We start from the raw sequence: 72,089 nt of genomic DNA, 5'->3' as shown, positions 1-72,089 counted from the left end.
GGTTGGAGTCATTCTGTGTGGGGATTTCTCTGGGTACTTTTGCTTCCTTCAACAGTCAAAAAACATCTGACGTTTGTTGGTGACTCTAAAATTCATCTCCACAGTGTGTCTTCAGGCACAGACAGCAGGGATCGGTGCCAGGTCATTGTAACCCAAAGATGAAGTGATCTTAATGATGGATTAATGGATACTCTCACTTTCATGGCTAATCAACTCTTCACAGAATGTCTATGCAGTTTTCTGTTGCCTAATATCAATAAACAAACATTACTTACTTATTATTACATTGCTCAGCAGCTTTCCTTAGATATAATGGAAGTTTGGTGAAGCAATCTGAACTGTGGAAATGGCACATTTATACAACTGGCAGAGTAAATTTAACTTATCCTATAACTAATTTATGCTGTTATTGGAGCGTGTTTGGTGATAGCATGGAATTATTCTACTGGAGCAATGTTTAAACACACCACACTGTAAAAACCTGCAACAGCTAACGCTAACAGTGCTAACCACACTAAGGCTAATTTGTTATCCTGGAACTCAGGGCAAAAGTTCTACAGCAAGAACATGTTTTTGTTGTACTTTTTTTTTTTTTGGTCAAAACAGGATGAGAAAAAGATTGTCAAGTCATAAGCAGAAGTAGTGTCATTGTTGCTTCATCTCAATGGGCCGGCTGCAGCACCTTTCTGTGAGTCGAAGTCATTTCCTACTATTTGCTGCTGTTACCTCCAGCAACACGGCCTCAGCGATAAGGTGCAAACATCATTTGAATAATATGTTCATTTTGTGTAGCAGAAATCATCATACCCACACGGAGGGGATCTGGATGCCATCAGTTCAAAGATAGCGGTCAGGAAGCCCCCCCCCCCCGGTTAGCGTTAAGCATTTCTCAAACTGGGAGCAAGAATGACTCAATGTAAACACTCGGACAGCAAATTTCCTCTGCAATTTCCTGCTGCTTCGCTCTTCTTTGCCCTTTTATGTAAACAGCCACTTGAGGAGACGTGTGTTTCAATGACATAACAGCCACGGTGACAAAAGGGTGATTAATTTTATCATTTAAAGTGTTTATCGGAAATAAAAGTTTCAATACTCTCAGTATTAAATTCGAAGTGAAACGAACCGGATAGATAAATCTAATTTAAACATACACCACGTCTCTGCCAGTAATCCTTTTCACACACTACATTAGTAGTGTTCACTCTATTTCCCAGATGTGCAAAACTAATAAAACATTGATGAACATTGACCGGGTGTAATCCCAGGAGAGAGCAGGTGTTTTCAGTGAGGGTGTAATATAAGCAGAAAGAAATTAACTTTTCAAAAATGTATGAAACGTTTCAACGTTTGAAAAATATACAAATACAGCACAAAAAATAATTTCAGATCTCATTTTATTACAATAAAGGGGAACTTTGGAGAAAATGGACAATTTGCTTGTGTCAACAGCGATCCACTGGAACGGCTGAAAGTCAGAGAAACATGTCCTCCATCAACAAACACAGTAAAAATGTAAATATTAAGAATGTGGATTGTCTGTATTTGGGTTCTCACGAGGAAGCACACGTAAACATAGACATTTTTAATCCTGTCCGTTCACTAAAATCCAAATTCACCTTCAAACTATGGCCTGTTTGTCTTTTTTCTCACAGCATCACCACTGTGCTAAAACCGATTCCTGATGTTCAAACAGAAAGCAGTTTGGCTCGACATACTGTATGTTTTTATGAAATGCTCAATAGAAAGCTCTTCATAGATGCTATATTGTGTTTGACAGGTCTACATACTGCGGCTCTAATGAGATCAGGGGATAATCCCTGTTAAATGCATGGTCATGCATCTGTAACGATTACGCTGCAGCTCATTGGAGACACATGGACCTTCATATTAGGCCCAACATCTGTTTATGTATTATTAACTAATCACTCCTGTCATGCTGAGACTGGACAATGATGACCGTGCACTTCGTGCGTTGGCTGAACACCGTCAGTAAACCAACAATCCAGGACGAGCAGGACTACCGTAGAGAGACTCTCATTTACCCCCACATGCAGCCAATTTACAATCACCCATTGAAAATCTTTGCCTTTTTATATGAACCAGCCATTCAAAAAATAGAACAAAATACTTGATACATGGAAAATTTAAAAATGAGAGTAGTGAAGTATCCCAGAATGTAAATTCAGCATTATGAGTACAGAATGAGAAAGTATCACCTGCTGTTCAAAACCAACTCAGACCGGTCTGCTGTGGCACTGAGGTTGGGACAAATGGGACAAATAGAACTGGACTTCTACAAATGATCAGTTTTTTAGGATTAGAGCCAACCGACCGCCTTGAGACCTTAGAGGGAAAACTCATCTCTTGATGCAATGTTGCAAATATCCAACTAATTCCTCAGTAACTTCTTCTCCTCTTTAACATCTGAGACAAAGGGCACATAAAATAAATAATTGGCTGATTAAAAAAAAAGATTATTTTGAATAATATGCCACCCAGAAACAGGAACTGGTTGTGTCTCACAACCTGAATAACCAAGATGCAACACCGCTCAAGCATGAAATGTGCTCAACTGGAGGGTTGATAAGATTTTCTCTCATTGTCTTTTAGATGCAGGATTGTTTCCTGAAAGTATTACATTTTGGAAATAAAACTCTCACATGAAAGCTCGAGCAGTCCTGTGTGGGAAAAGCCTCTCTGTGTCATCATGGGCCCCAACGTGCACAACATGGTAGAGACATATGACATAACCAGAAGTATTGATTAAGTTCTCTTTTTAGCCCTTTGCCCCCTGTGTTGATATCTGCTGGCAAACATGTCGGTATTTTCTACTGATAACAGAGAAAGTGCGGGGGTTGATAGTGCAGGGGTGTGTCACCTTAGTGGGCGGCCTCACGCGTCTTAAACAGCCCAGGAATAACATTATCTAGGTCACCTAGACAGAACTTCACTGCCTCCTCCTCCTGTTCCGCTGCCCACGCTGATAAGAGAGCCTGTCCAGCAAGGCCGCCGGGCGGCCAGCCTGCTTAGTGAGAACGAGCCGGAGCTTTAACAGTCTGTCATTCTGTTTTTTTAACTTTCCCTTTTTTGTCTTTTTGCCTTTTGGTCACAGGGAAGCAAATATCTTGAGATGGATGAATGAATAACAACAGTCACTCATTCAGTTTTCTCAATCCTTCTTCTCTTTTCTTTCTTCTAATTCCCAATCTTTCACGCTGAAATAAAGAATAGGCTGCTCTTGTTCTTCTTCCTCAAGCGTTATCCATGGATTTCCTTCTTTCATTGCTCCTGTCCACAGTCAAATGAATCCAGACCGGGGCCGGAGCTCTCTTCATGCTCCTGTGCTCGCTCCCTGTGGAGCTCGCTGGCTTTCATTACCCATGAGAGTAGAGTTTCCTGTGGCGCTGCGGTAGGTCACGTCTCTCATGTTACCTCCTGTCAGCCTCTGGCAGGTGGGCAAGTGCGGCAGAGAGGTGGCAGCATGTGCAACAGAGCTCCTTCCTCCGACTGTTGAAAAGCAGATTTTACAGAGAAATCGATCACTACATCAACATGTCTTGTTTTATTGTGCTCAAGTATAACTGGTGTGTTTGTGTCCTGAGGCCCAGCTGTGGACGGACACTGCAAATCAGTTTCAGCTGCAAATGTTATGATGTTTATTGATTTATGCAACATCATCCAGGAATTACTCTTGAATATCCATGTATCTAACTCAGGGTGGCAGGTGGTTGGCACGTCACAGGACACATGATATAAAATGCTCAATAACAACTTTTAAAGGGTGGATCTTACACTACATTAAAGGGGCTGTATCATGCTTTTTTAGCTAGTCCAAACCCTATTATAGGCATTAACATGCTAATAGTTTATTTTTGGCGCTAAGGAAAAGTCATTTTTTGTGAAATTAAAGATTTTCTGGGGCTAATTCTGAAACCCGGAAGAGAAAACGCTCTGTTTCACTGAAAATCCCGCCTCTCCCCCTGTGGACTTTGACTGACAGCGTACTTCAACCAATCAGCGCTTCAAAACAAATACACCATGCATTAGCTTCTCTCAGGGTTAGCTTTAGCTCTTTAGCTCTAGCTTCTCTACACACAAAAAAACGCGAAAACGTCTTTTCCTGTTCGGAACTCACGAAGCGCAGACCCTTCAGACCCTTCAGACTCTTGCTCTTGCTTGATTGTTGCTTTCAGACGATGGTTAAAGTTTATCTCCGCAATCGGAGATACAAAAAGCGGCAACGCTGATTGCCGAGCGCCTGCGGGAGGGGGGGGTCAGAGGAGCCATCTTCTCCGTGCGACATCAACATGGGAAAACAGAGCGTTTTCATGGGTCCAGGAGGGGCTGCCTCTCTGAGCAGCAGAAAAACAAGGAAAGCTCAAACACGCAGGCACGAAGGTAAAAAACGCTTTGGGGGTGTTTTTGGTGAGTACATAACTATATAACAAGGTTAAAACATACAAAAAGTGAATTTTGCATGATACAGCCCCTTTAATTGAATCTCAGTTTTTACAGGTAACTCAGCGGTGTGTTTCATTATTTTCTTTTTTCAGGTTTTGGATTAAGATCTAATGCATATGTTATCTCTGTCGAACTACATCAGCAGCTTAGAGAATATTTTATTGTAATTTCAAGGCATTTCTTATACTTTTAATAATTTTTGGCCACACTTCATTCCCAGTTAGCTGTGACTTTCAAAGGCATCACTCACACAAAACGTTAAAATAGCACAGAAGAACGGTAAAAACAGCTTTGGTGGTTGTAGCAGCATTAAACATTTGAATATGAACCACAATTGTGGAAACAGTGCATGTGCAGAGCTTTGTGATGGGACCAAGACTATGGAACCATGCTGACATAATGCCGATTCCTTCATAATGGATTGTGTTGCTCTGTAAAACACAAATAAGTGGACTCATATAATAAGATTTATTACCAGTAAGATATTCTTTCAAGTTTGCAGAAAGTGGACGTTACTAAACACACAGAGGTCATTTAGTGGTGAAACGCTGTGCATTGTTCTCCTCAGATATGCACAAAGAAAAGCCCAAGAGAGGCCCTGAAAAAAATCTTTCACCACATCGCTGCTTCGACTAAACAACGTAACAACAGTTGATGGCTCCAGAGAAACCTTCCCATTTCAAAGGGAGCAACTTGTCTGGCGCCATGTATGCAGGAAAGGAAATTCCTTCAGTGTGAAACGCCACGTATAGAAAAGATCACGCCTTTGATAGTCCAGCATAGCCTAAATAGCTTCAATGAGAGCCTCTGAAGGCAAGGAAATGTCTGCTTCAACATGGGGTGATGAGGTGATAAAGAGCGACAGCGGAGACCCTCATCATCTTTCAGACAGGCAGGAGATGGCAGAGATTCTGGAGGTCTCATGACAGGTGATGCACTCGTAACACACACAAGAAGCACACGGAACTCGGGACAACATGTTTCAAACCCCAGATGAACCAGTGACCACTGACAGTCCAGCAGTGACAAATCGAGCTGCTGACAGAAGCACAGCTGGGATATTATTTCAAACATGTGGGGTCATTTCAGTAATCGCTTATATGTGGATCAGGTGGAGGAAGACTTGCTGTTCAACAGAATTCATAAACTCTATTGCTGATCTGACCGAGGCAACTTTATGGTTCTGTGTGTACTCCTTTACTTAGAAGAATTGCGCAAGTGTTTAAGCCAAAACTGCACAATCATTCAGGAACTAGAAGCCTGGTTGATGTGAGCATCATTTAAAGGGAAAAGAAACCATCATGTTATATAGTGCTAATTATTAGTGGAAACAATGTGATGTGAGGAAATATTATAGAAAAATTTTGAATAAGTTTCACAGAGTTCACAGAGCCTGTTCTAAGTAGAAATAGAGGAGTTTTAAGCAGCATCACCAGCCACATCTAAGACAGGAAATAGTTATACCTACTAGCAGGAAGTACGAAAATGAAATAATCCTTGATCTGCAAATACTAACTACAATGACACTGAAAGTATTGAACATGTCTTCATCTCATTCATCCCAGCACAAGGCATATCGAGGCAAACTGAAGAAGTTTCACCCCTCATCCAAATGGCTTCAGTAATTTTTAACATCTCAATACACACACACACACACACAAAGTCTAAAGAATCAAAATGATGGTATCAGATCAAGGATCACGTCTCACTCTCTCTGTATTTATATGAAGTGTTAACCACAGAGCTTTCATGCTTGGCAGTCTCGACTCGTGAACGCCTTTCTAAGTGGAGTTCGCACGTTCACTTTGTGGATTTGCTCCCGGCACTCTAAATTTCTTCCCACAGTCAAAAAACATGCATTGGAGATCAATTGGTGACTTCAAACTGTCCATAAGCATTAATGTGAGATACAGGGTGCCCTCTGCCTTGACTCATACTCATCACAGACAGTATGACTCTTAGTTGAACAAAGATAGATGAAGGGACATGTGACTCTGCTGTTTGAGGCACGAAGACAGAAGACAGAAAAATCAACTCTGCTCAAAAGCCATCATCTGAACTATGTTCTGCAATTCCAGATTGCTCTGATCAGCATCTCCCTCGTCACTGCTGCACTATCTGTGCTTATCGACGGCATCATTAGCAAAACCCTCATGCAGACACTCGGTCGCTCTTTCTGATTGTCACTGTCACGCACTTGAACCCTTCAGGAAGTTGTAAATTTGCTGCCCAGCATGTGGCCACAGTGAATTCCCTCTAAAAAACCAGTAGAGATACATATTTTGATAAATTACCTGCACACAGATCCCCAAGCAGATTGGAGGACAGAGGGTCAAGTTCATCATTCAAACTGATCACAGTTGTCTTTATCCACAGGCTTTCCTCTTTCCAAAAAGTGAGAATACCTTTTATACATGTTTTGACTGTCATTACCAAAGAAAACACAGTCAAACAGTTTAAATGTGTGGGAAAACTGTCGTTTCATTTGCCTTCATATCCATATATTTTGACATACAGTCAGATCAGATACACTCAAACCGTTCTCGCAGCTCCAAGCCTCTGTGTGGTTAATCAATAATAGCTGAATGATTGAAAGTAGAACTCAACAGGTGAAACTTTCACAGCTGAAGTTCGGCTCTTGTGCTGATTTGAGTCACTGTTTTTAACACTATTTTCTTCCAGAGTTGTGGAAATGAGAAGAAATCCGTCATATCTGATTCTTCAGAGGGGCGTGGTTATCTCGAGTCCACCGCAGACTTCTGGCACCAAGTGTTAGTTCTCTGATAACGCACAGTTACCCTGATAACATACTGTACTGTAAGTTCATTTAGCAGGAAAAATACCAAAAAAATTCACAATGACCAAGATGCTATCATTAGTACACTGGAGGGAAAAGGGTTTTATCTTAATGTGTTCATTTCCACAAACGTGATGAGTAGACGTCATACATATGCTGATGTTTCATCTTTTTTCTTGAAGCTCATTTAATAACATGTATAGGTAGCCTCAACTCAACATTATAACATCTTTTTTGAGCCACCCAGGAGGAATTGGACTGACAGTTTGGTATTTGCAAAGGAAATTTATGTGAAAAACGGAGTTCGAAGTTCCACGTGGAACCAAAGATGAGGTTCAATAGATTCCTGAAGTAAAAAAAGTAACTTGACAGAAGGAATAATTATGTGAATAATTTTAAGTAGCATTTTCCCAGCGCTGAGTCATAGCTGCTCCCAGGAAGATATGTGCTACTGCAAAGTCAGTACTGTCACCACACTGGCTACCATGCTTCTACGGTACCAATATTTATCTCCCGCACAGTTAAAGTAAATGTTTATACGATCTGCAGCAGGTCAGAACACGGGCCCTGCCTCAGTTGTAAAGCAATACCACAGCACAAGAGATTTGGCAGCCTGTCTGTGCAGCGTAGCGAAAGCTGAATGCCGCTGAAGTCACCCAGCACGGTCCCCGGCCTGCAGGCCGTTTCAGCACGATGCAAACCGACAGCTTCACTGCAGCTCTGACAGACAGCACAACACGAGGAGCACCTCAGGGTTCTGGGCTAGTCAGCTGGATGTAACCCTGGCTGTATGTGTGTGAAGGAGAGAAAGAGGGAAAAGCAGAGATGAACAAAGCACGCTCCAAAAGAAAAAAAGAAAGATGTACATTTTCTATTTTTAACTTATATAGTGCTTTTCAACCATTTAAGCAACCCCAAAGCACTTTACGTTGTCAACCACATTCACCCATTCACACAGTGATCAAGGCGGCTGCCTTAGAAGGTGCTCAATCCATCCATTGGGAGTAACCATCTTGGGGTTCAATGCCTTGCCCAAGGACACATTGACATGAGGACAGATGTTTTTACTTTCTAAACTTGACCTTTTGGACTTTTGCTTTGCTATATTTAGTTAAAGCACTTACCTATATACTTCTATTTAACAGTCTCAAAACAATGCGTTACATTCACCCATTCACTCACACAGTCATGCATATAGTTCGAAACTTTCGAACGGTTGTCAGGCAGTGTGTTTGCACACCACTGGAAGCAGATTGTCTTGCTTTTAGAAACTGTTACTAGTTTATCTCCGTCACGCATCCTCTGCTTTTCTTTCTACCTTCTCACTCTGGAAGGGCAGAAAGTCTCCACCTCAGAGTCTGACTTGACGAAGGTTTCTCACTGTTAAAGGGGAGTTCTTCCTTGCTTGTGTGGAAATGTTTTGTCTTGAGATCACTCATATGATACTATCAAATTAAACTGAAGAATGTAAAAGAAATGTTCTGAACACTAGTGGTGCCTTTGCAGGATTTTCTGCTGCAGCATATCAGGCTCATGTAGAAATACGTCAGTATTTATTTTGGTATAGGCTAAGCACTTGGTTATTTAGCATTAAAAATACAGCTTTTTAAAGTTAACATTTTTGACACTTGGATACCTCCTGACAACTATGAAACAAATCGAGGATATTCATTTAAGATTCTAAAAAATTTTCAATGTTGGGACATGTAATGTAAATGAGTTGAACACAGGAAAGCAATAGTCAAACAGTTTTGTTAAACTTTGCCTTTATAAGTACACTTGTAAACATATTTGTGATTTTGTGTGATGGAGAGCATGATGCTCATTTCATCCATTCTACTGAGCCTGAGTTGATGCTGCAACACAGTTTGTGTCACTTGAACATTAGGATGCTGGAATTGGGTGTATCGTCACAGTGATGTAACAGCAGAACTGCCTGCTTCCCTTCTGCTGCTTTGAAGATTGGTTTTGATCTCTCTGCAGATAGCGCTGATTGTAGTTAATTGCGGCGCTGCAATACACAGGGGCGTCAGGAAACTGGTTGGGCTCGCTGTTGTTTTCCGTCGCTGTGCTCCATGTGGGACGCCGCTCCTCACAGTGTGCAGCAGAAGCTTGTTGACCTGGTTTCAGAGCCTTGGTTTTTTTTATTTTTTTGACACATGCACTGCTTGGGGTCCTCATTAACATCAACGGCTCAGATGTCTTCTAAAAATAGAATTTCATTTATGTGCACATTTTTCGTGCCATGTATTTTGTTCGGCGTTATTAATGTTAGCAGACATTTCTCTGTGACATTTCTCTGACCTGCAGTCCTGCTGTCACCACAACAGTCCGTCTTATCTGTCCAGTTCAAAAGCCAGATACGCACTGCATCTCAGTGTTGGCAAAGCAAACACCAATGACTCTGTCATTTGAAGTAAAAACAGAGGAACAGGCTATAGATGATTGCCATCACATTTCCTCCCCAGTGAGGTGGAGCAAGTGTGAGTAGGGAGGGGGGGGACGTCATTATGTAACCACACACAGTCTGTCTGGTACCCACATCTTAACACAAACTGATGGACAAATGTTTTGTAATGCAGAGGAAACAGGTTTGTCAAAAAAAGAAGATGTTATTCAAGGATAATGATGACATGCACCTGAGCGTGTGCATCAGAGGTCACAGGTTCACAGGACATAGGCGCAAATAAATAAATACATTCGCTTGTTTATTTTTTGTATTTTCTGGCTGATTTATGGATTTCATAAAATGCAACTAACTCCACAAGCATGAAAGTGAACCAACCCATTTTATTTAATTGTTTGGACCAGCTCAATATACCTATTTATTGTTGGTCATTTTCTTTCTCTAACTGTTTGTCAGGAAACACAAACTTATGGCCATCTGACACAGACCATACAGTGCAGACATACAGTCAAGCATTGTTTCCTTCAGTATGTCACTGAAGAGACATAAACATAAAAAGCACCCAATAAAAATAAGGGAAACTTGTTTTTTCCCCCAACAAGTTAAACGATTGTTTAGGAGGCAAATATTTTTGGTCACAACACAACTCTGTTTTCAGCTTCACACAGATTACTGCAGCGTGCTTTCCTCATTTACTCACAATACCAGCATTTGCTTGAGATGATTAGAAATGAACAAAGGTCTGCTTTTATCAATAATTAAAGCAGCTTTAATTGCCTTAATTCTCTGGTGATTTTCACCTGAGGATTTATTGCTCGGATTCATTACAGCGCTCCTTCAGCAAAACAATGAAAGCAATTGTAAAGAGAGGTGGAGCCAGCGAGTATCTCACCCTTGCTTCTGCTCAAAGGTTGTTCTGAATATCTGTCCTCAGAAAGCAGATCTCATTATTTCACAAAGCCTCACTGCAAACACACAGTTATAGTCCTTCACTGCGAGACTTTAAGCGTACTGAGGATTAAATGCAGGTTAAATGAGATTTCACCTTTTACAGCCTGCTGTGTTCTGGTTAATATTTATAAAGGCCTGATTCATCTGCCTGGCTCAGGATGGGGCACAGACTGACTCAATCTGATCAAATCAGGGGAAAGAAGGCATATGGCTTGATGTTTTAGACATTTTCAAAATGTGTTTAAATCACATGAGACTGAAAGCACAGTTTTGAGGGGAGCTTTGGATTCCCCCAAAGGAGCAGGAGGAAGTTACTGACAAGGACATCTGGATATCTGTGTCTCGGCATTGTTACTTCAACCCCATGTGAATGGATGGATGGCTAACACATCAGGGATCTATACTTCATTATATCTCTCCTCCAGTTCAATGTTGTGTTTACATCCGTGCACCCTTTGTATGTTTCTTATGCACCAGGACTTTAATAACTTTTGCGACAGTGTGTGTATGGCACGAGCTGAACTCATAACACCGCTGTGGTCAAATGTTTATTACATGAGGGCTTATCAAGAGTTGTTAAAATGCTAAAGGAAGTATAAAGGGCAGTGGAAACCTGATTTTTATTCTCAACAAAGATTCCTGTCACATTCCATTGCTACATCTCATCTTTGGTTTATATAGATGTTTATTGCTGTCATTTCATTATCAAAACCACACTGCAGGTCACTTTGATGTCAGTTTATTATGTGTTATGGTGCATGAAAAAAGTCTATAAAAAAAAGAAGATACATGGCCTACATACCACATTTTGCTACTAAATTAGTGCGTTGAGGCACTAAAGATACACCTAAAGTCTACTTGTGCCAGGAAAAAAAAACATTGTATCGTGGAGACAGAGAAAGAGAGAAGCTCAGACAGAGGAGTCACACTGAAATTTCACTGCGCTAAGAAAAACAGAATCCATGTGCACTGTGTGTGTTCTTGTGGAACAGTTCAAAAAAACACAATGAGAACTGAAATAGTTGTGTAATGTATTCCCCACATGGTGAAAGCTCAAAAAAGGCAAGAAAAAATAAAAAGATTGTCAACATATTGGCACAGACACAGTCAAACATTGCTGAAACACGGATGAGGTAAAAACCCTCGTCCAAGTGAAATCAAGGGAAATAAATCTGTGATTCTTATAATAGACCAAGCAGCCAAACAGCCATGTGACACAGATTTTTCTTTCTTCTAAAATCTGCTCTTAGAAATGGCCAATGAAGCTTCAACGTGCTGTTTTTTATCATCAGTATGATGAAGTATTGCTGGTTTGAGGAAGGGCCAACAGTCAACTATGACCTTGATTAAAGAACAGTGTTACTATACTGATCATAACATAGGAGCATTAGTCTCCATGACTAACGTGCAGAGCAGGTGGTGAGCAGTTATGCCCACCTCCCACCAGATAAGATACGGTGCAATGGTTTGATATACGACAGGATATGAGCTTATTGTAGCTATAAAAGTTGATAACTTTACGGTGAATGTGAAGCGAGAACGAAAAAACACAAGCATAGTACAAGCAATAAAAAAATATGAACGCTCGATGTTGACTCTAACCATTCATCCATGTAACGTAGGGTGGTTTGGTCTGGAGCAGCTCTCGTCTGACACGTCAGGATGCACCAGTTCATCACAGAGACAGTCACCTTCTCATATACACCTACAGGAAATATGGAGTCACTACTTAACCTAAAATGCATGTTTTTGAACTGTGGGAGGAAACTGGAGTATTGAAGAGAAAACCGACACATGTCAGAAAACTCAAATCAGAGACTCAGTGATAACCTCTATACCACAATACATAAAATAAAGCGACAATGGATTTAAATGGATTAATACATGTTTCCGCTTTGCTCTGGTTGTATTTTAATTGTCTCTGGCTGTAGATTCAACTAATGATCATTGTTCCAGCTGCATCACAGGTCACTTCAAGCAAATGCTGTTTATTTTAATACAGCGAATGGACACAACCAAACGCATAATCCAAGCACTGCAGCTGTTTGAAAGCACTATAATCTATTCCCAGTCCTCTGATGTCCCAGTGATCAGTGTGATCCCTTTCTCTTTATTGTTCAGAGTCATTACTCATCAGCAATATATATAATATATAATACTGATACCTAGTATGGCCACGATTTGTAAAACCTACTTTTGTGAAAATGAAATTTTAAAAAATATTGGATTTAACTCAGAATAAGCTCCTTTGTTGGCAAGATTTTTTTTAGATTATTACCCTAATTTCATCACAAGTAGCTTTCTGACTTGAGGCTGGTCTTCTAATTGAAATATTGAAAGTAATACGAGTATTTCTATAATACAGACATAAAAATAAACAACGCAGCCCGTTTCTACTATTGCCTTCGCATGAGTCCAAATAATTTTTTTGAAGAAATACACAGACTGTTGTTTGGCTCTAAGGTCAAACACTGTCTCGCCAGTAACCCAGATGGCAGATGGGTAGCTTGAAGCCAGAAATAACTAGTGAGGGGGAAGCAGGGCACACACTACATGTGCCAAGTCTCCCCTCAAATGACACTGTTGTACGACTCTCAACAGCAAGGCTCAGAAACAAGGCCAGCTCTCTTTGGTGCCCATCCCCTCTGAGTACTCTGAAAGCACAGAAGACGCCTGCAGCAAGACACTTTTACTGTTTTCTTTTCCGTTTATAATGTAAGATAAAAGCTGTGAATGCAGCGCCTGTCTTTTCAGGCTTTCGTGGTGCACAATGATTTCAGCAACTTTTCTACACATTTGTTTTGCCATCTGTTGACTGACAACTGACAAAACCAATGATCAGACTTGGAATCCAGAAGTGTCACATTTTGCATACAGTAACACTGTTTTTGTTTGATAAATTAATGTGAAAATCACCATCCTTTTGATGTGAAGCTGAAATTTTCAGTGATTTTCACTGAATTTTCACTGCTGCAATGCAAAAACAGTTAAGTTAAATCTTAAAGTCCAAGTAAAGCAGAAATGAATTTGTGTTATGAGTTTGTCACACTGCATAAACGTGTCATTAACCACTGAGCTAAATTTGAATGATTAAATAAAAAATTGCTAAGTATATAAAATAAGGTCTCAAAATCATGGAAAAACAAGCACTTCTCTCTGCTGTGAAACGCTGGGGGCGTGTCAGCTTGAAGCGCTGGAATGACGCTGGAATGAGGGGAGCCGCCTCCGTGTAACTGTGACATCTACAATGACAATGGAAGCTAGCGCTAACAGCCTCATCAGACGGATCCAGCCCTACCAATCTGAGCCATCAGAGCCAGAAACTGACTCTGAGTCAGATGCTGGGAGTGCTCAGCCTCGTTCCTCACAGTCTCCATCAGAATGGTCATTTATTTGTTTTAATTAAACAGTCGGATTCCCCGGTCCGCACCCGTTCTAAGCCAGCTGCTAGGCGCCAGCCGAGTCAACCCGCCGGGGCCGCTGGTCCGCAGCTGGTCAGATCCGTGGGAAGGACCCGGCGCGCGTCCAGAGTCGCCGCCACCGACCGCCAACCCGACCCCCTCCGAAACCGACCCGCTTTCCGCGGCGGCGTCAGACACCACCCAACGTCGCCTGGGAGGAACCCCCGCGACCCTCAGGGAGGAGGCCTCCTGGACCCGGCCGCGCATCGCGGCGCGGTGGCAGGTGAGCCGACCCCACCGGGGAAGAGGGCAACCCGCGAGGCGGGCCGTGTGGGTTTATTTAGCTAACGGCATCGTTACCCTGCACACTGTGGCACGCAGGGAAGATGCACGGGCGATGTGGAGGTGACATGCCTGGTTAGCTGACTGCTTGACTGGTTAGCTTGCTGCAAACTGTCGTACGAGATGCTATCCGAGACTCGAAAGCTAGCGGGAAAACTACCGATGCTAATGCGCTAAATGTTTTTATATCGCTTCAGCATCCGGGGCGGGTTTATGCCAATCAGGGCCTCGTTACGTAACGCGGCCCTCATTTCTGACCCGCCCATTAAATCCTGAACACAGAAGCGTTGAAAAAAGTCTGTGAAGTCTACCTCCAAAATTAAATCATAAATGGAGGAATGGCTTTTATATGTTGTAAATAAACACATTTATGACCTATTTAAGGTGTTTAGAAGAAAATTGCTGATTTTGCTTTACTCAGACTTTAATCTGAATATTGATATCAAATATGCTTCAGATTTATTTCCTGAGTGACATCAGTCATTTCAATGGATTAATCAACCAAAATGTGCTTATTTCTAGGTTGCATATCAAGAAGACATGGAATGGAGGCATATAGGTTTGTGGGATTGAATCCCACCACTGAGCAAGACCTTTGACCCCCAGCTGCAATGCATAGTTGAGGCCAACTGCTCCCCATGGAAGGGTTGAACGCAGAGACCAAATTTCACTGTACATTCATTGTACATCTGACAAATGAAGCATTCTTCTGTTCTTCTGCCCCGCTTGCCAAAACGTTGCAAACGCTTGCAAAGTCCACATCACTGCGGCAATGTCTTGATTTTTTTTTTCTTCGACATCGACAGCTTTATTATAGAAGTCTCCTGTTTTTAAAGCAGCAGAGAAACTTGAGTTGCCAGTTTTCTTTACTGGTGGAAGTAACATGAATGATAAGTATTCCAAGCCATGGGAGAGTAGATTTACACAGTCTTCAAGTCTCTTCCCATCATGGTTTCTTCAGAGTTTTGGAATTGTGATAAGTGCAAGCGAATCTGAATTGCAATAACAGCATGCAGAGCTGGCCTTCATCCAGCTTTTTTCCTATATGTTGGGGGAGCTTAGGAGAGCTCGCAGCTCACATACCATGTTTATGAGAATGTCAGCAATCTGCTTAGGAAATTAAGGAATTGTGAGAAAGGGAAAGGCCATTACAGTCGTATAGCGGTTCCCTCTGGGATTTTGAGGGTCGAGTAGCTGCTCGAACTTGAAATTCCCCGAAGGACACAGACCTGAAGACATGCACTGAATGCCAATAGTCCATGAATGGATCTTTCTTATTCTCTCCCTTACTTTGGTTGCTGGGATTAGAAAGAGGGCTAAAGATCTCCGCTGAAGTTGGGTTTGTTGCTTCCTCATTGAGATGCATGTGAACGCTCCCAGCTTCCCCTCACAGCCTTCAGCTCTCCTTTGAGGATCCAGTTGTCTGTCACTCTGGCGCTGCAGCTCATTTTCGGTGAATGTGTTCAGTGAATAGTAAAGAACTCCCGGCTCTCCTCTGGCCGTGGACCACTTCTCCCCTTTGACAATGACCAAACTGTGCACCGGATACGTGCTCCGCATGGCAACACTGAGGAACTTCATGTTCCTGAATTCATTCACTGTAGTAGTTCTGGGAGAAAATGACATCATGTGTATACAGAATTAATACTTTAAATAACTGCACGTATAAACAAAATGTGTTTTATAATCATGCGTGACAGTTTGTTTTCTCTGTTTATACATGTGTAGCACACACTGTGGTCCAGTATTTCTACTAACTCTTACTAATGGAGTCCACTGTTGTTAGGAAATACGGAAAGTTTTAGGATTTTGCTACTATTAAGAAAAACAATTAGCATACAACATTAATGAGGAATACCTATGTTGATTTATGCTCAACTAGTTGTTCTACGACTCCGTTCCGTTTGTAAGTGTTCTTGAAATCTTTTATCGCGGCTGAAATCTAGTTTAAATACAAATTGGGATTATGCTGGAGTTTACGTAATGTAATCCCTGAAAGGAAAACGGATGAAATCAAGTCTGCGTCCGGGTGGAGTTCAGTGGAATTTCATTTAACCCACAGAGGGAGTCTCATAATGTGCTGAACTGCCTGAAAGCGCTCCCGAGGAGCTTGTGCAGACCACCGCCATTGTTTTCTCAATCGAGCTGCTGTCACTGAGCAAACACTGACCAGATGTAATATAAAAACAAATCCACATTGAAACCACTCAAGTCATTACCAGGCATTGTTTCATGGCTTTTTTTTTTAAATTTTTTTTGGACTCAGTGCTTTTTAAAAAATCTTCTTCTTCTTTTTTTTTTTTTTTTTCATCACAGCAGTCTGTTGTGGGTTACACTGAGAATATAAAACCTCCTGAGCCTCCGGAGCAATTAGGCGGCACAGATTTATTCTTCACCATCATTTGTTCTGTAACGTAACCCACTCGCGTTACATAAAACTGTGTCCCCAATCCAGTTGCTCCTAATGAATCATCTGGACTCGCCTTGTGTATTTTTGGGCGCCGTCTGTCAGAGAGGCCTGTGCTGGGCTCAGTGAGAGAGCAGAGAGCGTCAGCAGAGCGAGCGCACTGCGGGATGAAAGAGCTGGACTTTCACTGTTTTTTATGCCACTCATCCATCACGCTTTCTGTTTTTTTCCCAAACGTGCTCTTTATCTTATGTGTTTAGGGGCCTTCATGCCTCCGTAACTGTATGTGACTGCAAAATGACCTTTCCCACCGAAAGCACAGGATGTACTCTGCATGGCTCGGCTGCACATGTGTAACAGCAAAATAATTATACACCAACATGGAGGAACACTAGATACTCCACCTTTACAGGAACAGGGTAAAGATATCACTCCACTAAAAGAAGAAAAGTCGAGGCACATAATCTGCCTTTAAATGGTCTGCAGTAAAATGTTTTGTAGAAAGAAGTGACTAAACGTGCACTGCATCAAACTCATAACTGAGTCACTCATATTAGTAATAAGATTATTTGAAGTCAGTGCAGAAGATGTTGCTCAGTCTTAACTTACTTGTTCTTTTCAAAACCTCTTATTTTTTTTATTCCCCATTCTGGTTCAATAATATTAGATTATTTTGTCTGTTTTTTCTTCTTTGTAAATTGATGCTTTGACTTGAACCCGCAAATTATTGTTTTGGTATTTAATTTCAATTTAAGTAACTCTCAATGTCTATTTCATTCTCTGCTGTGATTACTCTTGTACTATTCTTATTCCTATTCTTATTCTTATTCTTATTCTTATTCTTATTCTTATTCTTATTCTTATTAATGCTGTTGTTCTTAATCAAAGCACACACACAGATCCTGACACAATATGTGATTTAATCAATCACTGGAAATGTCTCTCACTACTTTATCAGAGACATCTCTGCTGACGGATGAGCAGATATGGATCCCATTTTTAATGTTTTCCATGTAGTGAAGTCATCAGAAATAATGGAAACACTTTCAGATTTGGTGAAGAACTCAAACTCCTCCCCATGTTTTGTGGAATTTTGAAAATGTGCCTGATTTTCTATGTTCATAAAGGCGACATAAATGGCTACTGCATGTTATTTTTTGTGTCTTTCTTCATGTATCAATTAGGGACGCACGGTATTATCGGCACAATATCGGTATCGGCAATATCGGCGATAAAAACACGTTTATCGGTATCGGCAGATATGAAAATTTTATATCGGCACAGCCGATAAGGTGACGTAGTAATTGGCCACGCATGGTGACATCCATAGTGCGCAAAAAAAAAAAAAAATTAACTGAAATGGTTTTGTTCTTTATCCTCATTCCTTATACTGAAATGGACTGGCATTTTAGGTCTGAGCTAGCTAGATACAATTTTTGCACTGCTTGTTTTTTGTTAAAGCACTTTGTGAGTATTATTTCAGGGAAGCTCCCTGCAAGTCGACTGTTCAGTTAGGATTATTATTGTTTTCCATCTGAAAAAGCTCCTTAAATAAAATGTAGCACTTCATTTATTTACACTGCAGAGCTCTGTGTCTGTCACCGGGTTGTTACAGAAGCTCTATAGTCAAATGCAACTTGGTTATGTTTAAATATGCATTGTACATTTAAAGTTCATGTGATCTAAAGAAATTATTTTTCTGTATTTCAACACTGAATGTCTTGAGTTTGAAAAAATAATACATTTATTATTTATGGTGAAAACAAATGTTTTTTGTCTTGTTTTATGTGTGTTTCTTAAATAAATAAGACTGTCACAATAAGAGTAACATGTAAATTCCAGTACAGGAGAGACTTAGCTTTCTTTACAGTGAAAAAAAAAAAACCTTGTGATTATCGGTATCGGTATCGACCAAAAGGGAGTTTCGATATATTGGCATATCGGATATCGGCAAAAATCCAATATCGTGCATCCCTAGTATCAATTGTAGATCAGCTTCCACATGAGTATGTGTGCAATATTAAGCTTTAATCTGCACAAATCTTCAATAGATCAAGCTCGTATTTTCTTGTTTAAAGCTACATTTAGTTTACATTTCTCTACTTTCTTCTGCCTTAGCTGATATTGACACTAACTTAGACATGAATATATGCACAGTCCTGAATTTTATGAAGTCGTTATAAGAATGAAAAGATGTATGAACATTGAATGTGTTTCCCATTCAGCAGATAAATTGCGGAATAAAAATGTCAAATCAAATCATCAGGTGGCGTGGGGATAACGAAGATAGTAAACAAAATGGGCATAAATCAGACTCCCAGTGAAGTTATATTAGGTTTAGAGAGCCTATAAAAACCCTCAGTTAAATATACGCAAGAGCATGTAAGCTGCTCGATAAAATGGTGAAAGACGTTCCCCATGTGACTGTTTTTAACCATAACCAGATGGAATACTTAATGATTTTTTTGGACTGTCTCAGACACTTCATTCACAGATGGTGTCAAAGTGTTGGGTTCATATTATGTGCATAATGACTGTGTGAAATTCTTCTCGATCCCTCGTTCATTCAGGGGTTTGTTGTCGTTGCCTACTTACTTGCGCTCATAGGGGTTGAGTTTCTACTGTCAGAGAGGAAAATGCTGCCCGGGTCACTAGAGGATCACCGGGATCAGATGATGATCGAGCCTCGGGTTTTCGCGTGTCTGCGGTCGCAGCAGTTGTTCAGCTGCTGAGCGGCTCGGTGTGATAGATTCCTGCTGATCACCGAGCGCTCAGCGCTGGACGGAGTCCATACTCAGCGACGTTGCACATGAGAACTTGGGCTCCATGTCAGATTGGTGAGGACTATCAGGTTACAGTCTCTCTCATTTATCAGACACTATGCAGTGAAAGTAAGAGATTTTGATAAAACTGCCATCCAAATGAGTTAATATACAGTATGTTAAAGGTTGGGTGAAATCATATATGAGCTATATATGGTTCAATGACATTACAGGCAGGTTCAGTATTTGGCTAAGGCGGCATCCAGTACGACAGGGACGATAAATGTGTCATGAGGGAACGATGTGAGAAGACAGGGTGTGTGAAGAGCGCTAAAAAACAACCAGATCTCTTTCTGAGGTAATATCATCAAGCAATAGAAGATCTCAGTGGAAGAACACTGATTTTCAGAATTGTTGTAAAGGGTTCAAGTGTCCCAGTATTTTAGTATTTGAAATTTTCCCTGGGCCGTGTGGAGTTTAAGCAGCTCGGATACTGAGGGTAATCATGTCATTGTGAAATATGAACATGGGAAAATGTTTGACAAGGTTATTCCTCGGTCAGCAGTGGATGTCAGAGGAAGTTCTTCTTTCTATTAAAGTTTAACCAATCCACCCGTCAAGTCTGTAAGTTGGAAGAAAAGACAAATTATAACATCATGTTCTATATGACAACACCTTATGACAGGTCTGTTCTTGATTCATGTCCACATACGGTACATATTGCATAATGAAAAGATGATATTGCGTTTCACGTTGCTGTAAATGTCATGAAGCCGTCACTGTTGTTCTGAAAGAGGCCTGCTGACACTCCGCTTACTGTATTGATTCCTTCAGACAGTTCTATAAATAGCACAGTGTCTTGGGCCTCCTGGCAGGGCCTTAATGACTGTCTGCTCACCTTCAAAGGACAACACGACCTACACACACCACAGAGCCACCTTCCTTCCAGACATCTCTCTGATGGACACAGAGAGGAAAGCAGTAATGTCATCAAGGCAGAGATGAAACACACAAAGCTCATCAGACTTTGAGCCGTGAGTCCTGCTGCAGCCACACATGATGCCATCATGATAACAGCTAAAGGGAGATGTGAAGAGGGCGTAACGATGACCGCACGGGACATCGCAGCATTCAGATCAAGATGAGACGATAGTAGGTTTGTTCTTTTCCAAGTGGCTGACAGTGTCAGTTGTTTGTGGTTAAACTACACCCATGATGTGCTGAGGAATGCAGATAAACTGAGTTTGTGGGTGTAAAGCTTCTAAAGGGGTATCCGCCATCAATATTCTTTTTGCAACTGTGATGGAAAAAGTTCCTATTTATCAAACTTAAGGAAAGTTTGCTGATTACATTTTTGTTACTAAGATATAAAAGTGTACATGTTTCAAGAGTTATATCATTACAAGTGTTAAACCTTATTGTTTTCCAAATAGACTCCATGATAAAGGTGTGTTCTGGGTATAGATTTGTAATTTTTGACACATTTTTTGAATATTTAACAACTTTGACAAACTTTATCTGTTTCGTTTTGAAGTTGCTTCACAAATATCTGAAGAGTAAACTTCAGTCAAATTTAACTTATTTCAGTTTTTATTGTACTGCTTTAGTTGTTGTGAAAGGTTGCATATAAATAAACCTTCCCACTGACTTACTTAGGTTAAAAGATTATACAAAGGAAAACACGAAAAAACCAGTGAATGAATGAGTAAAAGGAAACAGACCCAAGGCTCGTGCATCACCACAGTCGTCGTGTTCCTGTTCTTGCTAACAGCTTGAAAAGTCATTAAGAAACAATGGACATTAGCCACACCAGTGTCATTTGTGTGCTGGAGGTAGACTGTTTATATTTAGACTGTCTCTTGTTATTGAAGCAGGGAGTTCATTGTTGTAGAAACGGATGCTGATCAAGAAAGTCCATCTATAGATGTGCGTACATTGTGTTTTGATTGTACAGCCCATTGATGATATTCTCCAATGTTATTCTCAGGATAAAAAGAAAGACATTTACTACTGTGCAACGGCTTTGGGCAGGACAGCATAAGAAATGTGTTTTAGTGTATGTCCATTATGAAATTCCAGAGTGAAAGAACAGAATAATAATTATTTTATTACATCTTTTGCTTTTCAGACAGTCATATTTCTTTAAAGTTGAATCAGACATAAAGTTTTTGAAGGACTCTGTTCCAAACATTTTTCTGAACTGAGCATCAATCTCATGTTAATGTAGCCGCAGCCTGGTTTGCTTGCTTGTTGTTTTGTTCGTTGCTTGGTTGATTTATTGTTTCCTTACTTGATTGGTTTGTTTGTATGTTTGTATATTTCTAAATTTGTTGTCTCATACTTTTATTTTGTAACCAAGAAAGAGAATTGATTCCACTAGAATGTAATCACATCAACTCAATGAAGATAGTTTCATTTCTATCCCCTAACATAATGTAACACAAACAGTGAACTTCATAATGTGCGGACCCTGAAGGGCTCACTGCTCTTCCCCTCTAGATTCAGATCAGGAAGCTTTGGATAACGATGCCTCAAGAAGAGTGACATAGGAGGAGGACTCCATCCTCCAGGAAGAATGGATGTGTGATCTGAACTGTCTTTAACCCGAATATATTCAGCACAGCTGACAAAATACTAACGTAATTACACATGATAATATGATCTGGAAAAACATGGATTTTGTGTTTTGCTTTGAATTTTTGATTGACAGTACATTATAGTCTGCAGGTCCACATATGATCAGTGTGGGAACACAGAACACTGCATAAGGTCCCAATATAAGTGCTGTTATATAACATAACACTTGTTTTTGTTTTCCTTTTGACCCCAAACATGTTGTATAGTTTAAATATAGGAGGTAGGAAATGCTGAACATTCCCCATAGGACTAATTGAGCAAGACCAGAACAACCTTAACATGACCTTACTTGTCTGATTTCTCCAGAGAAAATTAGCCAGTGAGAAAAATAACCCAAATCAAAGGGACCTGTACTGCGGTTAAACGCTGCAGTGTGTTTCAGTCAACAGCAAAGGACTGCTGATGAAGGAGTCTAACATCTGGTGTATAACCTCCCTTGTAAAAAAAAGAGGAAGAAAAAAAAAAGACTAATTACCAAAGTATAGATTGGTATCTCGGGAAATGGTGCTGCAGTCAAAAGGCCATTACAAGCTAGAGATTGGATCAGCAAGGAGGACTGGTTTGAACAGATGAATGGCATCGCTTATGTGTTATGTAACCCCCTCTCAGAGAGGCGATTGAGGCTGAGAGGGTGAGAAACCAAATACAGAGGCGAGAGGGGGTGCAGCCACAAAAAAAAAAAAAAAAAGGGCCAGACTAAACAGATAAACAGAAGATGAGCCAGCAAAGTGTTGTCTGTACACTGAAGGTGGTGGCAAAAGATGGGGACACTTGGAGATGTTTATCACCACTCACAGCCTCAGATAATTCCAGGTTTTGTAGATGAATCTTGAAGCCAGACTGCTGGTCGCCTGCGTGTGTGGGTCAGGAGAGACAGCGGGACGTGACCTTACAAAGATACTGTTATAATGTAAACATTGGGGTTGTGGGTGCTGCCAACTTCGCCTCTGATCTGCTTTGAAGGACACAAAATGAGAATTCATGCTCGTTCTCTTGTTAACATAATTATCCTCAAAATCACAGGGTTCCATTCATTCATTGAAAACCTCCCAAGCTGAGCTTAAATGTTTTTATTCCACATAAAAAAAAGAATCCGTGATTCAAAGCTTTCACGATGATTGACAAGTAAATTTCTTCTTGTTCACAATGATGTTTGACCAGTTACTTCTTTATATTCCTATGAAAGTACTTTGATTTTTACACTCAACTGATGCTTGCTTTTTTTTTCTTCCTGTTTTTAAATGAGTGTGTTCATTTCAACCACTTCAAACCCAGCAATCCGACATGAGCAGCGCAGGCGACGGTGGAAAGGAAAAAAAAAACTCCCTTTGGAAATTCAGACTCAGAGGTGGAGGCTTTTCAGCTGCATGTGAAGGCAAGAGGGAAGAGGATGAAACAGAAGCAGAGAGAGAAAACTAAAGAGTCAAGCTGACATCAAACAGCGAGCAAATACGCACTCGTTTTGACTACACTTTTAATTATGATCAGACATATTTCTGATTTACCTTAAAACATTTGCTGCATTACGTACATTTTATTGTAATGGGAGACATTTTCTCATGTTTTAGCTACAATTTTGCTGCATTATGAAACAAAGGGTTAGGTTAGGGTTAGTTGAGTTGGGAGAAAATTATTTTCTTGTAATTTCTAAAGTGCCTTTTAGCGCCCTCTGTAGCACAAAAGAGTCATTGCAGTTAAGCAACGTCAATTCACCAGTGGAAATAAATATATGGCATGTGCTTTTTGTTCTTTGGAGTTAATAGAATATTTCAATTTTACTCTAGGAATAGGGAACAAAAATGGTTGGTTTGCTTTTCAAAGTGTCTACATTTCAGTAGAAAGAATTATATTTGTGCATTAATGTTATTGTGTATCAAGTTACAGTCTTTTGGTAAAAACACCAGTGTAACATTAATTCCTTCACCTCATCGTCCTTTAAAAATCCCAACCTTAGGCCTTCATTTAGGAAACATATCATCTCCCTTGTTCTTTCTATCAGAAGTAAAAATGATCAAATTAATCAAAAGCACTTGAAACAATGGTTTTAAATCTTACTGACCAATATCAAGTAACTTAGAAAACACTGTTTTTCCATGTTTTTAAGAACGAGTAAATAAAAAGTGTGACTACACTCTTATTAACTGCATTTTACACACACAAAAGGTACATTTTATATCAGCTTATCTTCTTTAAAATCAACAGGTCGATGACTTTTCAGTCAAGAACAATAGTGATGTTGTTCACCTCATCAATTCAAGAGAATCTCCTTCTGCTTACAGATGTTTATTTATGTCTTCTTGCCTCATACATAAAAATAAATCTTGCATCCTCTTGCTTTCCGCGTGCCAAAGTGAAGTTAACAGTCCCATTATAATGAATGGATTGTTCTCATAGTTTATTCAGAGCATCCTCCTGCCTCTCCATTGTCTTTGGCTGCTGGGAAGCTGCTAATGCGGCGCCGGTAACATCTTAGGTAAACTGTTATGTCTCATGGCAAAGCAGTACACTGTCAATAACAACAAAACACACAAGAAATAAAGGTAAATAACTGAAAAGTGCATGCATTCAACTGTTACACAAAGATAAAACAAGAAATAAAGGAAAACAATTCATAAATATCTTCAAACAATTCAGTGATGGACCATCTGATGTATATATTTTGTTTTTGTTTACACTGAAGTTATTTACTGCACAACCATCACAACAAAGTCATGTTATCATACAAAAGCACGTCAACAGACATTTCCTTGCAGACTTGCGTTCACATGGTTAAATAAACAAGTCAAAGGGATGTAATCAAGCTGATTGTCTAACATGTTGAATTGAAACATGAATGACTTCCACTCAGTTCATGTAATTCATTTGCACACACCCCAGTCCGCCTTTACTCTTGATCATAATCCACACATAATGTATGCACACACTTTACATCATTTTCCTGGAGTCCTTCTTGCTGCTTTTTTTTATCTTCGGAGACATTGGAGATGTGACTGATCTAGTTGGTCCTGACAACATGAGTAACGTACAACACGCTCACACTGTACTTTGCTGACTGATCCAACAGAAAAGGGAAGGAAATGTTTGCTTACACACAATCAGCTGATGACTGGCACAAAGTTTCCTGTTCCAATGACCTTCTGTCCACAGCTTAAACTCACTGTTTCTGCTGTAATAATGTCTGCAATGTATGAATGGGCCATTCATAATAAGCTTTTGGGGAGACTTGGCGGATAAGCAGGGATACTGCAAATGATTTGTCAATAAGACTGAAATTCACGCCAAGGACGAGATTTACCCAAATACCAACGTGTTAATCTGTCCAGAGACACAACACAGTGACACAGGGCCGGCCTCAGAGGGAAACAGGATGGATCAGCTGCCCCAGGGATCAGCTGCCAGATGGAGATATGCTGCCACCTGATGGACAAACACACACAGCACTGTGCAGGATGACATGTTCATGTAGAATAAAGCCACTGATAGTGGTTTTATATTTTACTGCTTTGCTGGGTGTGGCGTCAAATTTAGATAGCAATACAAAACAAATACAAATTATTGCTTAGTATTTGTTAGTGCAGATATCATGTTCTGGATGTGCATGATTGGTTTTCTCCATGTACACCTGTTTCTTCATGTACTTGAGGACATTTGGTGATTCTAAATGATTGATAAATATATATCCAAAGCTCGTGGTCACTTGGAAATTATTGTCTACTGCTATCAGTGGTTGTCAGTTCTACTTTGACCTGCAGTTCAGTTTGATTTGATATTTCATTCCCTGTGCAGAGAGCTGCATTCTAAAAAGCACAATAAAGCTGAATTTGAATTTCAAGTTACATGTTTGGTGATTTTTGCTGTATTTGTGAAGATCAGTCGGATGATCCATCCATTCATCCCTTCAGTTTTAATTATGAAAAAATGCAAAAAAAAAAAAAAAAAAAGAAAGAAAGAAAGAAAGAAAACAAAGAATAACTTGGGCCATCAGACAAAAAACCCATAAGGGAATTTGCTGAATATCAGTCAAGGTAAAATCATTTAAACCTCAAATAAGTACAGACAAGATGCGAAACTCAGCATCCTCAGCCACACATGGTGTGTCCTTATGGGAAAACTGCCTACAGCTTTCAGATGTAAACTGGAGTCAATCACTTTGGTAAATTTAATCAGTCCCTGTGTCAGACACAGATTGGAGTGCAAAGGTGAACAGTTGTAAGCTGCATGTGTGTGACGAGTTTTTTTTTATCTGCAATAAATAAATTGCATAACTTGTTTGTGTGCCAACACGTGTTAAACAGGTCTGTATACCAGCAGCTGGAGTGCAGCTGAGACTTTTAAATGTAGTGTATTTTACATTCAATTCAAGTTCACCTCAGAAGAAATCATATAGCTCACGTTTTTATTTTCAATGTTTGTACTCCCTTCGAAATTGCTCAATCATTGTAGAGCTATATGCTTTTATGGGTGGCTGTTAATTATGCTTATTAAGATTGCGGTTCACCATGCTGTCATTTCTGAGTTGACCACTGTTTTCAAACTGCAACTTCTTTGTATATTAAATCAATTAATTCAACTTTTTCATACACGTTTGAATATTGTTTTTGCTGGTCTAAGTATTTATGACATTAAACCTTCTTCAACAAGAGGGAGAAATAGTAGCATGATAAACTGCAATCTCCCTTGATTTCGGGGAAATTCACCTTTATCCGACACTAGAACTCCGACCCATAATAATAAATGGTCATCAATAAAAATATATTGCTCTTCAATGATACACAAAAATGCGCTCGATATTATGGTAATCTTTTCTCTTTTTCTTTTTTTTTCTTTTTTTTTTTAAGTTGCCCAACCTGTTGTCGCAAATCCAAGAGTCCCCGCCCCTCTGGCCCATCCCGTACTCATAATTGAGTTTACTCACATTCAAAGGCGGGATCAAATTGCATATCAGCCAATCAGCGGTGCCGTGAGCTGACGCAGCTGGCCGTGATTGGCTGTGAGTCAAGCCCATCAAAAGATTGCAGTCCGGTGGGTTTAAAAACATTTCCGGAAGATCAGTTTTAATTCTTGTATGTTTTTCTCCAGACTGTCTTCTACCCTGAATATTAGATATACATTTTCGGTGCGATGCCATTCAGGTGAGAGAGCTTTATATGTTTATTCATAAAACATTTTAAACTGTTATTTGACATCTTTTATGTGACAGGGTTGGTTTGTTTTGGTGCAAACTCGTGGGTTTTTTTTTCTTGTGCGTTAAGACTGTTTGTTTCTATAACATCCGTATTTTTTGGTTGACACGTGTTTCTGAATCTTACAGTAATATGTTCCGGGCAGCCTGGTCCTCTGAGGAGAGGCTGGACGGTAAAACCGTGGTGATCACCGGAGCCAACACCGGCATCGGGAAGGAGACAGCCATCGACCTGTCCAAGAGAGGTCTGTGTCTCCTGTCGGTGTGTTTATCTTTTTCTGCCTCGTCATGGTGGCTTGCACTCTGTGATGATGACTTCTGATGCGTACAGCCCAGCACTCCACTTAATACTATTATCTTCTTCTGAATTAGCAGATATGAAACACAAAGTGAACCCAGAAAAATCCGAAGAACCACTTGAACTCTTGTTTGTCCCATCTGATCAGTTTGGTCTTGTCTTTTCTTGATTTACCACAAGCCCTGGCTTCATACCAAGGAGACCTTAGTTCATGTAATCCCAGTTCAACACAATTAAAACCACTGAGAAGCCTGACTATCAGGACATTTTGGAGTAATGGGTAAAAATTAAAGTTGCCTAACTTGTCCTGTTGAATTCTGTTGTTTAAATACCACAATTGAAGTCCAGACAGAAGATAAAACTGTGTATTTGAGAGGAAGTGAATTTCTATTCCCCAAAATGTGGTAAGAGGAGATGTATGAGTAATCATTTCTTACAACACTTTTTTCATGATTTACAACAGTATGAAATGCCAACATTTTAACAGGATGAGACATTTACACTTGATTCTTGTGACGTCAATGTTAATTTTGACTTGCAAAATCAGACATATTGGGCCACTTCATTCCATTGCAAGTGGAAAGTGAAAAGGTTTTGGGGACAACAGAACTGTTAAAATCTATTTACAGAAAAACATAAACAAATCCTGAGAAGTTGTGGTTCGGTAGCATTACCTTTTTTTCACTGCAAAATTCATTCGCCTTGTGCATGAAAAAAATTCTGCTCTCCTAACTTGTGGGGCTCTTTACTCTCATTAACTAACCCTTTTCCATCACTGTTCTGCTAGAGTAAGTTTGGTAATCCTATTTTACTGTCGACACATCATTTTGCAATCAGCTGCTTCCCCTTCCACACAACTGATGGTGTTTTAATGTGTTAATTCAGGTTCTATCTTTATGGCTTTTAGTTTCCTTAATTTAATCCATGAAATACATTCAAATGTTGATTTTAATCCCATTAAGTTAATTTGTTCTGTTTTACCTTATTATTTAGTCGTTAAAGTTGAAGCACAGAAGCACAGACTTAAGCCCTCCGCTACCCAGAGAAGGAACAATCGGGTTAGAAAATAGATGGATAGGAGAATATCACTATCACTGTTATATTTACATTTATATTTGAATTTTAGCTACTGCATTTTATTTATTTATTAACTTAGAATTTGTCTTGTGCACTTGCACTTTTACTGTTGTCCATGTTAAACGCATAAGGATAGTGAGAAACGTAATCTCGATTCCTTTGTATGTCAAGTACATGTGAAGAAATTGACAATAAAGCTGACTTTGACTTTGAACTTTGAGGTTATTTGTTGTCTAAAGTTTCTTACAGAATATTTGTCTTTTGTCATTGTGCAGCATGCAGTAATGTACACATATTGTCATGAGGGGGTGCTGTTAGCCTACAGATCTGCACACTGCTGTCCTTAACATCTCCTGATTGAAGAGTAGAATGCTCTCTGCTTGTGTCTTCTTTGTCCCCCACACACCAGAACTCCAACTGTTTTTGTTAAATTCCTAGTTTGGTCAAATGTACTTGACAAAGATTGTCCATGCATTCGTACACATAGCCAGTATGTATTAAAGCTTTACTGTTACAAATTACTGCTGTTGATCCATTTCGTTCAGGAGCCAGGGTCATCATAGCATGCCGGGACATGGAGAAAGCGAAGGCAGCTGTCAAGGAAATTATCGAGAGCTCCGGAAACGACAACGTCGTCTGCAAAAAGCTTGACCTGTCAGACACCAAGTCCATCAGGGAATTTGCTGAAGGCATCAATCAAGGTAAAATAATTTAAACCTCAAAGAAGTATAAACAGGAAATTAGTTGTACATTGTTTTTCTCGTTCTTCTACAGATGAGGCGAAACTCAACATCCTCATCAACAACGCCGGCGTGATGGTGTGTCCTTATGGGAAAACCGCCGATGGCTTTGAGATGCAGATTGGTGTCAATCACTTGGGTCAGTAAAATCATCGTGAACAATTATTCTTTCAGTGTGTACAGTGCATCCGGAAAGTATTCACAGCGCGTTACCTTTTCCACATTTTGTTATATTACAGTCTTATACCAAATTGGATTCAATTCATTTTTTCCCTAAAAATTCTACACACAACACCCCATAATGACAACATGAAAAAAGTTTTTTTGAGATTCTTGAAAATTTATTAAAAATAAAAAACTGAGAGACCACATGTACATAAGTATTCACAGCCTTTGCTTAATACTTTGTTGATGCACCTTTGGCAGCAATTACAGCCTCAAGTCTTTTTGAAAATGATGCCACAAGCTTGGCACACCTATCTTTGGGCAGTTTTGCCCATTCCTCTTTGCAACACCTCTCAAGCTCCATCAAGTTGGATGGGGAGCGCCGGTGCACAGCCATTTTCAGATCTCTCCAGAGATGCTCAATTGGATTCAAGTCCAGGCTCTGGCTGGGCCACTCAAGGAGATTCACAGAGTTGTCCTGAAGCCACTTCTTTGCTATCTTGGCTGTGTGCTTTGGGTCGTTGTCCTGCTGAAAGATGAACCGCCGCCCCAGTTTGAGGTCAAGAGCGCTCTGGAGCAGGTTTTCATCCAGGATGTCTCTGTACATTGCTGCATTCATGTTCCCCTCTATCTTGACTAGTTTCCCAGTTCCTGCTGCTGAAAAACATCCCCACAGTGTGATGCTACCGCCACCATGCTTCACTGTAGGGATGGTATTGGCCTGGTGATGAGCAGTGCCTGGTTTCCTCCAAACAAAACGCCGAGCATTCACACCAAAGAGTACAATCTTTGTCTCATCAGACCAGAGAATTTTTTTGCTGATGGTCTGAGAGTCCTTCAGGTGCCTTTTGGCAAACTCCAGGCGGGCTGCCATGTGCCTTTTACTAAGAAGTGGCTTCCGTCTGGCCACTCTACCAAACAGGCCTGATTTGTGGATTGCTGCAGAGATGGTTGTCCTTCTGGAAGGTTCTCCTCTCTCCACAGAGGAACGCTGGAGCTGTGACAAAGTGACCATGGGGTTCTTAGTCACCTCTCTGACTAAGGCCCTTCTCCCCCGATTGCTCAGTTTAGATGGCCGGCCGGCTCTAGGAAGAGTCCTGGTGGTTCCAAATGTCTTCCATTTACGGATGATGGAGGCCACTGTGCTCATTGGGACCTTCAAAGCAGCAGAAATTTTTCTGTACCCTTCCCCAGACTTGTGCCTCATCACAATCCTGTTTCGGAGGTCTACAGACAATTCCTTTGACTTCATGCTTGGTTTACGCTCTGACATGCACTGCCAACTGTGGAACCTTATATAGACAGGTGTGTGCCTTTCCAAATCAGGTCCAATCAACTGAATTTGCCACAGGTGGACTCCAATTAAGCAGTAGAAGCGTCTCAAGGATGATCAGTGGAAACAGGATGCACATGAGCTCAATTTAGAGCTTCATGGCAAAGGCTGTGAATACTTATGTACATGTAATTTCTTTGTTTTTTATTTTTTAATAAATTTGCAAGACTCTCAAAAAAACTTTTTTCATTTTGTCATTATGGGGTGTTATGTGTAGAATTTTAAGGGAAAATAATAATTGAATCCGATTTGGAATAAGGCTGTAACATAACAAAATGTGGAAAAAGTTAAACGCTGTGAATACTTTCTGGATGCACTGTATATTCCCTTTAAAATGCTTAATCATTGAAGAGCAATATGTTTTTTTTTATTGATGACTGTTGATTATTACAGGTTCTGACTCTGATAAAGCTAATTGAGTGAGATGAAGAATGCTATTTATCATGCTGCCTCTCCCTTTCTCTCTGTTTTCAAACTGCAGCTGCTCTGTGTATAAATTCAGTTATTTTTTCTTTTTGTAACATGTTTGAATATTATTTTACTGGTCTAAGTCTTTATGACAGTTTTTTTGTGGTATTTTTCTGAGATGAGCGATAATACAGATTTGTGTCCGCACAATCCATTTTCTTCTAAGTTCTTGAACGTATAAAACTACTAAATTTACAATTTTGTTGCCTTCTGTGCTTGTAAGATGTGTGTATTTAATCATAGCAGTTAAATCTTTAATTTTTGGTCTTCTTCTGCCTGCTACAACGTCCCCTAAACTAAAAGATCTGAAATAATACAGATGCACTTCATTAGATAAGAGTGACGTTAAAAGAGTATTTTTTAACACTTATTTATAAACTCACAGCTTATATTCTGAATACAACTCAGCATTTTTTTTTTTTTTGCTTTTAATGGCATTGGGAACATTTGATTTTATGGTGTAAAATTTTAAGATATATTTTGGATTTTCATTCACTTTTGGCTTTAATTGACAAAAAATTGAAATATTTTGGTTTATATGAAATTAGTATAAGTAATGTGAAGTTTTTATTTTGAAATATGAGAAAATGCCAAAGTATTTAATTATTACTATAAAATGCTTTCACCAGTCTCTTGACTGTTGTTTTCTGTACTTACTGTACTGTTCCAGATTGCAATACGTTTAAAGTTCTCATTCAGTATTTTTGAAGTGGAAGATTTGTGTATTTTTTCTTCCTTTTTCCTACTCATCAGATAAAATAAGCTCTTTGTTTTTTTGTTTTTTTTTTTTTTATCCATCATGAGATGCTTCTTACACGACATGTTTGGTAATGAGAAACCTTTTTGTCAGCCTTAAGTCAAGACTAAATACACTGACATTAGCCTCCAGTGATGTTATATGGCATCAGTCTTATGAAAGTACATTGTCCGATTGTTGACTGAGAGTCATATTGTCTTGTTCTTCAGGTCATTTTCTGCTCACGTACTTGCTGCTCGACCTGATTAAGAAGTCGGCCCCGGCCCGGATCGTCACCGTGTCGTCGTTGGCTCACTCCTGGGGCTCCATCTACTTGGATGACATCAACAGCGAGAAGAGCTACGACAAGAGCAAGGCCTACTCTCAGAGCAAGCTGGCCAACGTCCTCTTCACCCGCTCACTGGCTAAACGCCTGGAAGGTGTGGAAACAGTATTTAAATCATCTGGCTTGCTTTTTATAGTTTGAATCATAAAGATCACCGGTAAAGCACATGCAGTCATGGGTTCATTTTCTGTTTCCGCGTTCGTCTTTCAGGCACCGGAGTGACGACCTATTCCCTCCATCCTGGCGTCGTTCAGACTGATTTGTTCCGCCACCTCAACGGCCCTCAGCGGTGCTTCATGAAGGTGGTCAGTCCTTTCACCAAAAACTCTGTGCAGGGAGCTCAGACAACAATTTACTGTGCTGTGGAGCCAAAGCTGGCCAATGAGACCGGTGGATACTACAGGTAAACTTGTCTTTTTTTTATATATATATATTTGTTTTTTTAACGGACTGGCGACTTCTCGTCAGTGTATCCTTCCCTCATCCAGAAGTCGCTAGGACTACATTGAGTCATATACAGGGATTAAAGTTCTCCATCTGCAGACGGATTTCCGTCAGTTGGAAAAAGAGGGAGGGGAAAAAAAGTTGCACGTGCATTTGTTGTGATTGAGTTTTGACTATGGAATTAATGACGCTGGTGTAAACCAATAAAGCCAGCCAGAGCCTTGCTATTAGCCAATCAGAAACAGAGGATGGCGGCTTCACCACTGTCCCCCCAGAGAAGGATCTGGAGCTTCTCTCAGCCATTCCGCGCCAGTGGTGGGGAAAAAAAGTGCGAACGGGTGCACTGGAATGAGGGGACAATGTAACCAGAAAATATAAAAAATTGAAAAAGTACCCCCTCCTCAGCTGGCCAGAGAAGCGGGGCTTTGGTGCCGCGCTAATGCACAATGAAACGTCCATGACGCAGTCCATGACGCCCAGCGCGTGCCACCGGTGGCGTCCACCACCACCTGCACCTATGGCAGGCCGTTAGAGGCAATAACCGTCACTCACTTACGCGTCAGTAAAGAAAAACGCCGCAAAAAACCAGCGTTTATTAAATAAAAAACGCTGTAATGAACGGCGTTTCCGGCCAGAAAAGATGCCGCCCTTGAACGCCGCTCAATAACGGCGTTTTTCCGGTCTGGAAAAAATGCCGTTCTTGGACGGCGTTGAGTTGATAAAAAGCGGCGTCTGAAGTGTATGTTGATTACGGAAGCCCTAAAAGAAAATAAAGCCTCCCAAGCCTCCTCCTCTGCTGGAGTCACAGCAACACTAAAGAAAACCCAGAAACGAACATCGAGTGCTTGAATTATTTGGTTTTACCTCCAAAAAACAAAAGAAACATTAAATAAAAATACGTTCAACCTGTTTGGGTTTTTTAAGCACTATCTGATGATGGGTCAATGCACATTCTGGTGTTTGATTTGTGATTATATATTGCGTTTTGAATTTTCACATCTTGTTTGATCCAAAAAAGTTTTTGGGATTTAATGTGACCAACAAAGTGTTTTGAAGAAACTAAGCACTGTCAGCCTACTCTGTGTGTGTGTGTGTGTGTGTGTGTGTGTGTGAAAAGCAATTGTTGTCAAACTTCTGGCTTGCTGTAGCTCTGAGAGATAAGGAGGTGCTGCATCTTGTTTGGATAGATTTATGAGCCTGTTTTAATGCTCCTCATTTGTACAGTGCAGTGAGTAAACGTGATCGATGACACTCATGTCACTTGTGAACATGTTCATTGCTAGTCAATATTATGAAGGAAAGATCAACATCTTCTCAATTTATTCAGGGTGGAAAAAGTTTGAGAAATACTGATTAAGATTATTTTAACAAATATCTCTCACGTCTCTGTACGAGCAAACTGACCCATTTAAACTGATTTATTCTGATGTAGGTGGAGTGTTTAACAGATTAAGTGGTGCAGGTTAATCATGAACAGAATTTTCTCATCGTTCACAGTGACTGTGCTCCTACCAGCCCCTCCCGGAAAGCCAAAAACGACGAGCTGGCGCAGAAGTTATGGGACCTGAGCTGCAACATGCTCTCCATCACATGGGATTAAGGCTGTAAAAACACTTATATTTTACTGAAATAATTCTAATTACACTAATTAATCTCACTCAGGCCGTCTGCCAGGGAGTAAGGTTGTACTATCTGTACTTTGCATTTTACAAAGTAGCATTTTCTTAAATAAAGTTTATATTGTTTACTATATGACAATATCCAAAGAATTTTGATGCAAGCCTTTTTAATATTTAAAGCTCGTGTCCGGAGTTTTGAAAGAGAGAGGTTTTTTTTTTTTAATCCAATGTCTCAGGTTCCGCCCTCCCTCTGCTTTCATGAGCGACCAAGCCACGCCCCTTTAATTGTGCACGCTATTATCCGTCGGGTGAAAATGAGAGCCTCCGCGTCCTACAGCATCCTACATGCTTAGCGGTTTACGGTGGATGTTCAGCAGACAATGGCTATATCCGAGGTAAGCGGGCCGGCTGCTGTGGAGCTTTAACTCACCTCTGACTGGGCGAGCGGCCGTGCTCTCTGGCTGCGTGCACACTTTGATTCACAGCACGAGAATGCAGAAGCTCGAAATCTATTGGCTGAAGCTGACCGGCGCTTTTTCGGATAACATGGGGGTCTATGAGACGAAGGCGGGGCTCATAAATACATTTTTATATTGCTTTATGCTAATATTACATTGTAGTATCGAACCAGACTAACACATTTAAGCTCTGTTGAAAAATGATACATACGTTGGAAACGAAAGGAAACTCCGGACACGAGCTTTAATAAATGCAGTATATTTAGAGAAGCATTTATTGGGAGTGTGACTCAGTTCTTGTTCACACGTGACAGTTTTCTCTGCCTGTCTTTTCTGGAAATAAACACATTTATAAAACCTATCATATTTGTTTTATCTGTTTGAAGTTTCCTGTTTTTTCTCGTTAGCGACCTGGGAGCGACTAAGAAGCTACTTAACAGGAAGAGAACAATATGTCTAAACAGGACTGGACCTCTGTAGAAAAACTTGACATTTCTCGGGGTGTCCCCCAGGACCCCGTTTTGAAGCCTAAACTGTTCATCATCTATATTAATGACATATATGATGTATCTCAATAACTAAAACTTGCATTTGTTGCTGATGACGCCAACATATCCTATAGTAGTGACAATCATAATGAACTCATGAATATGATTAATGAGGAATTAAGTAAACGTAAAAAGTGGATGGACAATAATAAATTAAGGTTAAATAAGGCAAAATAATTGATTTTTGGAAATTCCACAATCAATTCAGAAACATAGATGATGATCGGTGGTGAATAAATTAAAAATGAAAAAATATTTTACAGAGTACATTATCATGGAAATCCCACGTCAGACAGATACATAAAAATGATCAAAATCTTATCAATGATAAAGTAAAAAAACTGAACATTGGGTTGGTTTGTTGCTGGGGGGGCTGTGTGTGGGTCTTCCTGTCTTGGCTGGCCTGGGGGCCTCCCCACCTTGATGTGGGGCTTCCCCTGGTCTGGCCGGGTGGGGGTTCGGGTGCCGGAACCCCAGCAGTCCTGACCTATGACTTCTGGTGTGGGTGACCCCACTGGTGGTGTTTCCCATGATGCTCAGTGCCATGTCTCCAAAGAACACAATGGGTCTTCGATGTCCCCATGCAGGACACCCTGAGGGCCCTGGGCAGCGGTGAGGGACAGGCTGCGTCCCCCCAGGTGTGTGAAGGAGCGTTGCCTCCTCAGCAGGTCCTTCCTCCCTGCTGCTATCAGATTCTACAGCCAGCACTGCTCCAACTCGTCCAAACACATACACTGTTCTAAATGACACTCCTGTGTATTTGTCTTTTCATGTCTCTCACATTTTTCTATAATATTGTACATGTCTGTCCTATATGTATATTTAAATAATATGTAACTCATATCTGTTATTAATATTATAGTTTACATATGTGTTATGTCTTAAATGTATATTTAATTTATATTTGATTTATATCTGTTAGTGTATATCTGTTATTTCTTTATATCTGTCTGAAACTTACATTTAAACTATATTTAAATTATGTCATTTAGTTTGTATCTGTTATTTAATTATATTTATCCTAAATTTATAGTTAATTTTTCTATGTATGGTTGGACCTTGTAAATTCTCATATTTTGCATTTCTTTTCTGTTTCTATTTCTTTTCTCTGTGCTGCTTAACATTGCAATTTCCCCCTGTGGGAAAAATAAAGGAATTTCAATTCAATTCAGTTCAAGGTTTTATAATGATTGCACTTTGTTTTCTCAAAACATGTTATATTATTGAAGGTATATGTAGCCTTTATTTTTATTTACTGTTTAAATGAAAAAGTAGCCTGCAACTTGTTTGCTGTTAAATATAGTTGCTTAAGTGCTTCTGTTGCATTTGGGATGAATAAAATGTGTTTCATACAAGTTTTCTCATGAAGTACTACTAGTTTACAAATTTTTTGTTCCTAAAGTATCGCAATAATCGTGATGAACATTGGTATCGGGATATATCAATCGTGACCCATGAAATGTGATACGAATCGTATCGCCAGATACTAGGCGATACACACCACTAATCCGAGGTAAGCGGGCCGGCTGCTGCGTTGCTAACTCACCTCTGTCTGGGCGAGCGGCCGTGCTCTCTGGCTGCTTGCACACTTTGATTGACGGCACGAGAATGCGGAAGCTCGAAATCTATTGGCTGAAGCTGACCGGTGCTTTTTTGGATAACATGGGGGTCTATGAGACGAAGGCGGGGCTCATAAATAAATGTTTATATTGCTTTATGCTAATATTATATTGTAGCATCGAACCAGACTAACACATTTAAGCTCTGTTGAAAAATGATACATACGTTGGAAACGAACGGAAACTCCGGACACGAGCTTTAATGTCTATGTTAGCTTCTATCAATCATTATCATTGCTAATCATACATAGGTGCCATAGAGTTAGCTTAAGCAACCTCGCCACAAACAAGAGGGATACAACAAACAACATCCACTGCAACAGGGCGACTTACATTCTCTGGACGCACACTAACACTGAGACAACCCATATGCTGACAGCTCGAACTTGTCTTTGATGTCGGACTTCTCCGTGTGCCTTTTACTCTCCGACACGGAGCGGTGCTCAGCAGTCGTGAGCAGCGCCAACACTGCCTCTTAGTGGCTGGTGGTGCAAATAACATCTCCAGTCTTCAGAACACCCACCTTTCCACGTGTAGATCCAGATCATAAATGAGACAAGAGGAAGGGCGCGTGGTTTTTCCATTATCATAATTGTACTCAGTAACGTGAGGGGGCCCACATGTAGTGAAGTAAAATACTTGGGTCAAAATGTAATTGAGTAAAAGTAAAAATTATATATTTCAAAAACTGCTTAGAAAATTACAAATTACTCATAAAAAGTACTCAATTACAGTAACGTGAGTAAATGAAATTCATTACTTTCCACCCCTGCCTATGAGCGATTTAATCATATTCTCAATAACACTTTCAATCTCATATCTTACCTGGTCATAAACTTCTTTTTTGTCATGTCTTTATTTAAAAAATTCAAAACGAAAACAGACACACACACAAAATAGAAAAAGGAAGGAACATCCAAATGAGGAAACAAATACTGAAGAGACAACACAATCTGTCCTCTATATTTGCAAATCTGGTTTTACATCTTCAAAAGGGCAAAGTGGGATTTAATAAGCAGTAAAATATGGTGTTACGATCTCAGTGTAACTGTAGAAAGTTATTATAGCAGCAGCAAACTAATTCATCATACCTCGTCAATCCTCTGAGGAAATTTCCGTTCTCATATTGACCAATCCTATTTCTCGGTTGCGGCCACATTGTGGCGCTCCAGTTTCTTGCTCAGGGACCTGCAGTGGTGACAGGTCAGTTGCAGGATTCAAACTTGTGAACTCTTAATTCCAAGTCCTCTGCTCTAACATCTAGGCCACCTCAAGGTAAAATCATTTAAACCTCAAATAAGTACAGACAAGATGCGAAACTCAGCATCCTCAGCCACACATGGTGTGTCCTCATGGGAAAACTGCCTATAGCGTTCAGATGTAAACTACAGTCAATTACTTTGGTAAATTTAATCAGTCCCTGTGTCAGACATAGATTGGAGTGCAAAGGTGAACAGTTGTAAGCTGCATGTGAGTGACGAGTTTTTTTTTTCTTTTTTATCTGCAATAATTAAATTGCATAACTTGTATGTGCCAACACGTGTTAAACAGGTCTGTATACCAGCAGCTGGAGTGCAGCTGAGACTTTAAATGTAGTATATTTTACATTCGATTCAAGTTCACCTCAGAAGAAATCATATAGCTCACGTTTTTATTTTCAATGTGTGTACTCCCTTCAAAATTGCTCAATCATTGTAGAGCGATATGCTTTTATGGGTGGCTGTTAATTATGCTTATTAAGGTTGCAGTTCACCATGCTGTCATTTCTGCCTGTCATGAGTTAACCACTGTTTTCAAACTGCAACTTCTTTGCAACTAAAACCAATTAAGACCACTTTTTCATACACGTTTGAATATTGTTTTTGCTGATCTAAGTATTTATGACATTAAACCTGCAACAAGAGGGAGAAATAGTAGCATGATAAACTGCAATCTTCCTTGATTTCGGGGAAATTCACCTTTATCCGACACTAGAACTCCGACCCACAATAATAAATGGTCATCAATAAAAATATATTGCTCTTCAGTGATACATAAAAATGCGCTCGATATTATGTTAATCTTTTCGCTCTTTTTTTTTTTTTTTTTTTAAGTTGCCCAACCTGTTGTCGCAAATCCAAGAGTCCCCGCCCCTCTGGCCCATCCCGTACTCATAATTGAGTTTACTCACATTCAAAGGCGGGATCAAATTGCATGTCAGCCAATCAGCGGTGCCGTGAGCTGACGCAGCTGGCCGTGATTGGCTGTGAGTCAAGCCCATCAAAAGATTGCAGTCCGGTGGGTTTAAAAGCATTTCAGCAAGATCAGTTTTAATTCTTGCATGTTTTCCTCCAGACTGTCCTCTATCGTGAATATTATACATACATTTTCGGTGCGATTCCATTCAGGTGAGAATGCTTTATATGTTTATTCATAAAACATGTTAAACTGTCATTTGACATCTTTTATGTGACAGGGTTGGTTTGTTTTGGTGCTGCACCAAAACAAACCATGAGTTTGCACCAATGATGCAAACTTTTTTTTTTTTTTTCTTGTGCGTTAAGACTGTTTGTTTTTATCACATCCGTATTTTTTGGTTGACACTTATTTCTGAATCTTGCAGTAATATGTTCCGGGCAGCCTGGTCCTCTGAGGAGAGGCTGGACGGTAAAACCGTGGTGATCACCGGAGCCAACACCGGCATCGGGAAGGAGACAGCCATCGACCTGTCCAAGAGAGGTCTGTGTCTCCTGTCGGGGTGTTTATCTTTTTCTGCCTCGTCATGGTGGCTTGCACTCTGTGATGATGACTTCTGATGCTTACAGCCCAGCACTCCACTTAATACTATCAACTTCTTCTGAATTAACAGATATGAAACACAAAGTGAACCCAGAAAAATCCGAAGAACCACTTGAACTCTTGTTTGTCCCATCTGATCAGTTTTGTCATTTCTTTTAAGCCCTGGCTTCATACCAAGGAGACCTTGGTTCATGTAATCCCAGTTCAACACAATTAAAACCACCGAGAAGCCTGACTATCAGGACATTTTGGAGTAATGGGTAAAAATTAAAGTTACCTAACTTGTCCTGTTGAATTCTCTTGTCTAAATGCCACAATTGAAGTCCAGACAGAAGATAAAACTGTGTATTTGAGAGGAAGTGAATTTCTATTCCCCAAAATGTGAAGAGAAGAGGAAATGCGTGAGTAAGAGAAGATGTATGAGTAATCATTTCTTACAACACTTCTTTCATGATTTACAACTGTATAAAATGCCAACATATTTAACACTGTGAGACATTTACACTTGATTCTTGTGACGTCAATAATTAATTCTGACTTGCACAATCAGACATATTGGGCCACATCATTCCATTGCAAGTGGAAAGTGAAAAGGTTTTGAGGACAACAGAACTATTAAAATCTATTTACAGAAAAACATAAACAAATCCTGAGAAGTTGTGGTTCGGTAGTATTACCTTTTTTCACTGCAAAATTCATTCGCCTTGTGCATGAAAAAAATTCTGCTCTCCTAACTTGTGGGGCTCTTTACTCTCATTAACTAACCCTTTTCCATCACTGTTCTGCTAGAGTAAGTTTGGTAATCCTGCTTTACTGTCGACACATCATTTTGCAATCAGCTGCTTCCCCTTCCACACAACTGATGGTGTTTTAATGTGTTAATTCAGGTTCTATCTTTATGGTTTTTAGTTTCCTTAATTTAATCCTTGAAATCCTTAAATCCTTTCATTTTTGCTATAACCTGGCACATGCATATTTTCCTTTTGTGGATTAATGTTTTACTGTGCATTGTCCCTGATCAAATAAATGAACAAACTAAACTGAAATGCATTCAGATGTTGATTTTAATCCCATTAAGTTAATTTGTTCTGTTTTACCTTATTATGTAATCTTTAAAGTTGAAGCACAGAAGCACAGACTTTAAGCCCTCCACTACCCAGAGAAGGAACAAGCGGGTTAGAAAATGGATGAATAGGAGAATATCATTATCAGGTTATTTGTTGTCTAAAGTTTCTTACAGAATCTTTGTCTTTTGTCATTGTGCAGCATGCAGTAATGTACACATATTGTCATGAAGGGGTGCTGTTAGCCTACAGATCTGCACACTGCTGTCCTGAACATCTCCTGATTGAAGAGTAGAATGCTCTCTGCTTGTGTCTTCTTTGTCCCTCACACACCAGAACTCCAACTGTTTTTGTTAAATTCCTAGTTTGGTGAAATGTACTTGACAAAGATTGTCCATGCATTCATACACATAGCCAGTATGTATTAAAGCTTTACTGTTACAAATTACTGCTGTTGATCCATTTCGTTCAGGAGCCAGGGTCATCATAGCATGCCGGGACATGGAGAAAGCGAAGGCAGCTGTCAAGGAAACTATCGAGAGCTCTGGAAACGACAACGTCGTCTGCAAAAAGCTTGACCTGTCAGACACCAAGTCCATCAGGGAATTTGCTGAAGGCATCAATCAAGGTAAAATAATTTAAACCTCAAAGAAGTATAAACAGGGAATGAGTTGTACATTGTTTTTCTCTTTCTTCTACAGATGAGGCGAAACTCAACATCCTCATCAACAACGCCGGCGTGATGATGTGTCCTTATGGGAAAACCGCCGATGGCTTTGAGATGCAGATTGGCGTCAATCACTTTGGTCAGTAAAATCATCGTTAACAATTATTCTTTCAGTGTGTATATTCCCTTTAAAATGCTTAGTCATTGAAGAGCAATATGTTTTTTTTTATTGATGACTGTTAATTATTACAGGTTCTGACTCTGATAAAGCTAATTGAGTGAGATGAAGAATGCTATTTATCATGCTGCCTCTCCCTTTCTCTCTGTTTTCAAACTGCAGCTGCTCTGTGTATAAATTCAGTTATTCTCTCTTTTTGTAACATGTTTAAATATTATTTTACTGGTCTAAGTCTTTATGACAGTTTTTAAAGGTGCATTAAGGAGTTTGCACGTTTTATGCGAAACAGCGCTGCCGTGCAGGCCTTGGGTGTAATGTAGCTTAGTGAAAAACTCGTGCCTGTGGCTCGCTTGCACAGAAGAGGGGAGCTCCTTCCTCGCTCGTTTAGAAGCGCTCAAGTAAAAGTTAAGTTTCTTTTACCTGGTGGAGTCTGTGCTGGAGCTGTGGCAGTGCTGGAAGCCAGTCTTTTCTTACTTTCTGGAAGATCCTGCTCAGTTGTTGCTCACTAAGCATCTGGCGGAGTAATGCAAAATGAAACCTAACCAGCGGGAGCGCGCATTACATCATTCCTTTCAAATTCTCCCCAAAAAAATTCTGGTGCCGGACCGGCACTGCAACTTTCAAGTGACAATTTAGCGCTGTTACAGGTACTTGTAATGAATATGTCAGGGCACATTGTACACATCATTAAAAATGTGGAACATATTTATGGTGGAAAATAAGTATTTTTAAGGTTGTAAAACTCCTTAATGCACCTTTAAATACTATTTTACTGGTCAAAGTCTTTATGACATTTTTTTTGTAGTATTTTTCTGAGACGAGCGATAATACAGATTTGTGTCCGCACAATCTATTTTCTTCTAAGTTCTTGAACGTATAAATCTACTAAATTTACTCTTTTGTTGCCTTCTATGCTTAAGATGTGCGTATTTAAAGCTAGGGTAGATGATGTTGTCCAAAAGCATTTTTTGTCATACTGAGTGAAATGCTCCCTGCCCCCTGGGACAAGTCAATATATTATGTGGACGGAAAAAGGTGCGGCAAAAATCTGACCACTGTGGCGACCACAGGAGAGTAAAAACTCCGACCAATCCTAAGGCGCAGACTACTCTTAAGAAACCAATCAAATCCCTTCGCCGTTCTACCAGCCCCCAGCACGTACATTTCAAGCACTGGCCCTGGTTCAGTGCGCACGCGCCTTGCGTGAAAAATTGAACGAAGCGGAGCGGGCGCGCTGCGCTCCTGTGCGCGTTGTGTGCAGGCGGGCAGAAAGGTTAATCACATTTTTTTTTAATCATTTGAATCACTTTTTTTTTTTTTTTTTTTTTTTACTTTTAATGGCTTTGGGAAAATTTGCTTTTATGAAATGGTGTGATATATTTTGGATTTTCATTCATTTTTGGCTTTAATTGATAAAAAATTGAAATATTTTAGTTCATATGAAATTAGTATAAGTGATGTGAAGTTTTTATTTTGAATTATGAGAAAATTGCAAAGTATTTAATTATTACTATAAAATGCTTTCACCAGTCTCTTGACTGTTGTTTTCTGTACTTACTTTACTGTCCCATGTTAGTACAGCTATTTTGACAGATTGCAATACATTTAAAGTTCTCATTCAATATTTTTGAAGTGGAAGATTTGTGTATTTTTTCTCTTCCTTTATCCTACTCATCAGATAAAATAAGCTAAAATAAAGTTCTAAAAAAATAAGTTCTAAAAATAAGTTAAAATAAAACAAAAAAAATAAAATAAAATAAATTAAAATAAGTTCTTTCTTTTTTACCCATCATGAGATGCTTCTTACACGACATGTTTGGTAATGAGAAACCTTTTTGTCAGCCTTAAGTCAAGACTGAATACACTGACATTATTTTGCACTGAACACTGAAAGATTTCAGTTCTTGGTATTCTGCTTTAAATTTTGAGTCAATAGCCTCCAGTGGTATTATATGGCATCAGTCTTATGAAAATGCATTGTCCGATTGTTGACTGAGAGTCATATTTTCTTGTTCTTCAGGTCATTTTCTGCTCACGTACTTGCTGCTCGACCTGATTAAGAAGTCCACCCCGGCCCGGATCGTCACCGTGTCGTCGATTGGTCACACCTGGGGCTCCATCCACTTGGATGACATCAACAGCGAGAAGAACTACGACAAGAACAAGGCCTACTATCAGAGCAAGCTGGCCAACGTCCTCTTCACCCGCTCACTGGCTAAACGCCTGGAAGGTGTGGAAACAATTATTTAAATTTTTAGTTTGGCTCATGAAGAACACTGGTAAAACACATGCAGTCATGGGTTCATTTTCTGTTTCTGTGGTCGTCTTTCAGGCACCGGAGTGACGACCTATTCCCTCCATCCTGGCTTCGTTCAGACTGATTTGGGCCGCCACCTCAGCAGCCCTATGCGGTGCTTCATGAAGGTGGTCAGTCCTTTCATCAAAAACTCTGTGCAGGGAGCTCAGACAACAATTTACTGCGCTGTGGAGCCAAAGCTGGCCAATGAGACCGGTGGATACTACAGGTAAACTTCTTTTATTTATATATATGTGTGTATATATATATATATATATATATATATATATATATATGTTTTTTTTTTTAAATAGACTGGCGACCTGTTGCGGGGTTATCCTGCCCTCATCCATAAGTTGCCAGGACTACATTGAGTCATATAATATATGATGTTATCAAATTAGTACAAAACGTTGAATAAAAATATATGATGGGTCCATGCTCATTCTTGTGTTTGATTTGTGATTGTATGTTTGTTGCGTTTTAAATTTTCACATCTTGTTTGATCAAAAAAAGTTGTTGGGATTTAATGTAACCAACTAAGTGTTTTGAAGAAACTCAGCACTGTCGGCCTACTATGTGTGTGGATGTATAGATAAATGAAAAGCAGTTGTTGTCAAACTTCTGGCTTGCTGTAGCTCTGAGAGATAAGGTGGTGCTGCATCTTGTTTGGATAGATTTGAGCCTGTTTTAATGCTCCTCATTTGTACAGTGCAGTGAGTAAACGTGATCGATGACACTCATGTCACTTGTGAACGTGTTCATTGCTAATCAATATTATGAAGGAAAGATCAACATCTTCTCAATTTATTCAGGGTGGAAAAAGTTTGAGAAATACTGATTAAGATTATTTTAACAAATATCTCTCATGTCTATGTATTAGCAAACTGACAAATTTAAACTGATTTATTCTGATGTAGGTGGAGTGTTTAACAGATTAAGTGGTGCAGGTTAATCATGAACAGATTTTTCTCATCGTTCACAGTGACTGTGCTCCTACCAGCCCCTCCCGGAAAGCCAAAAGCGACGAGCTGGCGCAGAAGTTATGGGACCTGAGCTGCAATATGCTCTCCATCACATGGGATTAAGGCTGTAAAAACACTTATATTCTACTGAAATAATGCTAATTACACTAATTAATCTCACTCAGGCCGTCTGCCAGGGAGTAAGGTTGTACTGTCTGTACTTTGCATTTTACAAAGTAGCATTTTCTTAAATAAAGTTTATATTGTTTACTATATGACAATATCCAAAGAGTTTTGATGCAAGCCTTTTTAATATTTAATAAATGCAGTCTATTTAGAGAAGCATTTCTTGGGAGTGCGACTCAGCTCTTGTTCCCACGTGACAGTTTTCTCTGCCTGTCTTTTCTGGAAATAAACATGTTCATAAAATCTGTCTTATTTGTTTTTTGTCTGTTTGAAGTTTCCTGTTTTCACCCGTTGATTCGATGGGGGGGGCGGTTAAAAAGTTACTTAACAGGAAGAGAGCAGTATGTTCAAAAAGCTCTGGACCTCTGCAGAAAAACTTGACATTTCTCGTGGTGTCCCCCAGGACCCCGTTTTAGGACCTGAACTGTTCATCGTCTGTATTAATGACATATGTTATGTATCTCAATTAACTTGCATTTGTTGCTGTTGACGCCAACATATCCTACAGTAGTGACAATCATAATGAACTCATGAATATGGTTAATGAGGAATTAAGTAAACGTAAAAAATGGAAGGACAATAATAAATTATTTTGTTTAAATAAGATGAAAGCAGTGATGTTTGGAAATTCCACAATAAATTCAGAAACAGATGATGTTCGGTGGTGAATAAATAAAAAATGTAAATAAGAAAATATTTTACAGAGAGTACATTATCATGGAAATCCCACGTCAGACAGATACATAAAAATAAAAATGATCAAAATCTTATCAATGATAAAGTTAAAAAAAAACTGAACATTGGGTTGGTTTGTTGCTGGGGGGGCTGTGTGTGGGTCTTCCTGTCTTGGCTGGCCTGGGGGCCTCCCCACCTTGATGTGGGGCTTCCCCTGGTCTGGCCGGGTGGGGGTTCGAGTGCCGGAACCCCAGCAGTCCTGACCTATGACTTCTGGTGTGGGTGACCCCACTGGTGGTGTTTCCCATGATGCTCAGTGCCATGTCTCTAAAGAACAAAATGGAAGTGTGTGTGTGTGTGTGTGTGTGTGTGTGTGTGTGTGTGTGTGTGTGTGTGTGTGTGTGTGTGTGTGTGTGTGTGTGTGTGTGTGTGTTTGTCTAACCTTGATTGAAGGTGTGGCTTTGTTTTTATACTGATTTTACTGTTTAGCACTAAGTGTTGTTTTTTCTGAATATGAAAAGTGCTAAATATTTATAAATAAAGTTTGATTTGATTTGCCACTTTTTTTTGTTTTATTTCTTGTTTTCTGTCAAAAGCATTTGTATATTGATTTAGTTCTGTACAGGAACGTTGTATTAGAAATACTACAGTTTTTATTTGCTCGAAATAAATTAATGAATTAGTGAATTAACTGATGGAGGTTACTTCAGACAACAAATTTTGAACATTGAACATCGCCCTCTTGTGGACAAGATATGTAACTCAGCTTGCCTGCTCCTCTGGTTGTGTCCTTCATGGACTGGTGTTGAGAGGCAGTGGAGGTCAGAGAGACATCTATACCTCTTACACGTGATGTTGTCGTTGAGCGATTTAATCATATTCTCAATAACACTTTCAATCTCATCTTACCCGGTCATAAACTTTATTTTTTGCATGTCTTTATTTCAAAAATTCAAATTGAAAACAGACAAAAAAAAAAATAGAAAAAGAAAGGAACCTTCAAAATGAGTACCTAAATACTGAAGAGACAACACAATCTGTCCTCTGTATTTGCAAATCTGGTTTTACATGTTCAAAAGGGCGAAATAGGATTTAATAAGCAGTAAAATATGGTGTTACGATCTCAGAGTAACTGGAAAGTTATTATAGCAGCAGCAAACTAACTCATCAATCCTCTGAGGGAATTTCCGTTCCCATAATAACCAATCCTATTTCTCGGTTGCGGCCACATCGTGGCGCTCCAGTTTCTTGCTCAGGGACCTGCAGTGGTGACACGTCAGTTGCGGGATTCGAACTTGTGAACTCCTACTTCTAAATCCTCTGCTCTAACATCTAGGCCACCTCTGCCCCCAAAATTAAAATGAATGCATCCAAGAAAAGAAGACAGTCACTCAGATTGTTACTCATTTGCCTTTCATTTATACTGAATGACAGAAAATGGTCAAATGATCTTGAACGTGCAGTATTCCTTTTCAACATATTTTATTGAGATTCCGCTTTTTCATCTTGATACTATGCTCCACTTGCAGTGACAGGAATTCTCCCAGTGTTATCGTACGATAACACATCTGCAGTTATTGTTACATCTTGTGATCAAAAGACTAGATTGTAAAATAGATGCTGTGAAGTCGTGATTGTAGTTCAGGGTTATGTTTTTTGTCTATCTCTCCCTTATCAGTTTGCCAGTAATGTTTTAATCATGTCATCAAATAATTTTTTTTTCCAAAGGATGTCAAGTGAAAATGTGACAGGATTGGTTTTAAACTGTTGACATACTTTCAAGGACCTGGCCTCCACACTGTCATATAATTCACTTCCTCTACTTACCCATTTCCAAGAAGCCATAAATGCGTACACTGGAGTAATTCATCTCCATGGACACGTGCACAATCTGTCATAAATTTTTAGTAAAGAAAATAAGTGGGCTATAAGAATCAGTTGCAGGTCCTGCAGTGACACCATCACTGACGGAATCTGAAAGCAGGATGGAGGTAAGGAAACGCTGCTGCTTTCCTCAACTGTCACGGATCTAATTACACTACTTTTCTTTAGCCTTATTTCTGCTCTGCTGCAGCCTATACATGGATGATTATCATGACTGTGAAGACGCAGAGAGTATTTTTGATTTTTTACTGTTTTCCTCAGTGACGTTCTGTCATGATGGAAGAAGCTGAAGATGGTATTGCTGTGGTGGGAATTGGATGTAACTTTCCAGGAGGTAAGCAGAACTCCAAGCTAACAGGAAATCAGAGGAAAACCGTGTACAGTGATACCTGGAGTCAAACTTCATATAACTTCAACATTCTTGATGTGAAGTAGGAGCTCTAACCGTGCTACCACCATACTGGCCCTAATTTATATTGGAAAAAAAAAAAACATATTGAATATCATTGACAACTAAATTGTTTTGTCAGTCATATCTACAGTCACAACATATTAACAGAAAAAAAATAAACTCTAAAAGGAGATCATTGTGATCTCAAATTCAAAAAAATAAAGAAAATATTCAAACATTTTGAGATACTGTATTTTATATTGCAGTAAAATGAATAAGAGATCAACTGTAAAGATTTGAAATATTTAGATTGTGCTCTGATAACTCTAAAACATGAGTAAGTTTTGCTTTCTAAATCAGTTTATTGGAAAGAATTTTTTTTTCTGTGTGGTTGTTTATTGAATGAGCACAACAGGTGGATGCATGGAATTACAGAGGAATATCTCTGTTTCTGTGAGCCTGTGTAATGTATATCAAGGAAAATGTATAATTTTCATTTGGAACATATCTGAAAGTCGGCATTTTAACAGTGTGCTCATTTGAGAAAGGATTGATGAGATTAAATCTTTGCTCAATCTTATGAATCATTGATTCAAGTCAAAGACATTTCAACAGGAAAAGTGAAATCCACTTTTTACATGTGGGCCCATGGGCAAGGCTGCATGACCCTTCATGAATCTTCAGAAAGGGTCAAAAGACAAGGACAAAATCTCTCTGGTACCACTGAGTCTGAATAATGAATAATGTCCTTCTTTCTCAATGGATAATCATGTTTAAATTTTGTTCAATCTAAATCATGCTCTTTTGCAGGGGAGGGGCTTGACAACTTCTGGAAGGTTCTACTGGAGGGGAAAAACTGCGCTGTGCAAATTCCCAAAGAGAGGTTTGACGTATCCAGCTGGTATGACCCAGATGACAACAAGGCAGGAAAATCCCGCACAGCCAAGGCTGCCCTCATTGATGGGTACGTCGTTAAACTCTAACAGGAAACAGATTCAGATAGCCATAATTTTATATGTTTAACATAATATAGTTCATGTTCTCATTGGAGTTTTCAGAATTTTCTATCAATCATGAGAATATTTTTTAATAATTTCACCTGTAAAGTGTTTATCTCTTTTCAGTAACTTTAAATTGCATATAAAATGTATGCGTACAAGTCGCGTGTCTCAGACAAACAGAAAGGAGCATGTTTTATCTTACTCAGTGAACAGAGTGAACTGAATGAAAACAAATAGATAAAAAAAACTTTAAAAAAAATGATTTCAATTCGTTACTTTACTCAGTAATAATTTATGGATTTATGAGAAGTGAAGTTATAGCCGGCCATTAACGGCGATCACATGCTGCCCCAGACAGCAAGCAGTTATTGAAACTATATTGAATCAATGTTATTTTTTCAACTATAAGTCATTGAATCAATGTAGAAATCTGATGTTGATTCAACACCAGATTTCAACGTTGAAACAACATTGAAATTCTGACCAAAGACCAATGGTATTTCTATGGTATTTCAACCATCAGGAACATTGAAACAACGTTGACATTTCTACTCAACGATAAATCAGTGTGGTTTCAATTAATTTTAAATGGTAAAAGTGCTACCTTATCTACAGCCAGGATGTGGAAAGGTAATGAAAACATTTTACCGTATAGTTAAATGATTACAGCAGATAACTTTAAAATACAAAAGAAGTTTTATCCCAATCTATGCTAATTGAATTTTTTAACAAAACAAACGAACGAAAAAGGAACAACTTCAGGTGTATGTGTGCATGCGTGTACGTGCGTGTGCGTGCGTATGAGCGTGTGTGTGTGTGTGTGTGTGTGTGTGTGTGTGTGTGTTGGGGGGACAATCTTGGTAAAGACTTGGTATTTTAAGCTATAAATCATATTTGATGACTTTTAAAATTGTTACACACAATTTTGAATGGCCTTGACAGACTTCAAATGAGCCATTTTAATTGCGATTAATCGCAATTAACTCCAGGATTGGCATGTGATTAATCGCGATTAAGAAATTTAATCGTTGCCCAGCTCTAAGTGAAGTTGAGAAATGCACACATTAAACTGTAAGTAAGCATTTGTACAATTACATGCTTGAAACAAATCAATGAAAAAGATATTAATTACAACAATATTAATATTTGCAATGAGTTACTTCAACCTCTGCTTTGCAAATAGTGAATTTCATGGTGAAGTTCAAAAATCCACAGCTCAAAATGTCAATATAATGTTTTCTGAACATTTGCAGGTACAATGAGTTCGACCACAGGTTTTTTGGTATCACTGACAGTGAAGTGCAACAAATGGATCCGCAACAAAAACAGCTCCTGCAGTGTGTATACCGGGCTTTAGAGAATGCAGGCATTCCTATGGAGAAGGCCAGCGGAACAAGGACAGGAGTGTTTTTTGGTGAGACAATGACATGAAGTTCTCAGACAACAATGAAATTAATTTGGATTATATGTAGAGTCAAAAATGATCTATTGTTTTCTGTTGTAGGCATAATGAACAGAGATTATGAAACAAACGCAGCACAGGTACATCCGAGTGTGATCAACCACTGGACAGGCACAGGGCTCGCTATGAGCATTGCAGCAAACAGAGTCTCCTACATCTTCAACTTTACTGGACCCTCGCTGTCCATAGACTGTGCCTGTTCGTCATCTCTTGTTGCGCTGCATCTTGCCTGCCAATCCATTAAACTCGGTCAGTATATCGTCTGACGCAACTCAGACATGAAGTGAAAGTCACTCCAGCAGCATAGTAGATTATTGACAGCATGGCATCAAACATTATTGAGGAAAAGGATTCTTCTCTCTCTTCAGGTGACTCTGAGATGGCTGTATGTGGAGGAGTCAGCTGCATTATTGATCCAAGACTATTTGTTGCACTCAGCAAGGCCAGGATGATCTCCCCTGATGGCACCAGCAAACCTTTCTCCAGAGGAGCAGATGGCTACGGCAGAGGGGAGGGCTGTGGGGTTGTTCTCCTGAAGCCCCTTAAAAAGGTGTGAATGTGGAAAAAACTAAACGAGTAACTGTTGTTATGTTACTTTCAGCTTAATTTTTGCCATGTGATTTCTTCCCAGGCTCTCCAAGACCGTGATAATATCTGGGGTGTCATCAGAAAAACAGCAGTAAACCAAGATGGACACTCTGTCACTCCAATCACCAAGCCCTCCATGACACAACAAGAGGAGCTGCTCAGAAGGGTCTATTCAGTTTCCGACCTGGAAAATGTCCAGTACATAGAAGCACATGGGACAGGAACTCCAGCTGGAGACCCAACAGAGGCAGGGAGCATTTCAAATGTCATTGCTAAAGCCAGACCTCCTGGTTCAAAGCCACTGTGGATTGGCTCTGTGAAGAGCAACATTGGACACACTGAATCTGCAGCTGGAGTGGCCGGACTCATCAAGGTTCTCCTGATGATGAAGCATAAGACCATTGTTCCCTCAGTTTTCTACTCTGATGACAGTTCCAGTGTAGATGCCAAATCGTTGAACATCAAAATTCCCCAAAAAACAGAAAAGTGGAAAACAAGTAGAGTAAGAACTGCTGGAGTAAACAACTTTGGCTTTGGAGGGACAAATGCACACGCCATTGTCACACAGCACATGCAACCATGTGCTGAGCAAAAAATTGATGAAAGGCAAGTGAACTATTTTGTCACATCAGCCAATTCATTGAAATCCCTTTCTATGACTATGGAAGACACCATCAAACAGCTGGAGGCAGATGAGGAAGTTCACCTGCAGCCATTGTGTTACACATCAGCCTGCAGGAGAAGCCACCAAAAGCATAAATTCAGAAAAGTCATTGAGGCATCGTGTATTACTGACCTTAAAGAGAAACTGAGAGCTTCTGTTGGAAAAAATGTCACCCCAGCCTCCTTGGATTCGAAGTTGGTTTTTGTCTTCTGTGGTAATGGTCTCACTTACCATGGTATGTGCAAGCAGCTCCTGGAAAAAGAGCCTGTGTTCAGAGAAAAGATTGCTGAGATTTCGCTGTGTTTCCAAAGTCTGGGCAGTCTTAACATTCTGAAGACACTCGAGAGTGAGACTGAGAGTAGTGACTTCAACAGTCCAGATGTTATTCAGCCTCTTCTCTTTGCCATCCAGGTGGGGATTTCCACCTTACTGAAGCACTGGGGGGTGAAGCCTGATGCAGTCCTTGGGCACTCTGTTGGTGAAGTTGCAGCTGCTCACTGTTCTGGCCTCTTGTCTCTTGAAGATGCAGTGAAAGTCATATATTTCCGGAGCACTCTCCAGAGGAAAGTCACAGGAGGGACGATGCTTGTGGTCAGCAACATGCCTGTTTCAGAGGTATCATCTTTTCTTCCTCCCTACGCTGGTAAAGTTTGTGTCGCTGCTTTCAACAGTCCTCAGTCTTGCACCCTTTCTGGTGATGCAAGTGCAATTGAGAACGTCCAGAAGGAGCTCAGTAACTCAGCTATCGGTTCAAATCTGTTCCTCCGCCTGCTTGATGTTCCCACTGCCTACCACAGCCACATAATGGACCCGATCCTATCAGATATTCAAAAAGCAATTGGCTCCTTGCATATGAATGAGCTTAACGCAGAGTTGTTTTCAACAGTAACAGGCAAGGAAGTTCAGCAGGGAGATTTCTGCACAGGCAAGTACTGGGCCCGAAACATTCGTAAGCCAGTGGCTTTTGAGCAGGCAGTGAGATCAGTAGCTAAAGATAAGAGGAGCGTGGTCTTTGTAGAGATAGGGCCAAGAAGGGCACTGCAAAGAAACATCGTGGAAACTCTGGGAAATGGCACAGCTGTTCTTGCCTCTGTGATGCCAAAGAAAGATCATGAATCAGTCAGGTCTGTTGTTTCTCAGCTTTTTCAACTCGGTGCTCCAGTAGACTGGAACACTTTCTACAGGGGCTATGAGACGATGCCACTGTCTTTCCCACGATACCAGTTTGATTGTTCACACAGAGATGTTATCATTGGAGCAGCACAGACAAATACACAAAGTGACCACCCAGTGCTCCATCAGACAGGAAGTGGAAGCAACATTTTCACTTGTGATCTGAAGTCTGAATCCTCTTCCTACTTGACAGAGCACAAGCACAATGGGATACCCATCATCCCTGGTGCTTTCTATGCTGAGGTGGGTTTAGCTGCATTCATGGCAGCTGCAAAACCAAAAGTGCCCCTCAATTTCGTCCAGCTGAGTGTCAGTTTTCACAGCCCATTTGTGTTGAGTCACAAATCTCCTGAACTCAAAGTGCAACTTGAACAAAAAGATCAAGAAACCAGATTCACTGTACTTTCCCCTTCTGCTGTGTATGCATCAGGCACTGTCGTTTTGAATGAAGAGAGGCTGCTTGAGGAGTCATGCATTTCACTGACCTCCATCCAGAAACGATGCACATCTGTTGTGAGCTTTAAGGAGTTGTATGGTTATCTCTCTCAGGCGGGCTTCCAATATGGGGATGTATTCCAAAATAAAGCAGACATACATTATGGGGAAGAACTGAAGGAGGCTTTTGCACCCATCTCAGTCCCTGAGGAACTGATGTCTCAATTCTATGATTACTACATTCATCCCGTTGTGTTGGATTATCTGATGCAGCTTCTTCCAGTTACAGTTGAACACATCTTTGCTGGTAGACCAGGATTTCCTGCCAAAATAGGAAGTCTGAAGGTGTTTGAACCCTTGCAAAAGGAGATGATTGTTTATTTGCGAGCCACTGATGTGGGCACTGATCACTTTGAGGTCTGTGGTTGCTTTGCAGACAGGGAGGGGAGAGTGTTGGTTGAGGTTAAGCATGTGATGATCAAATACCTTGGTAGCCACTCTCATGTTGTTGAGGAGTACTTCTACCACAATGTCTACAGTGTAATCGATGGTTTCAGTCCTGCTCCTCCTCCAAAGGCTCTGGTCTTCTGTGACCATATTGGGATTGCTCAAGGTTTGCAACAGCATCTCAATTCGAATTCCAGATATGTATCATTCACACATGCAGAACAAATCTTGAGCAGTGGGTTTCCTTCTCTGTTGGAAAATCTCAACATCACAGATATTGAGAACAAGTTTGATGAGGTCTTGTTTCTCTGGGGCAAAGAAAACCTCACCTCACATAGTGCCGATGTTGTTCTTCAGAACTTGACAAGCTGCTGTGAGGTTTTCCGCCAAATTGTTCTTCAGTTGAAACAAATCCATTTCCCAAACTCAATTAGGGCAGTAACGTATTGCTCATCTGACATCACCGCAGACCACATAAATCCAGGTTTTGCTCTGGTTGGGATGACAAGATCTTTCGCTGCGGAGATACCAGAGCTTTCTTTTCAGCTCATTGATATAAGCACTGTCTCTGCCAAGGACATCGAGGCACTGTCTGAGGTCCTCAGGTCATATCCTTGCAGCAGCTACCCAGAGTTAGTGGTAAAAGATGGGCAGATATTGAAGCCTTCTGTTGTCCGTACCCCTCCAGAAACTACTGACAGTTCAGAGGGCCATTACAACTCTTCAATGCCTGAAACATGTGTCTTTCAAACAAATGATGCATGCAATATGACTCAACTCAGTGCCATTCGCTTTGAACTGGATGCCAAGGAAATGAGTGAGACATCAGTGGAAATCCAACCAAGGAAACTGTGTGTCCATACATCTGATTATTTCCCTGTCAGTGCCTCACATCTAAAATTTGGTCAGACATTGTACTGGAACAAGCATTCATCTCAGAAACACAAGCTGCTTGCTCTTGACTTCAGTGGGACTGTTACGGCAGTGGGAAAAGATGTGAGGAAACTGAAAGTAGGAGACCGTGTTGCTGTATGTTATCCTGTGGTGGCTACTAGTAAGGTGAGAGTCCCACAAGATGTTTGTTACCGCACCAAAAGGTTCCCGTATCTTGAAAAAACACCAAATGTTTCTCACTTTGTCCTCACATGGGAGATTGTTCATCGAGCATTGCCAAGAGCCAAACATAATGTAGGGATCCTTTGCTCAGTGCGTAATTCTGCTCTGGTGAAGGTTTTGACATGTGCTTGTATCAAATCTGGCTGGAATGTAACAGTTAGCACACCGTGCAATGACTCTTTTTTCGATGTCAGGCACATGGAGCAAATGGAGGCATGCATCATCTTGCCTCCGTTGGATGAATCCCTGACTGCTAAAGTTTCGACATTTCCATGCATTCAACATGTTGTGATCGTTTGTGAATGTCCAACGGAGGGTGTGAAAACTCAGGAAGTGATTGAAAGCTTTAAGGACAGTGTTCATGTACAGACAATCCAGGTATCAGTTATCTTGCAAAAGGGATACCTGAGAGCACACAAGCCACACATTCAACACTGGTTGAGGTCCCTGAATTTCGACAGGAAGTTTGCACTTCGAAACTATACTTTTCAGTGTGAAATGTCTGGAAGCAGATGCCTTGATTCAGAGAAACCACAGTCATACTTTAGCGCAAAGAAACTGGCTGTAGTGACTCTAGGAAAGGCTGATGACCGGAAGCTGTCTGCCATTCCACTGTTGCCAACAAACACACTGTTTTTTCGAAAGAGAGCCGTGTATATAGTCTCAGGTGGTCTTTCAGGTCTGGGATTTGAAACTGTCAAGTTCATTTCTCAAAGAGGCGGTGAGTACATAGTAATACTCTCAAGGAGCAAACCAAAACCTGATGTACAGCAAGAGATACTCAACGTGGAGAAACGGTGTGGCAACAGCATCACCAGCATGGAGTGTGACATATCTGTTTCTGAGCATGTGCACAAGGTTATTTCTGCCATCAACCTTAAGTTTCCCGGTTGTCCGATTAGGGGGGTGTTTCACAGTGCAGTTGTCTTGCGTGATGGGCTGATTGAAACTCTTGACAGATCTCTGTACGAGGAGGTTTTTAGACCCAAAGTCAATGGTGTCCTGAATCTGCATCATGCAACGCAGAAGTGCGAGTTGGACTATTTTGTGTGCTACTCCTCCATCTCTGCTTTTCTGGGAAATGCATCCCAAACAAACTATGCAGCAGCCAATACTTTTTTAGACCTGTTTTGTCAGTACAGGCGCAAGCTTGGGCTGCCTGGACAGTCTATCAACTGGGGTGCCATGAACCTTGGCTTGCTTTTGAACAAAGAACATTTCCAGCGATTTCTGGAGGCAAAAGGCATAATGGTTTTAGATGTGGCTGAGGTTCATACAAGCTTGGAGCAATGTCTTGTGCTCAACCGACCCCAACAAGCTGTGTGCAGGTTTCATTTCAGGAACATCCGCAACAACATCCTCTCTCAAAATAGAGCCCTGAAAATGCGTCTGTCAGCATTAGTTGAGGAGGTTCTCCAAAAATCGGAAGAGATGGAGTGGGAAGATAAAAAAACTGATGGTGTCTCACCAAAACTCTATGTGATCTCTCTGCTAAGTGAGACCATAGGCCTGGAGCAGGGTGAGCTGGGAGATGACACAAATCTGTCCTCCTTGGGCATTGACTCCATGCAGGCCATGACTCTGCAAAATCTGATCTTTCAGGAGAGAGGTGTGAATGTGCCTTTGGTGAAACTGTTGGATCCTGATGCCACAATATCAACAGTGATCACCATACTGAGTGAAGCAGCTCAGGGTGTGCATGACAGTGAAATGGAAGTTTCCTCCAGCTGAAGACAGAAACGATCTCTCCACCAGATAATAAACTCACACACAGAAGCAATATAGAATCAGTCATCAGAGCATCATGATCCTGAATTGTTGAAAAATATGATGAGCACTGTACAGAAGAATTCTTAATGCCATTGACTGTTGATACTTTTCATTTGCACAATGTGCGTATGTATTTTATTTCATAGTTCTCTTAAATTGAACATTCATTCATTCATTCATTCATTCATTCATTCATTTTCTGCCGCTGCTCCCTTTCGGGGTCGCGGGTGGCTGGAGCCGATCCCAGCTGCTGTGGGAGAAGGCGGGGTACACGGGGTAAATTGAACAGCATGTTATTATTTTATTTTGTGCATGTTTTGGATATCTGGAATTGCTTTCTGTCTTGTCACAGTTTTACTTGCTCTGTTTTATGAATATGATAATCATGAAACCAAAAGGAAAATTACATTGTAACAGACATGTTTAGATGGTTTTGACGATATTTTTTGTCAACTGTCCAGTTTTGGTTTTTGTTGTCTTATTGTTTATTTGATCAAATTCTAATAAATACTGTGACATCGTCTGTCTGTCACAGAGTCCACTCCATGCTGATATTCAGGCCAGCTTTTGTTTTATCTTTCAGCATCCTGAAATATCATCATAATGTATTATGCAGAATGACAGTTACGTAAATATATTCATTTTGTTTTGTCTTTCACATGATAAATGTGAGAGCCACAGCAGTGTCTGTGTGGAACAGTGGACACCCCCATATTTTATTTATATTTTGTTGTTTCAATTTCTGTATACTTACATTGTTAAATTGTGATGTTTAGTTAATCCACCTTGTTGAGGGTACTACAAGGAAACAGGTTGTGTGGATTACTGAGCGGGTTCAAGTGAACAGGCACTTTTGGGGGCAGCTAAGGCACCAGCAGGGGTCCTTGGGATGCACATTGCTCAGGGTAGTACTAGTGTGAATGCATGGCAGTGCTAAAGTGTGCGCCTGTGCTCTTTTACAGACGTGATTAAAGAAGTAACTTTTCAAACCCATGCACGCCTAGACAAGTTTCAACATGTCTGCTCAGGTGTGTCACATAAATCCACACACAAAAGTGAAATCAACAGCTTTTAATGTGATTCATAACATCACCAACATATCAAATTCTATTCTCATTTTCCATCCTCTAATGTCAGATGTACACTGCCACATTCACCAAGCACTCCAAACAACAATCCAAATGTAAATACTGCAGGCTCTTACCATTACTTAGGCAATAAGTCGGATTATTAACTTTATGATGATAATGTAAACAAAACATCGGTAACACTTTACTTGAAGCCCCCCTGTTAAAACATAAGTACATTTATAAAGCATTTTAATGCCATTATAACACGTGTAGCTATTGTTATAAACATTGATAGATGATCACAATGTCAGGACCAAACCCTAACCCTAACCCTAAACCCTAACCCTAATCCTCTTTCCATCCCATTACAGGATTGTATTAAGAAAGATCGAGACTTGTTATCCACTCTGTCTATCCCTCAGACACGTCCACCTATTATGGAAACCCAAAAAAAAGCTCTTAGAAACCTGAGTAGAAGAAGGGATATTATCATTAAACCCGCAGACAAAGGAGGTCAGGTAGTTTTACAGGATCGACACGATTACTTAGTAGAAGCAGAGAGACAGCTACACAATCTTAAATATTATATTCCTCTTCAGGTTCCTTTGCAGCCGGTAACCAAAGGTCTGATTAAACCGATTATTCAATCCTTGGAGTTCAAAAAGTGTATCTCTTTTAAACAAATGCAATTTCTGTTAGGTCCGGACCCCCCACATCCTCGATATTTCTATCTCCTTCCTAAAATCCATAAACCATCCAGTTCTTGGACTATTCCACATAGAATCCCATCGGGTCGACCCACTGTAAGTGATTGTGGATCCGAAACTTATAGAGTTGCTGAATTAATTGATTTCTATATCAACCCGCTTTCTAAGAAACACCCTAGTTACATTAAGGATACTTATCAATTTGTTTCAAAACTTCAACAGTTGATTGTTCCAGAGGATGTGTTTTTGTTTTCTATTGACATAGAATCACTTTATACAAACATTGATACACAATTGGGTTTACAGGCGGTTAGAAAAGTCTTCTTTGAAAGTCCAGATCCCAATCGTCCTGATGGTGAAATATGTCAGTTACTTCATCTTACTCTAACGAGAAATGACTTTATCTTCAACGACAAATGGTATTTGCAGGTATGTGGGTGCGCTATGGGCCGTAAATATGCACCGGCCCACGCGGATATCTATATGGCGGAATGGGAACGTACGATAAAGAAATGTAAGGTGCGGCCCCTCTTATATTTGCATTATTTGGACGACATTTTTGGAATATGGAATGACTCCACTGAGTTGTTTGAGCAGTTTCTTGAAGTTCTTAACACTCATCATCCAAATATAAAAATAAAACATAATAGACAAAAATATAAGATTGAGTTTCTCGATACCACTGTTTTTTTTTCATAATTACAAAACCAATACAAAACAGTTGGCTACGAAAGTGTACTTCAAGGAAACAGACAAACACATCCATCCATCCATCCATCCATTTTCTACCGCTTATCCGGGGCCGGGTCGCGGGGGCAGCAGTCTCAGCAGGGATGCCCAGACTTCCCTGTCCCCAGACACTTCCTCCAGCTCCTCTGGGAGGATCCCAAGGCGTTCCCAGGCCAGCCGAGAGACATAGTCTCTCCAGCGTGTCCTGGGTCTTCCCCGGGGTCTCCTCCCAGTCAAACACACATTACTCCATAAATCCAGTTATCATCCAAAACACACTTTTAGGGGTATCATTAAATCCCAACTGATAAGATTTCATAGAATCTGCACTTACCACACAGATATTGAGGAGGCGACAGGCATCCTGTTCAGAGCGCTCAGACTCAGAGGATATTCTAAACAATTTCTGAGAGGTATCAAAATGGAGGTGAAGAATAACCCTCCGAGTGTCTCCACAGCTCCCCGCGCCGGAGAGAGCCCCCTGCTGATCCCATTTATCACTACTTTCAACCAACAACTTCATGTTTTTAATAGAAATCTTCGAATCAATTTTCATCAATTGCTGGAGTCATGTCCACCTCTTCAAAGATTTAAAATGATCACTGCGTATCGGAGGAACAGGAACCTTCAGGACATTCTAGTTTTTTCTCAATTTAAAGCTTTGAGTAGGAAGAGATCTCCTACCCACATTCGAACAGCTCCTTCATGCCTGTTTAACAGTTACTCGAGTGAGGGAGCTCCCACCAAAACTTCTTGGCAATTACAAGAAAGGAATTTGATTTATGCCATAGAATGTGGCCATTGCAACCCCCCCCCCCCCTTCGAATCCTACCTTATTTCCACCTTGTATTTTACTTTATTGATTTTCTGATCCTTATATAAATCCTCTCCTTTTCCTCAGCCTAAATTCTTCCCCCCCCCTTCCCCCCCCTTTTTTTCCCCTTCTACATTAATTAATCTTTGTGATCCTACCCCCTTCCCCTCCTTAACCCTGAACCTAACCCCTCCTTTTTTTTCCCCCTTTTCTCCCCCCCCCCCCTTTTTTTCCCTTCCCCCCCTTCCCCCCTTTATTTCCCTCTCTTTTTTCTTCTGTCTAATCCCCAGCCTTGTAACTGTGAAGGTGGTCTGATAATATCCATGGGCTTGTTTGGACGAATCTTTCTTAAAATACTTTATCCGAATACAATCTCATACAGAAACCCACTTTGGGTTCCCCCACAGTAGGACTCCTTCTTTTGAAGATTTACTTTTAATAAATTTTCAATCTTCTGTTTTTTTGTACTTCACAGAGTGTTTCTCTATCAAATATTTTTATCTCGCTTCCCTTCTCATCCATTCTCTTTTGGATTTCAAAAAGTTATCAGACTGCACAGAAAATCATTGGGATTTTGACGAAATGATCGCTGTTGCTACAAGGAAGGATACTGTTGCCCATGCTTTTCTCTTTTATGTTTTCACGCCTAACCCTAATGCTATGCTGTATAGTGCTGTATAGTGAGTTATAAAGCATTGTGATCATGTATGAGTGTTTATAACTACTTATAATGTGTTACACCGGCGTGCTTAAAGTAAAGTGTTACCAAAATCAAAAATACTCTCTGCGTCTTCACAGTCATGATAATCATCCAGGTAATCGTAGGCTGAAGCAGAGCAGAAATAAGGGTCAGGAAAAGTAATGTAATTAGAACAGTATCAGTTGACTAAAGCAGAAGCGCTTCCTATAAGCTGCTTTATCGAATTGGGACGGTCATAAAGTAAAGCTCAAGGTTGTGTTTTTGTCAGTGGTGTGATCTCTTAAACCCTAATAAGTTGTAATAAGGAACTTGATTTAAAAGATGACCTACATTTGCTTTCTACAGCTTTTTGTTAAACACTGTTGTTAAAACATAAATCACACCCTCAGTAATTAGGTTATATGTCAGAAAATTCGCAACAACTGCAAGCATTACAAGCAAGGATCAATGTATTTATAGGATTACAGTATATTCACACATACCTACAATATTCACAAAAATTCCGAACAAAACAAAGGGAAAAGTTGTTTATGGTCGGTGTCAAGAACAGATTCAAAATAAATATACCAGATATTTTTTTGTGATCAAAAGAAGATGTCTTCGTAGATTAGTAGTGGCTGCAACAAAGTTTTTTTTTTATCTTGGAAAAATAAAGGAATTTGAATGCACGTCTTGTGAGCAGGTCTTTCCACAGCTGCCTTTGAATAACATGATCCTGTAATTAGTATCTTTAGTTGATGCCAGCTGCATGAAACAAGCCTTCTCATTGTCCTCTTCTGTTTTCTGAGCTGGCTCACACTTTATAAAGGGCTGTGAAGATACAGCAGCACGAGATGTAACCAGCACAGAGTGTTATACTTCATCATGGAGAGGCTTTACGCTTTGATTTGGCTTTTAAAGTGAAATTTCCAGGGGGAAAAAATCACTTCAGAAGAATCATGGAAGAGGCAGAGGAGGACATTGCAGTCATTAGGATTGGATGCTATTTTCCAGGAGGTATGGCTTAATTCTGATGTTGTTGCAAGGATACACCATGTTTTTTTGTGTTGTCTAAAGTGACGATGAACAACAGTTCTTGTGGTCCATTTTGAATTAGGTGAGGGGTTGGACAGTTTCTGAAAGCTTCTGCTGGAAGGAAAGAACTGTGCAGTCGATATTCCAGTTGAGAGGTTTGACACCGCTTTTTGGTTCGATGCTGATGAGAACAAACCGGGAAAGACACAGACAACCCAAGCAACTCTTACAGAGGGGTAAGTATTAAATCAGTACAGGAAGATTGAGAACAATTTTCTTCTCTTGAAAGATTTTAAGCAATGACAAATGCACTGTTTTCATTTTCGCGGGTTTGATGAGTTTGATTGCAAGTTTTTTGGTGTTTCTGAGGTGGAGGCTGACTACAAATTCCTTCTGCAGTGTTCATACACAGCATTGGAGGATGCTGGAATTGCTATGGAAACCATCAGCGGGAGCAGAACCGGCGTTTACATCGGTATCCACTTCACAATCAGCTTATGTTTCATTTCTAATCTTGTTCCTGAGTTCATCATACTGTTGCCTGCTACGCTTTAATTGTGATTGTGCTCCTTCCAGGTCTCATGAACAGAGATTACGAGATGCTCAGAAGTAACAGTCCGAGCACAATAACCCACTACAACAGCACCGGGTCAGCAATGAGTATTGCTGCCAACAGAATTTCCTTCACCTTCAATCTCACCGGCCCTTCTTTTGCCATCGACAGTGCTTGTTCTTCATCGTTGGTTGCTCTTCATGTAGCCTGTCAGGCTATAAAACAAGGTACGTAGTCCTGTTTGCCAAAAAAATTCAAGCATATTTAAATATTCCACATTGAATTTTTTTATTCCTTCAAATAGGTGACTGTGACATGGCTCTGTGTGGAGGAGTTAATTGCATCATCGAGCCAAGAGTTTTTGTTGCTCTCAGCAAGGCGAAGATGATCTCAGCTGACGGGACCAGCAAGCCTTTCTCTCGCACGGCAGATGGCTATGGCCGAGGAGAGGGCTGTGGAGTTGTGCTTCTCAAACTTCTGAAAAAAGTAAGTTTGATACTCATCGTTTTTCTGTGACTAATGAATCATATGGTGGAATACTAAGAAGCCTACTTCTTTACATATAGGCCAAAGAGCATGGCCACAAAATATGGGGAATCATCAGCAAAACGATCAACCGTCAACCAGGATGGACACTGTGCCACGCCGATCACCAAACCATCCATGGATCAACAAAAGGAGCTGCTGAGACAAATCTACTCAGACTCTGACATTGCGAATGTCCAGTACATTGAAGCGCACGGGACAGGAACTCCAGTTGGGGACCTGACAGAGATGAGAAGCATTTCAAATGCCATCGCCAAAAACAGATCTTCTGATTCAGAGACACTCCTGATTGGGTCTGTAAAGGGCAACATCGGACACACGGAATCTGCAGCTGGAGTGGCCGGACTCATTAAGGTACTTCTAATGATGAAGCATGAGACTATTGTTCCCTCAGTTTTCTCCTCAGAAAACAGCACAAGTATAGATATTAAATCTCTACATCTAAATAGTCCAGTTAAAGTTCAAAGGTGGGAGACAAATGTGTTACAGGGAAGGATGGCAGGGATCAACAGCTTTGGGTTTGGTGGTACAAATGCACATGTGATTTTAAGAGAGTGTAATCACACCACACTTACCACTCAGACACAAATACATTGTCCAAATGTTTTTGTATTATCTGCAGCCAAAGAAAGATCACTAATCCTTACCATGACTGACACTCAACAAAGACTCAGGAGTGATCAAAGAGTTGACACACAGGCACTGTGCTACACCTCAGCCTGTGGAAGAAGTCATTACAAACACAAATATAGGAAAGTCTTTCCATCCTCCTCTCTGTCCGAGTTAGAACACAATCTGAGCTCTACACTGAAAACAAAGGTTGAATCAACAACATTTAGCATTCAGGTTGTCTTTGTGTTCTGTGGAAGTGGGGTTGCCTACAGGGTGATGTGCAGGCACCTTATGAGGAAGTTTGCTGTTTTCAGAGAAAAGGTCAGAGAAATAGAGACTGTCTTCCAGAGATACAATACCACTGGTATCAGTGAAGCACTGGCTGGTGAACCTGAAAACAAGGATTTCAGGAAGCCAGATGTGGCGCAGCCTCTTCTTTTTGCCATGCAGGTTGGCATTGAAACTCTCCTGAAGCACTGGGGCGTCAAACCCGATGCAACACTGGGCCACTCTGTTGGTGAGGTTGCCGCCGCTCACTGCTCAGGTCTTTTATCCCTGGAGGATGCTGTGAAAGTGCTGCACTACCGCAGTATTCACCAGAGTAAAGTATTAGAAGGAAAAATGCTTGCAGTTGGCAATGTAGATGTGAAAAGGATAGTGGATATTCTTCCAGTCTTCTCTGGAAAAGCGTGTATTGCTGCTTTCAACAGCCCTGTGTCATGCACTCTTTCAGGGGATGCAGAGGCTGTAGACGACCTTCATAAGAGGCTGAAAAGCATGTTTTCAGATCAAAATGTTTTCCTTCATGTCTTAGATGTTCCAGCAGCATATCACAGCCACATGATGGATCCAGTAATGGATGATATTGAAAAAGGTATCAATGTCTTGGAAGCCAACAACATGAAGTGTGAACTCTTTTCAACTGTAACTGGAGGAAAGTATTCAGATGGTGATTTTACTTCAGGCAGATACTGGGTGAAGAACACGAGAGACCCAGTTTTGTTTGAAAAAGCAATAACAGCTGTCATCAGAGACAAACCATCGAGGGGTAAAATGGTCTTTGTAGAGATTGGACCTCGTAGAGCTCTTTATAGAAACATATGTGAGACTCTTGGAGCTGACACTGAAGTTCTGTCTTCTGCTGATTCAAATGACGATTGCAACATAACCCTCCCAACAGTGGCAAAACTGTTTGAACTTGGAGTTAATGTTAACTGGCACCAGCTTTACAAGGGTTGTGAGGCATTGCTCACGCCTCTTCCAGTTTATCAGTTTGACAACACCAAGAGGAAGCTGAACTTTGAAGCCTTGAGAAAAGGTCAGGAGTTTTCTCCTGTTGAACCACATCTGCTCATACATCAAATAAAACACAATAAAGACTTTGTGTGTACTATCTCTGCAGAGAAGGAACCATATCTTTGGGAGCATAAAGTCAACCATGTTCCCATCATGCCTGGTGCATTTTATGTTGAGTTGGTGTTTGCCTCAGTGATGACGAACTTGAAGCTAAAGATTCCTGTTTCCCAGCTCCATCTCAGTGTTCGATTTGAGAGCGTGCTCACACTCAACTCCAATTGCCAAAAGTTGAGGGTGATTCTTGAGCACAAAGATAAAGAAGTCTCTTTCAAAATACAGTCTGCTGCTGCGACACATGCCTCTGGTACATACAGGTGTACAGAGAGTCAGTTTCTGCTAGAGGAATCAAAAATTTGTGTTGATGTGGTAAATCAACGGTGCAAATTGATTTTAAAGAGAGAAGAGATTTACTCTTTTCTTGCTCTGGCAGGATTTCAGTACGGGCCGTTATTCAAACAGCTTGACTGTGTGTGCATTAGAAGTGAATTCAAGGAAGCTGTGACTGTGATTCGAGTCCCTGGTGAACTTCTCAAACATCTCCATGAGTATTATATTCACCCTGTGCTACTGGACTATTTTCCCCAAATGACTGCTGTGCTAGCAATGGGATACATGACAGCAAAGCAAGGATTCCCCTCAGGTATCGGGAGCATTACCATATCAGGCCCTCTGCAGGAGGAAATGATCATATACATGAAAGCCACCCAGCAGGGCCCAGATTACCTGGATGTGTGTGGTTGCTTTTCGTCCCCACGGGGGGATGTTTTGGTAGAACTCAAAGGGGTGAGAATTTCATTTTTGCGAGGCTCCTCCAATGTTCCTCAGTCATTGTTCTTCCACGATGAAACAAGTGAAATAGCTGTGGAGCGACACTTGTATACTTGCAAAATGAAGGCAATTGTGTTTGAGGATAATCTTGGCATTGCTAGAAGACTCAGGCCTCATGTATCCCCAGAGTCAATCTTTGTGGAGAGAAAACAAGACGGGAAAGCAGACCAAATTCGAGAGTTTGTGCTTGAGTCACTTAGAAATAATGTGGATATTGAAAACATCCTTTTCATTTGGGGTGTGGAGGACCTCAGCCATCTGTCATGTGAACAGGTCCTGGATGGTTTGGTGACTTGCTGCGACATATTTTGCCAGACAGTCTTAGGACTGAAAGAGAGCAAGCATCTTTGTACTGTTCATGTGATAACTTACAGATCTACAGGGAAGACTGCGGACCATGTTAACTCCGGTTTCGTGCTTTCTGGTATGTTGAGGGCTTGTGCAGCTGAGATGCCAAGTATTGGAACTCAGGGGTGAAATGGCTAGAGTGAAGAACGACATTTGTGAAAATCTGGACAAATGCATTGAACGAGTGTACATTGACCTGAGAGGAGAGATAACCAATGCTAAAAATGACGTTCAGGCATCAATTGCCAATCTCGAAGCTAAATCCAACGCTTTACAAAGTAAAGTTACAGACATCGAGGAAGCTACTACCAGTCCTTCAGATAGCATTAGCCAGCTGGAGCAACAAGTGAACAATGTGAAGACTATAAAGGCAGATCGCGGAGAAACAACATCCGGATTATCCGCGAAGGGCTGGAAATGCCTAAACCACGGGACTTTATGGCCTCACTGCTGAAAGATGTGCTCGCTCTGACAGAGACACCACTCACTGACAGAGCCCACAGGGCTCTCCGTCAGCAGCCAGAGTCCTCCGAACCTCCGCGGCCCTTCATAATACAGCTTCATTACTACCATAGTGCTCATTTACAACTGACTGTTTATTAAACACATCTGGGATTAGTTTATTCTGGGGTTATTTACGCCCCCGATTGACCAGTGATCTCTCGTGAATTACATTTCTTCTCCGCTGTTAGCACGTTAGCGACCTTGACGACCTTGACGAGCTATTGTGGACTGTTCATGCCACTATGTTTATTGGTCTGATGTCAACGTTCTCACTCTGTTCTGTCTGTGGACTGTTTATATAGACACTACACTGTGATTCATTGTTATTATCAAAGTCATTTTCAGTCTTTGAAATTTTTACCAATCAATGTAACATCTTGAAGCCCTCTGAGGCAACTGTTGTTGTGATACTGGGCTATACAAAAATAAATTGATTGATTGATTGATTGATTGATCTTGTACTATTGGGCATGTGCTTTTAAAAACAAACTTTTTTACCATTATCCCTGAGACACCCCCTACCTGGCTGGACATAGAACAAGAAGATTGTGAACCATACTCACCAGCCACTGTAATACTTTCTCCGACTTCCCTCGATAAATCTTTGTACAATCGAAATCCAGTCATGCACAATTTAATTCGCATTTGGAAACAGATGCAAACTCACTTCATTCATAAATCATTGTCAAAAATTTTGAAAACAACACTTACACCAGAACCTCTATTAATCATTTTGGGCACATCTCAAGAATTTAGAAATTTCACTTTGGCCTAAAGAAAGTTTATTTCCTACTCTGTTGTCATTGCAAAAAAGTTACTTCTAATGTCATGGAAGGGACCAGCAATACCTACTGTAAAAATGTGGCTAAGAGAGCTAAGCACTACGTTGTATCTATATGAATATATTATAAACATTTGAATTCTGTATTCGTCTCCGCACTGTTCGTTGAAGGTTCTGTTTTTGTGTGTTCTCCTTTTTCTTGTCATTTCGCTAAAATATCTGAGCTCCATGTAAATCGTACACATTATTTTGTACCATGTGAAATGCTCAATAAAACTTTGTTAACTAAAGAAGTACTTTGTCTGATGAAAAGCAAAATGAAGTTGATCTGCTGCAGAAGAGGTATGGGGTCAGAATCATGCATGTCCAGTGTGATGTGTCTGTGTCAAAGCAGGTAGTTGACGCAATCTCAAATATCAAACGATGCTTCCTGTCCTGTCTGGTCAAAGGAGTGTTTCACAGTGCGGCGGTGTTGCATGATGCACTGATTGAAGCTCTTGATGAGCCTCTCTTCAGAAAGGTGCTGCAGCCCAAAGTCCTTGGTGCACTGAATCTTCACTATGCAACACTTCACTTGATTTCTTTGTGTGCTTTTCCTCCATCTCATCATTCATCGGTAATTATGCAGTAATTATGCAGCAGCCAATTCTTTTCTCGACTCATTCTGTCATTATCGGAGAAATCTTGGACTTGCTGGACAGTCCATCAACTGGGGTCCTATGAATCGGGGGTGACAGTAGCTCAGTTGGTAGAGCAGGTCGTCTTATAACCGGAAGGTTGGCAGTTCGATCCCTGCTCCCGCAGGCGTAAAACTGTCATTGTGTCATTGGGCAAGATACTTCACCCACCTTGCCTAAGTGTGACTATAGTGTGAGAGTGAATGGTTGGTGGTGGTCGGAGGGGCTGATGGCGCAGATTGGCAGCCTTGCTTCCGTCAGTCTGCCCCAGGGCAGCTGTGGCTACAATAGTAGCTTACCACCACCCATTATGGTGTGAATGGGTTAATGTGATATTGCAGTGTGAAGCGCTTTGGGCTCTGTCATGCAGGGTAAAAAGCGCTATACAAGTGTAGTCCATTTACCATTTACCAATTTGCTGCTGAATAAAAGCAATTTCCAAAAGTTCTTGGAAGCAAAAGGCATGATGACAATGAATGTGTGAGGTTCACGAGACTCTTCAAAAATGTCTTGTAATGAACAGACCCCAACAAGTGATATGCAAATTCAACTTTCAGAATCTTAACATTCATGTCCTTTCACAAAATAAGTCTCTAAGAGAGCAACTGTCAGCTTTAGTAGAGGTGGAACTCAAATACCATGTTTGCAAGGAATCACCAGCTCATCATGTGTCTTATACATATGAAAATGTGAAGGCAATGGTTAGTCTGATAACCAATTTAAGTGTGGATGAACTGGATGATGACTCCACTCTGGGTGCACTGGGGTTTGACTCCATGTCAGCAATGACTCTGCAGAACAACATCTTTCAGGAAACAGGAGTAAATGTACCTTTGATTACTATACTGGACCCAAACAGTACACTGGCCAAGTTGGCAGCAGATGTATCAAAGAGTGGGTGATAGAAGCTCTTTGAAATTACAGTAGTTGTAAAGTTACAGATAAAGCACCTGTCAATCAGCCTCCTTGTTTTACAGCGTACTTTCCATGTATTGATGAAGAGAGATTATAATATGATTGACTCAGTATTTTTAATCAAGAAATTCTCTGAAAAGATTAACCTTAGCTAACACAAATGTGTTTTACTTTAGGTTTTCGTATGTAAAGCCTGATCAAATTTAGTTTGTAACTCTTTGCCATAATTAGTTCCTTTGAAAGGTGTTAGAGAGCTCGAATAATACTGCTTGATATCTTTTAAATGTCTGGTGAGCAACATTATGAATGTCTGTATACATAATAAAAAACATATCAGAATTATAAACAGACTAAAATGAAATTTCCTTCTCAAAGGGTCCCCAACTGCTCTCAAAGACCTGCTGTTTGCCTTTCATGATGTAAGTTATTATTTCTACTGGGAGATTTGAAAGCATCTGTCTCAGCCACTGGCCTATGCTTGGTCTACTTATTGATTTCCACAGTAATTCAATACACTTCTTGGCAGTGAGCAAGCTGAGGTCTATAAAAGCTCTTTCATGTTTTTTATACCTGGAATTTTTTGGATACAGTCCCAGGAGGTAAAATTTTGGGTTTATTGGAATTTGCTTTGAGATAATTTTTTATATTGTCTTCGTCACCTCTTCCCAAAATTGACTTATTTTTCTACATTGCCATATACAGTGGAAAAAAAGATCCTTTATGCCGAGATTATGCCGAGGTCTTACCTGTTTGAGCAAAGTTTTTATATTTCATCTTTAGCTGCTGCCATGTGCGCTTCTTCCCGCGGGATTACACCTAAATGAAATACCTTAAAGCTCGTGTCCGGAGTTTCCGTTCGTTTCCAACGTATGTATCATTTTTCAACAGAGCTTAAATGTGTCAGTCTGGTTCGATACTACAATATAATATTAGCATAAAGCAATATAAAAATTTATTTATGAGCCCCGCCTGCGTCTCATAGACCCCCATGTTATCTGAAAAAGCGCCGGTCAGCGTCAGCCAATAGATTTCGAGCTTCCGTATTCTCGTGCTGTGAATCAAAGTGTGCACGCAGCCAGAGAGCACGGCCGCTCGCCCAGGCAGAGGAGAGTTAGCAACGCAGCAGCCGGCCCGCTTACCTCGGATATATCCACTGTCTGCTGAACATCCACCGTAAACAGCTAAACATGTAGGATGCTGTAGGACTCAGAGGCTCTCATTTTCACCCGACGGATAACAGCGTGCACAATTAAAGGGGTGTGGCTTAGTCGTTCATGAAAGCAGAGGGAGGTGGAACCTGAGACATTGGATTAAAAAAAACCTCTCTCGTTCAAAACACCGGACACGAGTTTTAATTGGTGACCATTCAAACAGTTTCCCTGTAATAACCCCTTAAACATTGGACGTTGTATGGACGTCCAGATCATGTCCATATTGCGTCCGTCCGTCCAAGACCAATTATAGACCTATTTTGGACGTCCAAAATAGGTGAGGTATTTGGACGTCTTATTATTACCCAATTTCGAGTCTTGATGCGGTTGAACATTTGAAAGTCGGGGAAACTTTATGTTCCTTGATTAAAAATGTTTACCATCTGAACGAGATGAGGAATGACGTATTATGTATGAAATGGGTTTTGATGTATTTTATTTTTGTTTTATTTTGAAGGGCGACAGACAGGAAGTTCTGTGTCTGTGTTCACTTATTGGCTGCCATAGTGTATATTAACTTGACTGAGTAAACCCGGAAGTGGAGGCCTGTCAGATGTGTACACTTTACTGCGAAAGCCACTGAGCTGGAGACGCTGCTGTCGGGCTAATTAAGTGTTTTTCCCTTGATCGCTAGTCCAGTGTTGTCGGGGAACCCTGATTCCTGTTTTGTGGACCGACGGTAGTCTGGAGCCACCTTGGATTGGCCGGTCACAGTCCCTTTTGAGGGCAATCAGCACCATAGCATGCTGGCACAGCAGATGCGGAGGAAGAGTTAGCTGCAGATTCATCACTGGTCCGTATTTTGAGTACTGTGAAGTTTTTGCAATAAAATCTGTTTAAAAAGAATTGGATTGTGATCGTAGTTTCCTGTACCTGTGAATTTTGGCTTGTCAGCAGGTTGGATGCTGTCTTTATGCATTTCGAGTTAGCATCTGCTGGTGATTGATTTAAATGAAGTAATAGGAAAATAACCTTGGCAAGCATGTCACCTTCTACAATGGGACTTTATGCATAGTAAGCAGTATAAATAATAATAATTTACCATTGGAAAAGTGTTTATGTGAATGTTAACCCCGCCTTGTATTTCTTTTTCTTTGAGTCTGTTTGTTTTCATTGTCTCCTAAAGATAGAATTCTGTCTAATAAAAGAGCCGCCCAAGTGGTTAAATTTAGTACGTAATTTCATCAAATTGTGAACTTTGGAGAAACACAAAAACATTTTTTAAACCCCCACTTTGTTTCGTGTGTATTGCACTGTAGTTCAGGATAAATAATTTTCTGCAAACTAGTCGTCACCCTCCCGTTTACAGATTGTTCATTCAACAATTTAACAGCTCAAAAAGTAAGGCTGAGGATCGCGGGACAGTAAGTCCTGAGTTCGAATCTCGTGTGTCACTCATCTGCAATGAAATGCTGAAATGACTGAGAGAATAAGATGGAAGCTCAGACTGCAAACCCGGCGATTAGATTTTGGTCAACTTAATTTATATTTTCCCCATTTTTTTTTGGCCCTTGTCTCGAAGTCCTGGTGACATCGATACCCGACGTCGAAATTACGTAAAAAAAAGACGTCATCTGGCGTAACGTTCTGCACCTTGTGGGTACCCTGCTGGGACGTCCAACAATGACCTTAAATAGACGTTGATTCAATGTCTTTTTGCGCAGTGGGAATAGTTAATATTCAATAACATTCTGATATAAAAGACTACATTTAAACTTACACATTGACACGGGCAGCACTTTTCTGTCACACCATCTCCCTCTCTTTCGCTGCTGCAGCGGTGTTG

General features: G+C 40.4%; 3 protein-coding genes across 3 annotated transcripts; all 3 read left to right on the top strand.

Moving 5' to 3' along the window:
* The first annotated feature begins 27,186 nt into the window (after positions 1–27,186).
* Positions 27,187–34,807, top strand: LOC115394548 (retinol dehydrogenase 12-like). Its single transcript, XM_030099892.1, has 7 exons — positions 27,187–27,297; positions 27,477–27,592; positions 29,268–29,423; positions 29,497–29,601; positions 32,395–32,604; positions 32,721–32,913; positions 34,452–34,807. Exons 1-7 carry the CDS (start codon positions 27,287–27,289, stop codon positions 34,552–34,554), a joined length of 894 nt encoding a protein of 297 aa, XP_029955752.1. The 5' UTR covers positions 27,187–27,286; the 3' UTR covers positions 34,555–34,807.
* A 4,736-nt stretch (positions 34,808–39,543) lies between these two features.
* On the top strand, positions 39,544–45,281 carry LOC115394359 (retinol dehydrogenase 12-like). The gene is made up of 7 exons (XM_030099660.1): positions 39,544–39,585; positions 39,801–39,916; positions 41,513–41,668; positions 41,742–41,846; positions 43,906–44,115; positions 44,218–44,410; positions 45,167–45,281. The coding sequence occupies exons 2-7, from the start codon at positions 39,805–39,807 to the stop codon at positions 45,267–45,269; spliced, it is 879 nt and encodes a 292-aa protein (XP_029955520.1). The 5' UTR covers positions 39,544–39,585; positions 39,801–39,804; the 3' UTR covers positions 45,270–45,281.
* Positions 45,282–48,164: 2,883 nt separating this feature from the next.
* LOC115394765 (mycolipanoate synthase-like) lies at positions 48,165–56,899 on the top strand. Its single transcript, XM_030100114.1, has 6 exons — positions 48,165–48,225; positions 49,093–49,246; positions 50,537–50,697; positions 50,788–50,994; positions 51,114–51,295; positions 51,377–56,899. Exons 1-6 carry the CDS (start codon positions 48,165–48,167, stop codon positions 56,897–56,899), a joined length of 6,288 nt encoding a protein of 2,095 aa, XP_029955974.1.
* The last annotated feature ends 15,190 nt before the right edge of the window (positions 56,900–72,089 follow it).

This window comes from Salarias fasciatus, chromosome 9 (genome assembly GCF_902148845.1).
Source record: "Salarias fasciatus chromosome 9, fSalaFa1.1, whole genome shotgun sequence".
Lineage (NCBI taxonomy): Eukaryota > Metazoa > Chordata > Actinopteri > Blenniiformes > Blenniidae > Salarias > Salarias fasciatus.
Note: the sequence above shows the minus strand (reverse complement) of the source record. Positions and strands in the feature narration are given on the sequence as shown.

Coding starts and splice junctions, on each gene's coding strand:
- LOC115394359 (XM_030099660.1), top strand. CDS start 39,805: ATGTTCCGGGCAGCCTGGTCCTCTGAGGAGAGGCTGGACGGTAAAACC. Junction 41,669..41,741: donor TGCTGAAGGCATCAATCAAG/GTAAAATAATTT, acceptor TTTCTTCTACAG/ATGAGGCGAAACTCAACATC. Junction 44,116..44,217: donor ACTGGCTAAACGCCTGGAAG/GTGTGGAAACAA, acceptor GTCGTCTTTCAG/GCACCGGAGTGACGACCTAT.
- LOC115394765 (XM_030100114.1), top strand. CDS start 48,165: ATGATGGAAGAAGCTGAAGATGGTATTGCTGTGGTGGGAATTGGATGT. Junction 50,995..51,113: donor CTGCCAATCCATTAAACTCG/GTCAGTATATCG, acceptor CTCTCTCTTCAG/GTGACTCTGAGATGGCTGTA. Junction 51,296..51,376: donor TCCTGAAGCCCCTTAAAAAG/GTGTGAATGTGG, acceptor ATTTCTTCCCAG/GCTCTCCAAGACCGTGATAA.
- LOC115394548 (XM_030099892.1), top strand. Junction 27,593..29,267: donor CATCGACCTGTCCAAGAGAG/GTCTGTGTCTCC, acceptor CATTTCGTTCAG/GAGCCAGGGTCATCATAGCA. Junction 29,602..32,394: donor GATTGGTGTCAATCACTTGG/GTCAGTAAAATC, acceptor CTTGTTCTTCAG/GTCATTTTCTGCTCACGTAC.